We start from the raw sequence: 72,089 nt of genomic DNA, 5'->3' as shown, positions 1-72,089 counted from the left end.
TGTCTTCAGATCTGAGAGACACCAAGGCAGAGAGCATCATGGGCTCTTACTCCATCACTCTCCTCCACTGTGACTGACTGTCCTACCTCACAAACAGGCCTTCAAGGAGCTACAGGTAGGCGATCCTCTGAATGACTACAGGACCCCAGTAGAGCAGCCCCTCTGGGTGTTCAGCAGACATCACAGGGCTCAGGGCTCCAGAGAGCATTTGTTGCTATATGTTCCATCTGGCTACCAGCTGCGCTCTCCTCACAGCCAGCTCCCTTGTCACTACATACAAAGTAGGAGGTCACTGTGGCCTGAAAGGAAGTACCCCTACCCAGCCATGAATACCACATCACTGCTACCACTGCTACATCCAGCTTGCTCCTCATCCATGTTACAAAGCCATGATCAGCACCTGGGCCCATGCAGTTCAGCACTGCTGCCAACTCAAATACCCACTGCCAGACACTGGGGCCATGCAGAGGGAGACAGGGCTCCCACCTCAGGAACTCTGGAATCAGGTATGTTGCTGGGATCTCAGGTTTTGCAGGCTAGCCAAGTTCCTCAGGGAAGTGGTGCATCTGTAGGAGTCTCAACAGTTTTGGTCTGGTGTACCCAATTCATGGTTACATCTTTCTAACCTCACCCTGGTCACAGGTGTTTGCTTTCATAGCAGGGTCCCCTGTATTGTAAGGTGCAGCTCTAAATGCTGCCCTGTGAAGTTGAAAACCCTGTCATCTCCCCATAAGCTGGAAGCATCAGGTTGAGGCTAGGCAGGCTGGCCCACTGTCTTGGGGTGGCAGCTGGGGACATGCCAATGGACCTTTGTTCTGAACATGGCATTCTCCACATTCTGCTTCCAGGCAGGCCATCATCCTTGACATGTTCTAAGTGTTCCCTTACCTGGCCTGGACTTGGCCAGGGCTGGGAGAAGGAATAGGAGTTAAGTGTAAGGCAGGATGTGTGGTTCTTGGTCACTGATGTGACATTACCCCAGCTATTTAAAGCAGCGTGGAACTCTGACCTCACAGATGTGGAACCCAGGAGAGGGGCCAGATATGGCTCTCAGTGCCAAGGACAAGCATTCTGGGCCATGATCACTTCAGCCCCATCCTTACATTGCCCATCTCCCCCAGGGCCTTGATTCCTGCCAACAGATCTTTCCAGCTCATGGGGAAGGACGGAGTAGGTTCACTTCCTTGTGGGTGGACAGCATCTTTCTCCCACTCAGCACCCTGGGAAGGCCACCTGCTGCATGCTAGACATTGTGGTTGACTCAAGGCATGCAGTGCAGAGGTGGTGACCCCAGAAGGGTGATGTAGGGTCTACCTGTTTCTTCCCTAACAGTTCTAACCCCTGCGCCCCATCAAGTTCAAGAACATCCTCATCTTGGGTTGAGGCAAAACCTCTACAAGGTCTCCCCAGAATCTGCTATGTGAGTAGAGATCAGCAAGGTGCCATGTGTTTTTCCAGACAACAAAGGACCCTGGGCAAGTTGTCCTCGGGCTGAGGTATAGGCAGCTGTGGTCAGATGTCCAGAGATGTCCCTCAGAGGCCTCGATTATTGTGGGTGTGCAGAGTGAATGAGAACAGAGAGGACAGGCCAGTAGTGGAGATGCCAAGCCAGGCGGTTGGTTAGTACTGCTGGGCAGCCAGTGATCACTTTTCCCTGCCTTGCCTACTTGGGTCCTCAGCAGGACCCAGGGTAGCCTGCTGGATTCCCAGGCTCACTGGCCACCAAAGTTCAGGGAAGCCTTCAAGAAACCAGAGAACAAGCCGAACCTGAAGCCTCTCCAAAGGGAGGATAAATTCTTCATGACTCTCTCCCTGCTGTGTCCTCAGTGCTTTAGTCACTCCAAGCCACAGCAGCCCTCTCGCCAGTCTCCTGGTCGCTTCCATACAGACCATATTCCTGGTGGACTTCATATTTTTTCTTTATTTTTAGGACTGGAAATCAAACCCAGGGCTTTTGCTCTGAGCTACATCTTCACTCTTATCTTTTATTTTCAGAAAGGTCTTATCAGTTGCTAATTTGCTCTGGCTAAGCTTGAATTGTGATCCTTTTACCCCAGTCTCTCAGAATGCTAGGGTCATAGGCATGTGCCACCATGTCCAGTTTGAATTCTGTTCTTCAGGAGACTTTTACTCCACATAAAGGACTGGCCTAGATCACTGGTGTTTCTGATGTGGGCGGTGTCCAGGTGGTGGTGATTAGCTGTGCTCAGACATGGACTGTATGGGAGGCACTGGGGCTTTTGCTAGATTCTTTGAGCTCTAACTTCAAGTTCTCAGTAATCTAATAGATCTGAAAACTAGGAGTCAAGCATAGTGTGAAGAGGAAGTCAGAGCTCATCAGAACCCCTGGGTGGGAAGAATCAAGGGTACTCTCGGCTGGGATGAGTGCATAAGTGTAAAACAGCATGAAGGGAGCCTCTGGGTCCCATTGCTAGCACCAAACAAACAAACAAATGAAAAGAATTCAAGAAACATTCACATCTCACACTGCAGCCCACAGGATGCTCTGGTTTCCAGCTGATCTCTTCTGTCTCAGTCCCTGATCAATGTGTCAACTTCATTGATGAGGCATCTGCAGGACACGGCACCACTTCTGAGCAGGAGAAAAGCATGCGACTATGTCTGTAAGCACAAAGTCCTAGATGGAATTGTTCTGGAGCCACGCCCAGTCCTCTTGCTGTGTGGCTCTGGACCTGTTACTACCCACTACAGGCAGCTCAGTGCCAGTGCCTAGGGATGGTGGACAATCACAAGTGCTCTGATATGGTCTTCAGGATGAATGGACTGTGTATACCCCTGGAACTCAGCAGAAGCTTAGTGGCCCTGTCTTGGCAGTAACCAAATGGCATAGCAATTCATATCATTATTAGGTGTTTTACACACGTGTGCTTCAATTAATGTTCATAATAGCCCCATGGGCGTTAATCCCCACTTCACTGGGAGAAGGGCACTCAAAGGTTAGTGAGATGGCTCGGGGCCACTCAGCTCAATACAGAGCATTTGGCAAGTGCAAGAAGGTAACAGAACGTCTGCTGCAGTGACTACTGAATCTGAGACTGAGCAATTAGTGGGAGGGCCTAGCCTCAGGATCCAGTCCTTCTGCCATGAATACATGTTCTAAGAGATAGCTTGCGTGGCAGGGGTCCCCTGGATCTGTGTCCTGACAGTGTCTGGCTGATGGCTGAGAGCCTAGCTCTGAAGTTTCAGGGCCAGGTCAAGCTTGTATCCTCCCCAACTTGGCTTTATGGGTGGGAACTCCATCTGCATTGTTAGCTTCTGCTGTGGAAGTGGTGGTGAGGAAGAGGGGGGATTTCACGGGTGGATGCACATCTCACCCTCAGCTCTTGTCACCTGGACAGGACACAACAAGGGGCAGGTGCTTACTTAGTTGTGGGTTCAGAAGTGGAGGTGGTGCCTGCTGCTCTGTGTGCTGAAACCTGCCTGTGTGCCAGCCAAGACCAGTGTGTCCTGGGCCCCAAGGGCACTGGGTAAGCATTGGGTGTTCATGCTTTTCCTGGAGTCAATATCTGGTTCAAAGTCAGGGGGACTTTGGGGTGGCATCAGATTTCTGTTATAACAAATATCCAAGATGATCGATTTACAAGGAGGGTAGATTCACTGTGGCTGACAGTTTTAAAGGTTCTAGCCCATGACTGATTGGCACTCTTGCTTTTGGAGCTGTGGTGAGGGAGCATGTCACAGGGACAGTGTGTGGCAGTGCAAACCTATGGACCTCATGGGCAGAAAACAAGAGAGTACGAAGGGGCTGAGATACCACTGATTTCCTCAAGCACTTGGCCCAAAGGCCTAAAACCTCTCACCATGTCCTAGCACCTCCAGGCAACACTGGAGGCACCCATTAGCATCACTTTAACACATGGCTTTTGAGAGATTCTTATCCAAACAAGCAGGAGACAAAACCATCACCAAACAGCTTCTGGAAGAGACCAGAATGAGCTGAGAGGATGGTGAGAGAGCTGCGAGCACCTGTAATGATTCCTGGGATGTCCTCAGTCCCCACTCAGCCACTGGCCTAGGAGTTCAGGCAGTCAGAGGAGAGGTTCAGGGTACGTGCATTTCCATAGAGGGAGACCAAGTGTGCTCAGAGTGCACCCTAACCCTCATCCTTCCCTCCCAAGCTGGTAACAGATGGCAGGAGGCAAAGAGCTCAGGGGACACTGTATTATATATTTTCTCAGTGCTAGGACAACATGCCCAAAACCCACAATTTAAAGGAAACAGGTTTATTTGGTTTGTGGTTTTCATTGGAGTCATCCCACTCCAAGGGAGGAACAGAAAAGTAGAAGAGTGGCAGTAAAAAGTTACTCAACCCGTGGTAGCCAGGAAGCAGGTCTGAGCCCTGTCCTCTTTGTTCTCTTATTGTCTGCCTTATTTGCTGGCCAGTTGGCCTCTCTCAGGGCTCCTCAGTTCTCTGGGGCTGATTCCTGGGATGTCCTCAGTCCCTGAGGAGGGACTGAGGACCTGGACTCTAGGTGCCCACATTGGTTAGGTGGCATGAGAGGCTCATGGGAAACACCCTCAACCTTCTTTTCCAGATTCCTGTGCTGTGGCAATAGCCAGCAACCTGGGCTGTTTGCTTCCAGGCAGGTGTTCTCACTCTTTAGTGCTAGCAAGAGGTGGGCTAATGACCCCAGGCCCTCACAACAAAGCTTTTAGAGATTGGGCTCATGAGTAAGTCCTCTGCCACCAGTCCCTGAGGCATAAACGCTGTGCTTTGATGCATAATTGCTGGTTTCCTGCCTGCTGACCATTTAAAGGAGGAGAGAGAAAACCTCCTTCATTTTATCTGGGAAGGCAGCAAGCGCACACTCTGGATCTCCTACGGTGGCAGCCTTTTCTGAGATCACAGCAACAGGCCAGCAATTAGACCCCAGCCTGGGAATCAATTGCAGTCACTAAAGAGCTTGCAAGGGCTGGCAGTTGCGCAGCTCAATTGCTATAGAGGCCTCTGGGGAGGGTGACTGGGTCCACCATACCCAGAGGCGGTGTCTGTAGTTCAGGAGGGCAAGCAAGGCTGGCCTTGCCAGACAAGAGAAGGCTCCTCCAGGAGGTACCTTCTGGTCTCTGCAGACCCCACATGGTGGCTGATCCTTGTCTTGAAAGCATTCTTCACCCTCACATACTCCTCCTGTGGCTTCCGGTGTTGTCGCTGTGGGTGTAACTTGGGCGTAGTGCTTGCTTACCCTGAACAAGGCCCTGCTATGATAAGGAACCGCAGTGATACACAAAAAAAACAAATGCTGCCTTTGTGTCTTGGTCCCAAATTCCTACTTCTGCCTGGATCCCTTGGCTGCCCTCCTGCTTCTGCCCTTCAGACCTCAGTGTCATCACAGTCTCCCTTGGGTACCTCTTAGCCCTCCTTTTCCCATCTCAGGAATGTGAACCCAGCCACCCAGTGGCTCTAGCTCTGCTGTGGCCTTTGGCAGTGCCACATTGCCCTCCCCACGATGACTATTGTCATCCAGCAGCTGTCCCATTAACATGCAGAATACCTAGGTGGGTGCTCTTCATGCATCACACTATGACTAGGGTACTTCCTGTGCCTGAGTGGGCCAGCTTCCTCTCATCCCTTAAGTAAAGCCTTGCAATGTGCCATGGGATCCATTGTGCCTGAGTGCTACCAGCTCATGGCTGGACCCTGACTTCTGTATCTCCGCTAAGGTACTGGTCTGAGTTGGTGTCTTACCCACCTTTCTGACAAGAACGTCCACCTCTATAACCTACTGCAGGCCAGGTGGGGCCTGTGGGATGCTACTTCCTGGGCCTCAACACCTTGCCACCCTTTAAGTCTCAGTGAGAAGACCAGTAACTCAGAGGGAATATGGTCCTCATGACCCATCCTACCTGGGCTTGCCAATGTTCCCACCCTGGTGTTTCCTTGTCACTCCTTGAATGTTACAACTCCTTTGTTCCTTTGCCTGAGCAACTGTCTCTAGCTGGGCAGCACCCAGCACAATGTAAATCCTAGCCCAGGAGCATGGGTGGATATGTAGAGAGACCGGACGCCTTGAGTGATTAGAGCTGTCTTCAGTCCCTTGGCCTCTGGCAGATGCTCTCCATTAAGGAAATGCCACTTGGAATTCAGGAGCCATATCTTTCTTCTTGCTCCCAGAAGACCCTTCTCTCTGCAGCTGGTTGAGGCTCATGCATTTCTATTTCCAGGTTCCATCTTGGATGTCCCTGTGCAGGAAGGGACAGGGAAACACTTGCATGACCCCTCCCAGAACACCACTTCCCCACCTCAAGAGAATAGGCAAATAACCAGAGGGAAAGACATGGAGGATGGCTAGGGCCAGTAAAGATAGGTCTCAGTTTAAGAAGTAGAAATGAGAGGCAGAATCACAGTTGTGGTAGCTGAGAGGAGGAAGAACTGCCTCATGGTGACAGCTGGTGTCTAGCTTGTTACTAACTGGCTAGATTTGGGGGTCATTTTATCTGATGTGCTAAGGAACAGGGTGTGTGCATAGGCAGCAGAGAGTGAAAATGAGGCTGATTCTGGGAGGACCCTGCAAGTCTCCCTGGTAGTTCCTGATAGGAGAATGACAACCACTCATCCATACTTTGTCACATATGAAGCCTCTTCTTGCTTGAGCCAGCCATTCTGAGTGCCAGGGACATAGCTGTGACTAGGGCCCTGATGTATCCAAAAGAGAAATAGACCATGGGTCTCTGTGCACAGTGACCAAATGCATGGTGCTCAAGTGTGCACAGTTGGTTAACGAGGGAGACATCCACTTGGGCTTCCCACTGCTATGCCTTAAAAGGGGTCCCCAATAGGTGCAAACATAAGTGGAAGGAAGCAGGGCTGCTGCAGGAAACTGGTGAGAAGGTGATGGACATGGAAGGTGGGAGTTGTCCAGTGCCTCACGTGAGGAATTCAGGGAATAAGACTGAAGCCACAAATACCCTGGGCTTGGGGTGTAGAAATAAGCAGTGGAGCTGAATGTTTGGATCCTGCAGGTAAATGGAAGTAAAACCCAGCAAGATAGTGTACCAGGCCAGCTCCTGGCTTGAAGCCTGGCCACTGGGCCCACTGCATCCATTTGCAAAAGGCAGCAACAAAGGATCACAAGTCTTATGGGGGCAAGAGGGGCCTGAGATGAGCCTCTGAAGTAGTGGTAAGTGGGAGGGGAGACGAGAGACCCTTCAGCCTGAGGGATGGATCACCATGGCCTTGTGTACCTGGTATGTGCTCTGGATGATCATGAGGGTCTGGGGACAGAGATTCAGCAAAGCAAGTAGAGTCAGGAAGGGAGAAAGAGGAAAGCAAAGTGGCACACGTGGCCTTGCTCCTCTCCGGATAGGCCGAGACCCGGGAGTACTACAGTTTAGGGAAAGGCTGCCAGGTAGAAGTGTCTGGGCTGGGCGAAGGCGCAGCTTGGATGAGATAGCGGCAGAGTCACAGTGGTGGTGACTAAGAGGAGGAGCCACTGGCTCATGGGGACAACAGGTGTCTATCTTGCTTGCTAGAGGGCAACCAGTAAAGGCCAGGTTTGGGAGAGAAGATGTAGCTTTGGGGTACACTTTGGGGACTGCCTTTCTGCCTCACTCCTGATATCACTGTTAGCTGGAAGGACTCGAGCAATATGGGGAAGTGGGGAAAATAACTCGGCATGTTGTTGTCTTCCTTGAATGGTGTGGCCTCCCTCAGTAAGTCATTAAAAAATCAATAATGGGAATGCGAATTCACTTCAGAGAAAATAAACCTTGTAGGAGAATCTGAAAAAGACTTTCAAACTAGTCTAAATTACTTAAAGAAATGAGTAAAGGTGTAATTCTTATTAAGAAAGTGTAGAAATTATGGGAGAAGAAGAGAAAAAGAAATATGATTAAGTGAATATGTATAATCAAATAAAAATCCTGGATATAATGGAAAAAATCCCCAGTCAGCAAACATGAAAGAAGTAGAAGGTGAAAAAGCCAGGGTACATAAAATAGAGAAATGTTGAACTGTGCTAAATAATTCACCTATGATGGGTCAGAAAGAAAACCCTAACCCTAAAACCCAAAACCCTAACCCTAAAAGTAGAAAATCAATTCACAGGATAGGGAAGAGAGAGAAGGAGGGAGAGAGAGAGAGAGAGAGAGAGAGAGAGAGAGAGAGAGAGAGAGAGAAATGGAGAGAGTGGGAGACAGAGGAGAGGAAGAAAAAGAGGGAGAGGAGAGAGTCCTTTCCTTTCATCAAAGTTGTTAAAAGGCAATTCTGAAGAGATATAATGGCTTGAACTTTTAAAAAACATTAGTTTGCAGAAAGGGATGCATGGAGGCTTCCCCTTAAATATTTAGGCAAGTACGGATCAGCCATGTCTGTGAGAAAACTCACAGACTGAAGAAAGAACCCCTTGAAAGGATTAGATGAAAGCATGCCAGACATAGGAAGACTAGACTGGTAAACCTCATGATTCTTAGAACACTGGGGAGTAAACACAGAAAGGTCTCTTACCTGCAGCGTAGGTGGTAAGCCATAGCTGAGGTCTGGTCCTTCCAAAGAAATGTTAATAGCAGGATATGAGAGTATTAAATGGTGTCCAAGTTACTTATCTGCATCCTAGATAAAGTTCAAAATGATAGGAACACGAAAGTATCAATCAAAAATAATATTCACAATGATTTTCATCCAATAAAAATTACCAAGTATGAAGAGAAGCAAGATAAGATAAGACAGTGTATAATTTGCAGAAAAAATAATCAATTGAAAGCAATCTAGAATATGAAAGTCAGAATTATTAGGCAGGTCATAAATTTATATATTAAAATGTTAAGGGGAAATAGAACTAGTAAATATAAATTTTAATAATGGAGCAAAAATTAAGTACATGTATAGAATTCATAAATGTGTGATTCAAATCAAACGTCTAAACCTGAAAACTTTTACATGAGGTGAGAAGTATACTGGATGGGATTTGTCTTTGCAGGAAAAGACATTAGTGAGCTTGAATACATAGTGACAAAAGCCATAAAAAAGAAAGTGAAAGGGAAAAGAGAGTTTAAAAAATATGAAAATAAATTCACCAAGCCACACTTAGTGGCCCTGATACATGTGCAATTAGAGTTCACAAAAATGAAAACAGTAAAAAATATTTGAAGAAATAATGACAAAAGAATTTCTAAATTAATGGGAACTGTATGTCCAGAATCCCAAGAGTTTCAACAAACCTCAAGTGCAAAAACCTCAAGTTCAAAAAAATCAGCCCCAAGATTGCATGAAACCAGTGATGAGGAAAAATCACAAATGTAGCCCTGGGTCCGCAGAGCTGGAAGGTGTCCCACAAGGAAGGACAACAAGATGGCGGCCGATGTGGTGCACACAATGTAGGTGAGGAGCAGTGGAGCCAAATCTCACATGCTATGAAAAAGAATGCAATACTTACTGAGGATATCTTTCAAAAAGAAGGCAAAATAAAAACTTGTTTTAGACCCATAAAGGCTGAAAGCATTTATCACTGGGAGATTTGTGCTCAAAGTCCTTTAGGCAGAAGGTAAATGGCACACCGTGGAAATAGTAGTCAGCTCACAAGAGCAGAGTGGAGGGAGACGTGATTCTAGGGCAAGCATAGGAGGCTTTTTCCTTACTACTTAAATACCTTGGAAGTAAAATCGAATGCTAAATAAAATCTCAGCCATAGTGAGAACACCGACACACGTAGACACGTGGGGTGTGTAGCATACCTAAAAGCGGACTGCATGACAACAGCATCCCAAAGCTGAGAGGGTGGAGTGGAAGGTGTTGTAAGATTATATTCTGTGCTTAAAAAATACACAACAGTCACTGAAGGCAGACTGCAGAAGTCAAAGACATGTGCTAGAAACCTTAGAGAAGCCCTAAAATTATAAAATGAAAAATTGGAGAGAGTAGGTCAACAAAAGGCATTAAATAGAATCATAGAAAAAATACAGTCAACACAAAAGAGGAGTTTTAGAACAGTATTGTCTGACATGGTAATGACGTATACATGACGGTACACAATCGCCAAAAACTCACGAAAGTGAGTAACACAAAGAGGGAGACTTCCTGTTACCTATGTCCTTCAGTTAATAAAAATATACTGATATTTGATTCATTAATTTTGTATTTCAATTTTAACAAATGATACAAAGTATTAATAATAGAAATGCTGGGGGTGTCTCTGAGAGGTCTTTGTACTTTCTGTTCAATTATTTTTTGTAAAACTACTCTATTAATTTAAAAAGACAACTGAAATGGCTGTATTAATATCATAAATGAGATTTCAGAACAAAGAATATTGCCAGGAATAAAAATATCATTTCAGGATGGCATAGGGATCAGGTCACCGAGAGCGCAAAAACCTAAATGTTTGCGAACCTAATAACAGAGCTTGGAAGTGCCCTGAGAAAAGCAGACATGCCAGCAGAGGTGGCAGCATGCAGCCCAGCTGGGGACCTCAGCCACCTCTCTCATGCCAGCAGAGGTGGCAGCATGCAGCCCAGCTGGGGAACCTCAGCCACCTCTCTCAAGACTGAGTGAATACATGGGTCACAAAACACTAAGTGCAAAGAAGACTGGGAATGACTCTGAATATTGACCTGATCTAACTAATAGGTGCAGAATAGCCCAGCCCCTGGGAGAATATACATTATTTTATAGGTATCTGAAACATATATCAATGTAGACACTATTTGAGGTCACAAAGCAACTTACACAAATGTAAAACAATCAAAGTCATATAAAACATGTTCGCTGACTACAGTGGAAGTAAATTGGGAGTGAGGAACAGAAAGATACCTGAGATATTTCTAGTATTTTGTAAATAACATAAAACTCTGGTAAAATATACATGGGTCAAAGAGAAATTATAAACCATCATCAACCAAAATTAATGGGGCAACACACATATCAGAATTTGGGACACTTTTCAGCAGAATTCAGGGAAGTTTATAGCCACAATTGCCTGTATTAGAAAATACAAAGGGTCTGATTTCAGTGCCTTCAGTTTTTACCTTAAGAAACTATAAACAAGAGCAAATTAAATCCAAAGTGAACATAGGAAGTGAAATCACATATATTAGAATGAAAATAAATAGAACTGAAAATATAATAATGGTAGAGAAACCACCATAAAATCGAAAAGCTGATTTTAGAGATGAATAAACTTGATAAATTTGTAACTGCATTAATTAATCTAATGACTACTTTTGAGAAGTCTCACATTGCCACTCTCAGGATTTAGAGAGGAACCTCTATACACACAGACACCATGGATATTAAAAGAGTAACAAAGGAATAGCATGATTCAACTTTTGCAAATAAGTTTGACAACTTTGGTGAAATGGACAAATTCCTTGAAAGACATAAGTTCATTTAAGAAGAAGTATGTCACTGGAATAACCCTACATCTGTAGGATAAATTGAGTTTGTAGTTTAGAAGATGAAAGTAGTCCCAGGTGGCTTCACTGGTGAATTTTAAGAAGCATGTAGGAAACAAATAATATCAATTCTATACAAATGCTTTCCAGAAAATGGAACAAGAATGAACACTTTCTAACTCATTAGTTGAGACCAGTGTTACTGATAACCAAAACCAAAGACATTCAAGACAGTGAAACTGTAAGCCAAGATCTCTTATGTATATAGATACAAAAATTTCAAACTAATTGTATCAAATCAAGTCTAATAAAGTAAAAAAGGTTAATATATCACAGTCCTGAGGATTTTATTCATCAACAATATAAGATTGATTTAATATTTGGAAAGTCAATCAACCAAGTTTAGTGTTTTACAAGCTAAAAGAATAATCACAATAGCATCAGAGAAGATTTGACAAAATCCAACATGAATATTATGATAAAAACTGTCAGCAAATAAGAGATGGGAAATTTCCTCAACCTGGTGAATGCTATCAATGAAATGCTTGCAATTAATGTCTTTCTCAGTGATAAAGGCCAAATGTGCCCTCCTTCTGCTCAGGAGTAATACAAGGGCATTCTTCACATCATTCCCAATCTGCACTGTATTGAAAGCTGCAGTCAGCTCAACAGACATGAAAAAAAGAAACAAAAGCCATGCAGATTGGACAGAAAGAAAAAAATTTTCTTTATTCATAGATTTATGATTGTTTTCATAAAAAATCTGACAGGATCTGAAAAAATTTAAATCTACTAGAAGTAAAAACTAAGCTTAGTGATGTTGCAGAATACAAGATCAATGAACAAAAACAACTGTAGCAAGAGATAATTGGAAATTTAATTTAAGATGTCATTATAAAAACATCAAAATTATGAACTACTTAGGAACAAATCTGATAAAACATAGGAAATACCTGTATGCTGAAAAAGTCTAAAACTGCTGGATGAATAAGAAACATAAATAAATGGGGAGATATATCCTGTTTATGTTTCAGAAGACTCAGTATTGTTATGGTATTAATTCCCTCCAAATTGATTTACAAATTTAATGAAAATTTTCTGTTTCCTTTTTTCTATTTTTTTTCAGAGCTCTGGGGATGAAATCCAGGGCCTCTCACATGCTTGACAAATGCTCTACACTGAGCTATATCCTCAGCTTAAGAGCTCCTTTTTAAAGAAACTATTCAACAGATTCTAACACTCATAGAAGAATATAAAGGTCTGAGAGTAGCAAAACAATTTTCAAAAACAAGCAAAAAACCCAAAATTGGATGACTAACACTACATGATTTGACTTATTATAAAGCTACAGTTACATGACAGTGTTGTATTGGCACAAAGACAGATATATCAATGGAACAGAATAGAAAAACTTAAAAATAGACCTAAACACATATGGACAAATGATTTGCAAAAAGGTGTGAAAGCAATTGAATGTAGCAAGGACAATCTTTTTCACAAATGGTGTTGGAACAAAGAGACATTTCATCACAACCCCTCCCAAAAAAAGCAGCCTCAATCTATTCTTCGTACAATATACAAAAATTGTCTTAAAATGGATCAAAGCGCTAAATATAAAATACAAAACTATAAAATGCCTAGGAGAAACCATGAAGGAAAAAATCCTTTGTAACCTTGAATTAGACCAGGATTTCCTCATATGGCACCTGAAACACAGTAAAAGAATAAATTAGACTTTAACAAGATTTTAAACATGTGTCCTGAAAGACTCTGTTAATGAGGTGAAGGTAGAAACCATAGACCAGAAGAAAAATGTTTTCAAGTTATCTGTCTGACCAAGGACTTTAAATCACAATATAGAAAGAATTCTCAAAATTCAATAATAAGAAAACAAAACGTGTGAAGGATTTGAATATACACTTAACAAAATTACAAGAGGTGATGAAAAATACAGTGAATATTTAAATTTTAAAATTTTATTGCAATAAAAGACATTGCCTTTAAAATCTTCCCCCTCTCCCCTTACTTCAGACACACTTATCCTATCATGTTTACCACTTTCTGAAGCAGTTCTGAAAGTTCTCTTTCCTGACTGTCCTTGGCCAGTGCTCTCACAAATACAGTGACTGTTGCTGTGCGGTGCCACCCAAAGGAAAGACAGACCGGTGAAAACATCACGGTGCATTCTCACTGACCCTACACATCCGAATCTGACACTGTGTGACTTCAACACAATGTCAGAAAGCTTAAAGCTTTAATAGCAAGAAAGGTAAATGTTTGAAGGTTCAGGTTATCATGGCATCCACAATAGTACAAGTAAAGACAGTCATGAGAGAGGACTTTCAGAATTGCGTTAGAAAGTAGCAAGGATGATGGGATGAGTGTGTTTGAAGTGCAGGGAAATATTTTCAGGGGAATTAATGGCAATGCATCTTTTACAGTAATAAGTTTTTTAAATTAAAAAATTTTAAATTGTAACTAGCATAAGAATGTTAATAAGTGTTTGCTAAGATACGCAATACTAATAGTAAGAAGTGGAAATTAAAACCACAGTGAGACACACTTATTACAAGGGGTGTAAGTGGAAAAGCTGACATGCCTGAGTGTAGGGAAGATGGGGAGGACCCAGAACTTTCACAGTGAGGAGAGTGGCACAGCCACTTTGGAAAGGAGTTTGATGGTTTCTTAAAAGTTAGACTTGTCCCTACACTATGGGACTTGTCCCTACTCTATGGGACTTGTCCCTGGGAGAGAAGAAAGTGTGTCTCAGCAAAGCTGCTGCTTGAATATTCACAGAAGATACGTTTGTATTTTAAAGCTGAAACCTCATTCAAGAAAGAAAGGTTGTCAACAAGAAATCAGTGAATAAAACAAGTTAGCGGGGCCGTGGAGAAATCAACCCTATTCCACTGTGGGTGGGAGTGTAAACTGGTGGAACCACAGTGGAAATCAGTGTGGAGATTCCTCAAAAAACTAGGATTAGAGGTCCTATTTGACCCACCTATTCCCCTTTTGGGTATCTTTCCAGAAGAATTAAAAACATCATACCACAGTGATATATGTTCACCCATGTTCATAGTAGCACAATTTGTAGTAGCTAAATCTTGGAAACAACCCAAATGCTTATCAACTGAGGAATGAATAAAAAGATGTGGTATTTTTATACAATGTGGTACTACTCAGCTGTAAAGAGGGATAAACTAGGGGCTTTTATAGGTAAATGGATGCAATTAGAGATCATATTCATCAGTGAAATAAATCAGACTCACATGTGTAAATATTATATAGTCTCCCTCGTGTAAGAAAGTGAAAGATTAAGTAAGATCCAAAAGGCACATTAGGTATTGTGAAAGGGAATGAGACTACTTGAAAGAAAAAATAACTGGGATGGAGAAAAAGAGAAAAGAAGGAAGGGAATATATATATATATATATATATATATATATATATATATATATATCCTATTAGTTTAGAGAGAGAAACTGTGATTGATGGTATTGATTTGTTTTGCATGCCTGTATCTTGTAATTTCATCAACTATTTTGAAGACAACAATATGCAATATAGTGACTATTACTAGTTTCCTATCAGCTTATTTTGAAAGCCTATATCCTTCATATTGTTTTGTTCTGATTTTAATGTTTTGTTTTGCTTTCTTTTAATTTTATAAAAAGCAGCTGAAACCTGATAACAGCCTACCCACCCATCAACAAGAGAATAGATGGCAGAAGTACATCTCATCATGCAAAAAAATACCACTGAGCCACGACAGGAAGTGACTTATGAATTCATGTGCCTTGTGGCTAGATCACACACAAATCCACACAGCAATGTGTATTGAATGGAAGAGGACCCTTCCTGCAGAAAAAATAAAAACAATGCAGAAACTTACTTCCTTTGCAGACACAAGAAAGTGCATACAACCAACAGAATATTGATGTCAGACTCTGAAGAACATGTGCAAGTTAATGGGAAAAGACAGAGCACATCTTTTTTTATTTAAAAAATATTATATATATATATATATATATATATGGAGATTAAGATGAAAGAAGACATAACAACATAGGTCAGAACAGAACAATTAAGCAACATAGTGTTTCAGCACAGGATAACCCGACATAACAGTAGCTACCATAGTGTCTCTTTCCTTGAAATATTTGAGTATGCCTTTGTATACTATACTATCAAACATAACAAGACAATGTAAAACCATCCAAGAGGGTAAAAGTATTACAGGGTATTTAGAACCAGCTAACAGAAAACTAACAACGGTTTCTATATTATATCCTTGTCTATAAAAAATTTTGTTTATACTATTACATATAATAAAATCCAATAAGATACAACATGATAAAACCGATGGAGACAGAAGAACAAAAGCTTGATGGAACTTCAAAACAAGATAATATTAAATCAGCACTAGCTATTATAATGTCTTGTTTTCTTCAAAATAACTGTTCAGACCATCACAGACAATAAAATCAAACAGCCCAGAATAAAACCATTCCAATTAATGAATGAAAACATTATAAGGCTTTAAACAATATAATGGGGAATCCTATTACCATATACTCTTATGCATTCTTAACATTTCTTACACTAGGGAAACTATTCAGTATTTATACATGTGAGTTTGATTTAATTTCACTTATGAGTATAGTCTCAAGCTGCACCCATTTATTTACAAATATCTCAATGTGATCATGCTTTATAGCTGAGTAGTACTTCATTGTATAAAAATAGCACAACTTTTTTATCCATTCCTCAGTTGGTGGACACTTAGGTTGTTTCCAAGATCTGGCTATTACAAATTGTGCTGCTATAAACATGGGTGCACATATATCACTGTGGTATGATGCTTTCAGTTCTTCTGGGAATATGCCCAGAAGTGGAATAGCTGAAACAAATGGGACTTCCAATTTGAGCTTTTTGAGAAATCTCCAGACTGACTTCCACAATGGTTGCACCAGTCTACACTCCTACCAACAGTGCAGGAGAGTTCCTTTTTCCCCACAGCCTCTCCAGCATTTGTTGTTGATGGTTTTCTTGATCCTGACCATTCTTTCAGGAGTGAGATGGAATTTCAGTGTGGTTTTAATTTGCATTTCTCTAATGAGTACTGATGATTTTTTCATGTATTTATTTGCCATTTGTATTTCTTCATCTGAGAATTGTGCATTCATCTCAGATGCTCATTTTTGAATTGGATCTTTGAACTTTGGAGGTCTGATTTTTTTAAAATTCTTTATATTTTTTAGACAGAAGTCGTTTGTCTGAGGGGCAGTTCACTAAGATTTTTTCCCAGTTTGTGGGTTTTCTTTTCACTATGCTGGAGATTTCTTTTGACATGCAGAAACTTTTTAATAAGAGGTGATCCCAGTTATTGATTCTGGGAAGAATTTCCCGTGCAGTTTGATTCCTGTTCATGAATTCTCTACCTTCCCCTATGTCTTCAAGAGTTTTCCCCACTTTGTCTTCCAATAGATTTAGTGTTTCTGTTTTAATATTTAGATCTTTGATCCATTTAGATTTTAATTTAGTACATGGTGATAGGCCTAGTTCTAGTTTTAGTTTTTGGCATATGGAGAGCCAGTTTTTCCAACACCATTTATTCTTCCAGTGAACCTGCTTGCCTCCTTTATCAAAGATAAGGTGGTTGAGTGTGTTTGTAGTTGTGGTTGTATCTTCTAATCTATTCCATTGATCTTCGGCTCTGTTTTTATTCCAGTACCTTGCTGATTTTATTGCAGTTGCTTTGTAGTATAACTTCAAGTCAGGGATTGTGATGCCTCCTGCCTTGCCTTTGCTACTTAGAACTGTCCTTGCTATTCTAGGTCTCTTCTGGTTTCAGATGAATTTTAGAAGTGATTTCTCTAGATCTTTGAGATATGTTGATGGTATTTTGATTGAAATTGCCTTGAATTTGTATAACAGTTTTGGGAGAATGGTCATTTTCACAATATTTATTCTTCCTATCCTTGAGCAAGGGATGTCTTTCCACTTTTTCAGAACTTCTTCAATATCTTTTTTCAGTGTATTATAATTTTCTCTATATTAGATCTTTCACTTCTTTCATGAGAATAATTCCTAAATATTTCATTTTTTAGTTGCTAGTGTGAAAGGTGTGGCTTCTCTTATTTCTCTCTCTGTGATTTTGTTGTAAGTGTATAGAAATGCTATTGATTTTTGTGTATTTATTTTGTATCCAGCTACATTGCTGAATTTATTTATTATATCTAGGAGTCTTTCAATGGAGTTTTGGGGATTTTCTATGTGGAGTATCATGTCATCTACAAATAATGATAATTTAACTTCTTCTCTTCCTATCTTTACCCATTTTATTTCTCTCTCTTGTCTAATTGCTCTGGCTAATATTTCCAGTACTATATTAAACAGGAGTGGTGATAGGGGACATCCTTGTCTTGTGCCTGATTTTAAGGCAAAGGCCTTCAGTTTTTGGCCATTTAGTATGATACTGGCTATTGGTTTGTCATAGATGGCCTTTATTATATTGAGGTAAAGACCATCTATTCCAATTTTCTGAAAGGTTCTTATCATAAATGAACGTTGGACCTTATCAAAAACTTTTTCTGCATCTATAGAGATGATTATGTGATTCTTACTTTTGGCTTTATTGATATGGTGGATTACATTTATTGATACACATATATTGAACCATCCCTGCATGCCTGGGATGAATCCCACTTATTCATGGTGCATAATCTTCTTGATGATTGGCTGTATTCTATTTGCCAGTATTTTATTGAGGATATTGGAATCTGTGTTCACTAGGGAGATTGGCCTGTAGTTCTTTTTTTAGTTGGGTCTTTCTCAGATTTTAGTACTAGAGTAATATTTGCTTTCAGGAATGACTTAGGAAGGATTGCTTCCTTTCCAATTTCAGTGAAGAGTTTGAGGAGTGTCATCATTCAGTCTTCTTTGTACTTCTTGTAAAATTCTGCAACGAATCTGTCTGGGCCTGGGCTCTTTGTAGGTAAGGATTTAATTACATTTTCAATTTCATTAATAGAAATTGGGTTATTCAGCAGTTTTACATCTTCTTGATCCAGCTTTGGTACTTCATATGTTTCTCGGAACCTGTCTATTTCTTCTGTTCTATGAGAGTAGAGGTTTTCGAAATAGGTGTTGATGATCTTCTGTATTTCTACAGAGTTTTTAGTGATTTCCACTTTTTCATTCCTTATTGCATGAATTTGAGCTTTTTCTTCCCCCTTTTTAATAAGATTGACTAGGGGCTTATCAATTTTATTTATTCTTTCAAAGAACCAACTCTTTGATTCATTGATTCTTTGGGTTGTTTTCTTAGTCTCTATTGCATTAATTTCTGCTCTGATTTTTATAATTTCCTCTTTTCTTTTGGCTTTGGGCTTGACTTGCTCTTCTTTTTCTAGATGTTTGAGGTGTAGCATCAGGTTACTTATTTGTATTCATTCTGTTTTCCTGATGTGGGAGTGCAGTGCAATAAATTTTCCTTTGAGGACAGCATTCGTTGAATCCCACAGATTTTGGTAAGTTGTATTTGCATTTTCATTTGCTTGTAGATATCGTTTAATTTCTTCTTCAATTTCACCCGCAACCCACTGATTAATCAAGAGTGTGTTATTCAGTTTCCATGTGTTTGTGGGATTTTTGCAGTATCTTTTATCATTAATTTCTAATTTCATGTCGCTATGATCTGATAACATGCATGGGATAATTTCAACTATTTTGCATTTATTTAAGTATGTTCTGTGGGCTAATATATGGTCTATTTTAGAGAATGTCCCATGTACTGCTGAGAAGAATGTGTATTCTGATGTTGTTGGATGGAACACTCTGTATATGTCTATCAAGTCCATTTGTTCAAAGGTGTGATTCAGTTCTGTTATTTCTTTGCTGATTTTCTGTCTGATTGATCTGTCTCTTGGTGTCAATGGTGTGTTAAGGTCTCCTGTTATAATTGTGTTGCCGCTAATTTGGTTTTTCATTTCTATTAATTCTTGCTTTATATAACTGGGTGCTCTAGAATTTGGTGCATATATAAGATTGTTATCTCTTCCTCTTGAAGTTTTTCCCTAACCAGTATGTAATGATCTTCTTTATCTCTTCTGATCATTATTGGTTTAAAGTTCACATTGTCTGCAAACAGAATAGTTACCCCCACTTTTTTTTTTTTTTTTTTTTTGGTTTCTGTTGCATGTAGTATTGTTTTCCATCCTTTGACTTTCAGTCTGTGAGCATTCTTTTGGGTTAGATGGGTTTCTTATAGACAGCATATGGTTGGATGTTGTTTCTTGATCCATTCTGCCAGTCTGTTTCTTTTAGTTGGTGCATTGAGACCATTTACATTAATGGTTATAACTGTTATATGTTGGTTTATTGTTGACATGTTATTTTGCTGCTGTTGCATCTTTATCTTTCCATTCTGTTTAATTGTCTGCTTTTCTTAGTGGTTTTTTCCTAAGTGTATCTAACCTGTCTTTCAGTATTCTTTGCAGGGTTGGCTTGATGATCATGAAGTTCTTCAGCTGTTCTTTGTCATGGAAGTATCTTATTTTTCCATCGATTTTGAAAGACAGTTTTTCAGGGTACATCAGCCTAGGTTGGAAATCATTTTCCTTTAGGATCTGAAATACTTCACTCCATTCTCTTCTTGAATTCATTGTTTGTGCTGAGAAGTCTGCTCTGATTCTGATAGGTTTTTCTTTATAGGTAGTCTGTCTTTTTTCTCCAACAGCTTTTAATACTCTGTTCTTATGTTGGATTTCTGGAATGGTGATTATTATATATCTGGGTGTATTTTATTTGGTTATGGATATTTGGAGTTCTATGTGCTTCACTGATCCTGATGTCAGTTTCCATTCTCATCTTTGGGAATTTTTCAACTATTACTTCTCTAAATATCCTCTTGACATCCTTTATGTTGTCCCCTTCTTTTTCATTTATCCCTATCAATAGTATGTTGTTTTTCTTTGCCTCATCTTGCAGCTGTTGAATTGTTATTTCCTGATTTCTTGTTATTTTTAAAAGATCTTTCCTTTCCTGTTCACTAGCTGCAATCTTGTCTTCGAGGTCTGAAATTCTATTTTCACTTTCATTTAAGTGGTTTTTACAACTTTCAATGGAATTTTTGATTTCCTGTATGATTCTTTGCATCTGCTTTATGTATTTTGTTTGTTTCTTATATTGTTCATGCAGGGATTCTACCTTTTTGTTTAGTTCCTCCAAGGTTTTTTTTTTTTTTTTTTTTTTTTTTTTTGTCTTTTTCATTTTTACTAGTACCAGGGATCGAACTCACGACCGCCTGCTTGCAAGGCAGGTGCTTATGCCGCTAAACTAAATCCCCAGCCCCAGTTCCTCCAAGTTTTAAACTGTGTCTTCTTTAGATATGTTCAGCATTTCTTTCATTTCTTTTATCATTTCTTCTTTTACTTGGGAGATTATTTCTAGTTTGAATTCCTTTAAAGCTTCCTGGAGTTGCTTCTTTATTTCAGTTGCTATTATTTTAGGTATTTCAGGTGTATGGCATATATTTTCTTTTGTGTACATAGCTCCTAGGTTTTCTTAGGATGGGCTGGAGTTTTGAGATTGTATTTTGGTCTTTTGTTTTGTTATTTTCCTATATTCCCATGTTTCAAGTGTTTTTCCCAGGCTTCCTCTGGGCCTGTTGGAAATCCTCTTCTATGCCCTCAGCTCCTGGGACTCTGGCTGCCCAGTTCCCTGGATTGAGAGAGGATTACTGGGGGTGGAGCAGGCAGGCCCAAGCCCTATGGTGCAGGTTGAGTGTGGCAGGAAGCTGTGAAGTTCCTTGGCTGGTGGGAGCAATGATCCCAAACTCCCTGGTTCAGGATGGTGCAGGGACAATCACCTCGGGATGCCCAATTTCCAGAATTTAGGGCTCTGGCAGGCCCCAAACCCCAGAGTCCACCAAGCATGGCAGGGAGTGGGGCAGTTATTGCAGGAGGTCTCAAGACCCACTGAGCTGGTCCAGTGCAGCAGGAAGCAGCAAAGTTCCCAGGCTGGACCAGCAAGGATCCCAAACTCCCTGGGTTCAGAGGATGGTGGTAGTGGGGGGACACTCACCGCAGGCAGCTCAGCCTCCAGAACTGAGGGTGCCAGCAGGCCAGGGACCCCAGAGTCTGCCAAGCGCCAACAGAGTACATCTTAACAGAAAAATAGGTGGACTGTGCAAATATCCAGTTCACAAAAGACAAAGCAAAATGGTAACTAGACACATGAAAAGGAAATCTCATTAGTCCTGGAGGAAAATGGCAATTAATTCAAAGTACAGTTTTACTCTCAGAAAGATGTCAAGCTAGAAAGGCCCAGCAGCAGTGATGTAAGGTTGTGGGGGAGGGTGTCTGACCTTCAGCCCATGAGAGGACCTCAGAACCACCTTGCTGGAAACAGGAATAGCTGTGAAGTTGCTTGTGGACCAACTATGCCATTTCTAAAATGTTCCTCCACCAGGTATGATAAGACCTGCATGTAATGCTAGCATTCTGAGAGGCTGAGGCAGAAGGATGGTAAGTTTGAGTCCAGTTTAGGTCTTGTTTCAAAATAAAAATAAAAAAGGGTTGGAAATATATCTCAATGATAGAGTGTCCTAGGTTCAATCCCAGTACTGCTGAAAGAAAGAAATACAGAAAGAAAGAGAGAGAGAAGAGAGAGAGAGAGAGAGAGAGAGAGAGAGAGAGAGAGAGAGAGAAGTTCTCAGGACACAGAGAGATGTGTATAAGAACATTCACTATGGCATCCTCATGCCAGCAAAACTAGGGTGTTAGGTGCCCATCCATCGGCAGCACAATGGACTAAGCTGTGGCCAAGTGTCTATTGAAAGGCCTGGTGCTATACACCTGAGCCCTGAGTGGGAGCTTCACTCATCAAGGTGGATAATCCGAGTGGAGGGGGGTGGTACATTGTGTGCTCCTCCCTGTGGTCTGTCATGCACAGCAGCATACACTTATGCAAAACAAAGGAACATTGGGAATCCTTCACAGGAATATTAGCATGTTTTGCAGGAGAGAAACACGGTGAATGATAAATACCCAATTGCTGGCCAAGGGTGACAGGAGCAAGGAGAGTGGATAGGCCGATCCTCTCCTGCCCTCGAATCTGGGTTGTGGCCCTATGGCTATTGGGATGTTAGCTATGAGACATGGCAGGGGGCTTGCACAAGCACCTGTCTCACTGTCCAGGGAGGAGGGCCTGACCAGGCTGTCTGCAGATTCAGAAGGAATTGAGAGAGACATGGGCCAGAACCAGTGTTCTCAGTCATCCGGGCCAAGACCAACAGCTAGTGGGCACCAGACATATACGTCAACCCACCTATAACCCCTTCTCTCGTCATGTGCCATGGTAGTTTGTGACTACTGGTGATGATTTGAGAGGCAAAAGCTCATAGGTACATGTTTCTGGCTATCACTGACACCACTGTGAAGATCATCCTCTGCAGGGTTCCTCCTGGGTCTCCACATGAATTCCTGTCACATTAGTCCTGGAGCATGGCTACTGCACCCCAGCCTACAAAGGTTTCACTGTGCTCTACCAACATGCTGTCTGCAGGGCAGTGTCCTGTCTCTCACACCTTTCTGACATTTGGTGACACTTCGCTCTAAAAATGCCATTGTATGGGTACAGAGTAGATGTGTTAGATGTCTGGTGAAGTCCAGCATGTCTCCCTTTGTTCCTTGGTCATTCAGGGGCTCTTGTTGCAGATGTCTCTCTATACTCTATGCTACTTCCCAGTGGCCTCAATCTCTTGGTTTTATAGGGAGGAATCATAGGCTCCACGGGCTGGGCAGAGGCAGCCAGTAACACACAGACATCATGTGCAGAGTTGGACTCATACCGGGATCTGGCCTGCTAGTCATTTTCTTGCCTTTACCATAGACTCTGGGTGGATGAGTGGGTGGATGGAACAGAATTCCTAAACACCCTTACTTCCCTGGAATACCCAGTCTGAGGACATATCTGCAGTCCCACACCAACAGCACTAAGATGTGTCCAGCTTCCTTCTCGCAGGACTCTGGTAATGGGACCATACACATAAGTGTTCCTTCTGTGCATTTCTGCTGAGCTGTCACTTGGGGTATTATGTGTTGTTGCAATATATTATTGCCATGGACACTGCATGTTAGATCTCGGTATCAGCAAAACGAGCAAAGGAAATGCATTTATTAACTCATGGCAGATATAGGACTGCTTTCTAGATACTAGCCCAGGGGGAGACACAAGAGGAATGACTGCTATTCAAGGCCACTTTTCCTTCCCTGGCCACTGAGACTGGATGCTCACGGCAGACCTGAAAATGATGAAAGGTGAAGATGGTGTCACCACCTCACCTAGCACATGCAGTTTGTGCACTCCCACACACCTGGGACCCACCTGTGAGGTGGTGATGGTGACCACACTTACAATGCTGTGGGCTTCCTCACATGACCGTGGCTCCCTGGGTGGTCAGTGAGTGCCTTGCCTAGCACTCACCATGGACTATTTAATCTTTGCAGCATCCCAGTGCCAGTACTGCCGTTATCTGCCTGAAATGGGGCCACTTAAATGTATTATGTTCAGTCCTCTCAACCAAAACATGTCAAGGTGTGAGACAATGCAAGTGTGGATTGGCTCAAAACCACAGCCCATAGTGTATGTGTTTCAGAATATTATGCTGTGTGTAATGACGTGTACAACTTTTGTCTATAAAAATAAACTTTAAATGCAAAAAGTTGATATTTAGCTTCTTGTGCCCCTAAAACATTGCACTGAAATATGATCTGTGGGGCTGGGGTGTAGCTCAGTGCTAAACCTCTTGCCTAACATGTACAAGACCCTGGGTTTGATTTTGTGACCCTGAAATAAGTAAATAAAATGAAATAAATGAACAAGTAAAATGCTATTCCCCTTAGTCTTTGAGCTATTCTTCTTGGCCATTTGCATTCATCTTGCAGGAATCCCAACCTTGTGGGATCGCAGCTTTATATAAATTTTTAATATTTGTTCACCTTGAAACATTTTTCAATTCTTTTTCCCTAAATTTGCCTTAAAATAGTATTTATCTGGGTTATTGAGTTCTCTGGCAACCTCTTAAGCTTTGTAGTAGGCAAGGGGCCCAGTCACCTACCCTAGGGACATTTCTCTCCAGTCCCACTGAACTTGCACAGAGCTGAGGGACCATGCTGGCTGTGACCACTAGCAAGATAAGGCCTGGCTGAGGTGCTGGATTCTGCCTCTGCCCCACTGTCTCTCAGCTAAGGCCCTCTCCTAGCCCTCCTCCTCCTCCAGGGCCACATGTAGAACTGTGCTAGTCCTTACAGAGGTTAATCACTGGCTCCTTGCTGAGCCCTCTGGCTCCTGGGGCTGCACAGAGAGGAAATGGAGTTTAGAAAGTGAACCATTACGTGAGTTCCTGAGGACTTGAGGCAGAAATTCCTCCTCTTCAATGATCCATCATACAAGAAACATTTGCTTGAAGTGGGAAAAAGCTGAGAAAGACATCATTTATCCCACCCCAGGGCACTTCACCCCATCCTAACCAAAACCCTCAAAGATTTTAAAAACTACAGCTGCCTTTATGTACTAGCCTCTGGTTACCCACCCCATCTGCCTGCTCTGCCACTCATGATGGGTGCCAGTGGGGCCTCTGTGCCAAATTCCCCCAGCTTTGGTTGGGGCCTGGCACACGGGTGGGCACTGCAGCGTGGGGTGGAGGTGCTGCCATGGCCTGGGTCTGTGAGTGTCCTGGGCCTTGCCCCTCCACCACAGAACACACTTGTCACATCACACCCTCAGAAACTCTCCCTCCCTCCCTGCTGTCCCCCTCCCTCCCCTTTTTGCTAGTTTATTCTTCTCTGTAACAGGCCTTACTACAAGCTGACTCGTGCGATAGACACGCTTGGATGTGTCTAATCCTTGTCAAGAGACTTGGAGTTGAATTAAAGCAGATGAATTCACTAGGAGGCAGGGCAGGGACTTTATTTGCATTTCTGAAATGGGAAACTGAGGCTCACTGTGGATGTTCAGGGTGAGGGGACACAAGGTCCTGGCTCAGTCTAGGTCAGGTGCAGAGACAGTTGCTATGATCTTCGGAGACAGGTGCAGGAAGGAAGGAGTTAAGCTGCTGTTCTGTCTTCCCCAAGCAATTAATCACAGAATTGGAGAGGTAGGCCAGACAATTATGTCCTAGACAAAGGGGACGAGAAGGCGGGTAATGACTTTAGAGCCTAGCACTGTGAGATTAATAAGCGTTTGGCATTTGGATGGCACACCAAGACGCCAAGCAGCTCTGCCATCAGGCCATACTCCATCTGCTCCTCTGGGGAATTCCTGGGGCACAGGTCAATGTTACCGGTGGTTACACAGGCCATGGCACAGTCAGTGCACAGGCTGCATCAGAATGGCCAGGCTCTGGGGACATCTGACTCTTCTGATCATGCTGGTAGCCTCTCCGAGAGGGGTAGAGGCAAGGCAGGCAGGGCTGGGGGTATTTGAAGGTGTGAGGTAGGCTCTGGTCCCAGCCATGGATGGCTGGTCAGCAGGAGAAGAAAACTGGAAGGTCACAAGTTCTGGGCTTGGCCTCTTACTGGCTGCTGATCCGGTGGCAAATGGATCAAGTGGATATAATATTGCTGAGTCACTGGCTAGTGCAGGGTCAAAAGAGAGAATGCAGGACAAGGCCTTAGCCATTCTCCCTCCTTCAGCGCCCCACCCGGTCCTTTACTCCGGCTTTGCTCTATAACCTCTCTGGAAGCTGCAGTCCACTGGGCCTGTGCCTACAATCTGCCCACTATCATGCCCTGCGGACAGTTTGCCCTAACCTGAGTTGCCCGCTACCCACCCAACATCTGTAGAGCCCATCCAAACCACAATCCATCCAAAGCAGTGGCCTCCCATACACGACCATCCGAGTAGTAACCCATACTCATTTGCCTAGTTGACCTGACCTTCTCATCCACCACTGTGCCATCTTCTGCCTCCTACTTTATCCAGCAGTGCCAGCCTCCTCCTCCAGGGACCATGCAGGGATCCTGTGTTTCTTATCTGATTCAAGGTGAAATGGGTTTCCACAGGAAAGAGGCCAAGTTTGGGAGAAGTTATATAAGACTGACAGCCATTCAACATTATCCAACAGTGAACCCTTGGGTTGTTTCTGCTAGTCCTGGGCATACACAGCAACCAGAGCAAACCCATGTTCACCCTGCTTCATAGGATGAACCTTTCAGATGGGCAGAAGCCACTTAGAGGTTAGCAGACACTTGTAGTGGCTTTTCAGATGCAGATGGATCTATTCGCAAGAGACCAAACCCTTGGAATGTGCTGGCTGAGGGGGATGGGGCTGTTCCTTGACCAGAGACAAGACTGCTGGCCAGCTGCTCTGTGGAGTGGGGCATCACAGTGCTAAGATCCCTTCAGAATCATGAGCAGGGACATAAATATCCCCATATAGGAAAGGGCCTTCCTTTTTGTGGGGTTGGCTCAGTGTGGCCAGAGGCACCTCAGTGATCCTCTGTGCTTGCAACCAGCCCTCTCCCTAGTTGCTGCAGTCACCTGAGGTGGTGGAGTGGCTTTCTTGGATCACACAGCACTCAGATCTGCCCACATACCTGGATTCAACATGCTGGGGTCCCTTCTAATCCCCCACAGAGCCTCAAGCTGCAACAGAGCCCAGGAGGACAATCAGACAATAGTGACACTAGGTGATGTACAGCCAGTTACCCTCTGGGGATCACCAAGTCCTTCTAAGAGCATTTGCAACTGTAGGAGGAGACTTGTCCCCAAAGATGGTTCCCAAGACCAGTTCTCTTTCTCACTAGTGCAGACAAGTTGGTTTTATCACAAGAGTAGAGCGGTGACCTGCAAGTGGCTCTGCCTCTGTCCTGCATAGCTCCTGCCTCTCACATGATGGTTCTTTTCTTCATTGAAAGACAGGGATCCAAGTTCATTAGGGAGAAGCCACCATGATAGGATGCAAGGACACCTTGAGGCTCACCCCATCTTGTCCTTGTTCCTCCTTCCTGGGTAGTTCTGAGCTTCCCTCTATGGAACTGTGGTCATATCTGGCCAATGAACGATGAGTCCAAGAGTGGCTTGCTCTATCCAGGTCCAGCCTGGGGATAGTAAAGTCCCACTGACCCTCATGTCTATGAAGGACAACGGCAAGCTCATGTCCAGCCTCTGCTCCTCTGTATGAAGTAGGTATGACAGTAGGAACTTGAGGACCCTGGGAGACTCTAAGAAGAAGCCACGCTGCAGCCGTAGGAAGGCGGGGGCCCTGTCCCTACACTCCAAAGGTTTTGAAAATAGAACCCATCTTTCAGCTACATCCAAGCCGACACTGCTGCAGGTCAGGAAGGACCTGTCTGTCCCCAGGGGCCAGCTCCCTCCTCCACTTTGTAACATCTCAATGGTCTCCCAGTCCCCACTCAAGGAGAGAAAAGGCCAGCCACAACAGGAGAGAGGTTTAATCATGTGTTTGGAGTGCTTTTCCTGGACAGGTCCCAGTTTTCCCAGTCTCTCCAGGGCTTTGAGGAGCATCCTTGCCAGTGTCTTGAAGCTGCCTCCCTCACCAGTGTGCGGGCCAGTGGGAGGGGCGAAATCACCATTTCCTCCCCCACTCCTATCTCTGTGCAACAGACAAGCGGGGAGCTTTTAAACACTAAATGGAAAGCCTGGAACTGCTGTACTTCTGCAGGCAAATGCCTTTAATTCTTAATTTTCTCCCCCTCCTCTTGCTGGCTGTGCTTTCTGTTTAATTAGGGGAAAGAAAATTGTGACATCAACTCAAGGACATCACCTGCCTTATGTGGTGGAAGCTAGGATTTAATCCCGGGCCCAGCCGGCACACCCCACCCCCACCCCGGCACATCAAATCTCCTTCAGATTTGTACGGCTGCAGATAAGCAGGGCTCCAGGGCAGACCAGGGAGGGGCTGGCCTTCCAGAGCCAAATTGAAAAATGAAGGGAGCAGCCAAATGTCACTTGAATGCTGTGTACTCGGCTCCTTCCGTGACTGGGCAGTGGGACTGGACACAGGGCGGCAGGGCTACCCAGTGAGTGGTTCTGGAGAGGCTGGGCTATTGGGTTTGTCTTAATGGTTCTAGAAAGTTGAGAGGGAACAACAGGAAGAAGGCAGGAGCCACTGAGCTACTGAGGAGACGGATAGCAAAATCTACCCATCCTTCTCTTCTTCTCTCCCTCTTTCTCTCCATCCCTCTTTACTACTCATTCATTCCTACTTCTGTGCATTCATACATCCAGGTATCCACTCATTCATTCCTTTATCCAATTATCTATCCATTCATCCCCATCATGCATGCATCTACTACACATCTATCTATCTATCTATCTATCTATCTATCTATCTATCTATCTATCTATCATCTATCTATCTTCTATTCATCCATTCATTGGATTGTATTCCTCCTTCCATCCATCCATCCCTCCTTCCTTGCATCTACCTATCCATGCATTTACCTATTTAGCCCTTTATCAATGTACCTATGCATTTATCTGTCCGTCCATCTGTCCTTTCATCCATTCTAGTGACCAACACCTACTTCTTGGTAGAACAAGATTCAAGTTCTTTCTGAGCACAAGGCTCCATGAAAAGTGGCATGGACCTTTCTCCTTGTAGGCAGGCTGGGAAGCATGGCTGTGTGGTCCCTCTGAGGGTGTGTGGGTCTCCAGGTGGCCTGGTCCTTCTCCTCTGTGGCTCTGTGGTCTTGTGCCTCTTCCCCTCACCCCTGTAGTGGAGGTTGGGCTAGGGTGGAGAAGAGGAAGAATTGGTCCTCATAGTAAATGTATAGCCATGTCGCGGTAGCAAAGGTATCATGTGGGTATGGGGACTTTTCATTGTTTTCAGTGATGTGCCCAGAGGTGACTCCTGAACTCACCATCATGGACCACAGTCTCTTCCCCTCTCAGAGGCATCTCATCCCCCTTGTTGGACCCAGAGAAGAGGGTCCAAAGGGCTGTTAAAGTGGGTATATACCTGGTGTGGTGGTCCCTACTCCAAGTTGACATATCTGGTGAGGTGACCCCACCTGTCTATAGGACAGGAGTAGACACCATTCCTGCCCACACTGGGAGCTGGGGGACTTATTTCTGGTGCTCCCTCTCCAGTTGGATGAGATGCCAGCTCCTGTGGGAAAGCTTGGATGCAGGAACATGAGGGCTGTGATGTGGGAATAAACTAGGAGAGTGGCTTTCAAGAGAGGGATCTTATGAGCTGGGACTCATAGGACAAGTCACCAATGGGCATGAGATGGAAAAGCATCTAAGTAGATGATTCAGGGGGCAAATGGTCAGCTTGGGAGCCATTTCTGGATACCCAGCAGAATTCAGGCAAACACTGGAAGCCTGAGCTCTCAGCTGGCAAGGGTCAGGACTCGGTCCCCTTTGGGGACCAAGTAGTGTTCCTGGCACAGTGATGGGATTGCCAAAATTATGATTCTTCCTGCCTCAGACACAAGGTGATACTGGAGAGGGAACAGCACAGGGCAGTGCCCCAGGACCTGTCCTCACTCTGCCTGCTCCAGAAAGCCTACTCTCATTGGACCAAAGAGCATTGTCATCTGAAAAAAGAGCAACAGGCGTGTTCCTGCTCCAACACTGGTGTCCTAGGACACTCCCAGAACCACAGATTGGAGTTAGAGTCACCAGGATACCCATCCTTGCCACTATCTCACTGTATATATCTCACATTTTCTATCTCTGCCTTGATCTCCATCTGTCTCTCTTTGACTGTGTCTTGCTCTCTGTGTTTCTGTTTCTCTCTATCATTGTCTCTCTGTCTATTACTGTCTCTTTATTTTTGTCTCTGTCTTAACCAGGATTGCAGTTCCAAGTACTAGGTGGCATTTGCATTTTCTGGATCCCTTTGGATTCAGGATGATTCCAGGACCATTTTCTATGGGGTGATTCACTGGGAGCATTGCCCTTTTTGTCCCTCTGTGTCCTTAGGAATCCTCTATTGTGTCCACACATACTGGTTACCTATCACTGGAACCAATCACCCCAGAGTTTAGCAGGTTGAAGTGTCACCTGGGCCCAGCCCACAGGTCCTGAGGATCAGGACCTGGGACAGCAGGGCTGGGGGAGTGCCACCTTCAGGCACAAGGCAGCACAGCAGTTGCTGGGGCTTGGCCAGGAGCTACCATCAAGATGACCCTCACATAGAATGGGAGAGAGTGATAGGCAAGCAGAAACAGAGACAAGAAGAGAGCCAATGTGTGTGTAAAGGGAGAGAGAAAGAGAGGGGAGAGAGACAGACACCAAGGAAAGGAAGAAGGAGAGAGAAAGAGAGAAAGAGAAAGAAGCAGGGAGAAAGTGACTTTGTGGCCTGGCTTGGGAGTAACACTATTCATCTCCCTTGATGCTTGTTTGTGGAAAATATGGAGAAGTCAGATGAAGAAGCCTCAGCTCTGTACATTGAGTTCTATTCACAGTTAGCTAAGAGCTTGGCCTTGGCCTAGGGGCCCTTGCTGGGTGGATGGAGAAAGTACAGTGTATATACTTGGAATATTATTCAGCTGTAAAGAATCGGCTGTTGTTTTTTTGTGGTGAGACAGTGGGACTGGAAGACACAGTACTGTGTGGAAGGAGCCAGGCAAGGACTAAGTTCTCACTCATGTGTGGAAGCAAATCAACCCAAGGGGAGATCAGCCACGATTAGGGGCTGGGTTGGAGGGAAGAACTGGCTGGATTTGATCAACGCACACTACGCATGTGTGGAAATGCCACACTGGACCCCATTAATACGTACATTCATGATGTGTTAATCAAACATTAAAAAAAGAAAAGAATGAAAAAAGACCTGGCAGCTAGTCTGAGCCCCTCTGTCCTGTGTAAATCCCTGCCTGCACCCTCCTGCCCAAGGCCCACCCTGTCCAGCCCCTGCAGGGGCGGCCTCTCCTCCTGTCCTGCTCACCTCTCTCTCCTTCTTCTCCCTTGTCCAGGTGGCCTGGATGCTTCTGTCTCTGAATGGCTCTCTCATCGTCCCCTTACCCCAGCTCCATGCCATCTCTGACTTTCCCTCTCTGGCAACACTCACGTTGACCCTGCTTGGTCCCAGCGCACTCCGTCTTGCTCTGTCCTTAGCCAGGGACTGCTAGTAGGGAGGCTGGATGGGGTAGAGGCCACTCACCCCTTAGACCTTGTCCACAAGCAGGAGCAGGGTCACCCTTGCTCCCTGTCCCCACAGGGGATGGCTCTGGCGATACTTGCTGAGAGATGGCTGCAGACTTCTGTGGCCACAGGTCCTCTTTGTCAGCCTGTGTGAGTCCTAATGTCTCATTTTTCTGATTTAAAGCTGGCCTCTTCAAGTGCTAATTGTTGAAAAGAGAAAAAATAAGAAAGGAAAAGGAAAATCTATTTGTACAGGGAGGTGGAGTGTGCCTGCCTGTGCTCGCTGTTCTTTGTAAGAGAGGCAGTGAAATCTGCTCAGTGGCCTGAAGTTGGTGCTTATCAGCACCAGAGAGACACCCACTGCCTTCCCTGAGCTAGGAAGATGGGGAGGGGGGAAGCTGCTCCCCATCCTGAAATGGGGGAGGGGTCTCCAGGAGGGCACAAGTGGTGGCTGCCTTCTCCTTGGTCATAGTCCAGGAGGAGGAGGAGGTGCTTCCTGTTCAACACCCCTACACCCTGCCCCTTCTCTCCAGGACCCAAAGGCACTGTGGCTCCTTGTTACAGACATACAGAAAACTGGCCTGTCCTGTAGGTTGCTGATCCACAGTGCCCCACAATGGAAGACTGAACCTCTGACTGTGGCCTTGCCATCTTTGTCCTGGACCTGGACTCCTATGTCAGGCTGAGCCTGAAAGAAGGATCAGCTTCCTTGAGAGAGTTCTCTTCCACATGTGCGCCCCAATGTGTTCTCTACTGAGATTCCATATGGGTATTTGGGTCCTTAGACTCATGTGGTGGTCCCTGTACCCTGTGAGTTTGAGTCCCCAGGCCCAACACGAACCCCACAGCCCAGAGACCCCTTGACTGGAGGTAGGGTGACCAGGTAAAGTACAGGATGCCCAGTTGCATTTTTCTAATACATAACGTGATTTTATGGCAGAAGTACATCCCAAATATTGTATGGGCCACACTTACATTTAATATTCATTGTCTATGACATTCAAATTTAACTGTCTGTTTTCTCCATTAATTTGCTGAGTCTGGCCCCAGACACAGATGGGAATCCACCCAGGGGTGGAGCCCTCAGCTATAGCCCTAGTGCCACCACACCTTCTGTCCTTGGCTAGCTGGGCCCTCCATTCTGAGACTGACTGACCTTGGAAGAAAGGGAAGGGAACCTAGTTTGTGGCCTAGGCAGATAACTAAGTCTCAACCAGCTCCTCTGCTGTGGGGGTAGTGACACCAGGCAGTGGGGGAGAAGTGACACAGTGCCATGGTGATGTCAACATTTGATGATATCTGTTTGGGTGGGTGGGAGGCCGGGGTGGGGGACAACTGGGGTAGGTGGAGTAATCATCAGATTGGGGATTCGCTCAAGAATTCTGATTCAGCCCCTCCTGGCCCCTGTGCTTCTGGGGGCTGAAGCATGGGAGAGGAAAGGTAAGATCCTCTTGTTCATGGACTCCAGCTCAGAGACATCACAGGCAGGGAGGACCAGCACTGGAACATCTGTACCCTGGGTGTGTTGCTGGCAAAAATAGTCCATTTGCTCTCTGTACCTGGCTGGTGCTGACCCCTACAACACCCGGGCTGCTCCCCTTCCTCAGACCGGGCTGGATTTTGGTTTCCTGGAAACACTTTATGATAAATTTGCAGGGCCTTATGGCTACTTTGGAGACCACAACCAGCATGAGGTGCCAAGGAAACAGTCTGCTGGGAGAGATGGAGATGGCAGGAGAGTTTGGTTTCGCTCTTCTGCGAGCCTCAGTGAGGCTGTTCTGTGTGGTTGTGTGCAAGGTGAGGAAAGAAAGCTCTGGAAGGCTCCTGTGTCCTGAGCCAATAACCCCATCAGCTCAGAGATGTGACTAGGTTCCTCTTTTCTCTAGGTCTCACACATCTATGAGGGGGTTGTATTTAAACAGTACAGGTGGGTACACCTGGTGAGTCCTGCAGGGAGGGAAAATGCTGGGCCATGGCCTGGGATCCCGGGGTCATTAGGTTTTAGGTGCAGCAGAGGATCCCCACATGGTCCATTAGAAGAAGTATCTCACTGGAAGGGAATGTAGGCCACTCTGAATGTTCCTCACCTAAGTTAGGGGCAGACCAGTGGTGTCAGGGGAACCTGGCCAGCTGCTGCAGGGCCACCTTGCAGAAAACTCAGAACCAGAGTTCAAGCCTAGCACAAGTGGTGGTCAGCAGGTGGGAGGAATTCAGAGGCCAGCGTTAGGTCATCAGAATATCAGAGATCAGTATTTATGTGCCACAGGCTGGAAACAGCGCCCCCAAGAGGCAGCGAACAGAGCGGAGATTTCCTCCCTACCACTCCCTCCCCGATCCCTGAGTTTACAAACCCACCAGAGAAGTTCATGATGAGCATGAGTGTGAGTGAGGGGTAATGAGTGTATGAATATGTTTATCCAGCACACTTGGGAATGAGTGGCTGACAAATGTCAGCCCCAAGCTGGGGGCAGGTAGTAAGGACAGAGGTTCTCAGGGAGAAACCACTTTTTATTGCTAACTGCAGCTACAGAAAGAGCAACAGGTGTTTGGAGGCATCGGCACGTCCCTGAGACTGCCACTTGGATTGCCACTGTCTGCCATTGCACAATCAGGGGCCTCCGGGGTGACCATGTGTGTGCAGAGGGAGTTCAGTGCATACACACAGGGGTCAGTAGAGCATGTGAAGGGACCAGAGCGCATGTGTGTAAATGTATGTGTATATTTGTGTCCATAGGAGTGTATCTTGGCTTCCTCCTTCTGTTATGATAGCACTTACTGACCACCTACTCACTCACTGCTGCCCAGGCTGTGAAAAGCAGGGGTGGCCAGGGTTCTGGAAGCAGGCTCAGGTTGGCTGCATTCTGTTGAGGATGGAGGTGGTAGTGATATTCTTTGCATAGCAATTGAGGCTAGGGGTGCCAGACCACTCTGGGACCTGTATTTTGCTGCAGTGCTCTCTGGTGGACACTTCCTAATTTCCAGGCAAGAAAGCTTGTGCAGCTGGGTGGCATGTTAGCAAAGTGGACACAGCCCTGCACTCCTGGGGCTGACATTCCAGGGAGGAAAAAAATCAATGAGCAAAAACAGTACATAATTTTAAGAGCAAGTTTCATGTCTTTCTGACATATTCTTGTCTCCTTTTGTTTTTCTTTATGGGGAGGAGGAGCAGGAGTCGTGTCCACCTTTGAATACCATGTGGACAAAGGATGCCTAAAGCCTGTCCTCACGAGCACTGACTGCCAAAACCATAGAGAGTAACATGCAGGCCATGGCATCTCTGCCTGGCCTGCCATGTGGTATATGTGGGCAGACTGAAATGCTGGGAGAAGGTCCTCTTCTTGGATATAAGTTTTCTTGTGATCTTAGAAAACTTTTTCTATCCTTTATTTTCTGTACATCTTCCTTTGTTTTTTATGACTACCATTGTGAGGTATAGACTTAGCATTTTCAATATTTCCTATTCCATCTGGCTGAGTCTTCTTAGGTATAATTTTTATTGATTAAACTCTTTATTATGTGAATTAATCTGACCTATGTAACATCTCCCATACGTGAGCATTCATATCATTTCCATTCAGCACATAATGGTTGATTTTCTCCCTTCATTTTGAGAGTCTGTTGTCTCAGACGAGTAAATAAAAGGGAATTATTGTTTCAAGCCTGTGTATGAAGATTTTGATACACATTTCTTAATTGGCTGGAATGCAACATTGGTTTTCATTTTAGAGTTTATTTTATAATAAATAATTTCTCATTCTTATGAATTGCAAATAATCAATTTTCCTTTATAATGTCTTCTACTATTTCTAAGCTTGCAGATTCCTTTCTTCCCTACAAGTGGGATATTCAGTCATGTATCCAAGTCTATCTTGTTTTTCTGGGCTTGGTTTGCTATTGTCTGTGGTGCTGGGGCACATTGGCAAGAGGAGAAAGTACTGGCTACACCCCAAAGTTCCATAACTCCAAAGGATTACTGCATTTCCCCGCCCTGTTTATTTTTCTTGGAATCTCTTATCTTCTCCCTGTCCCAGCCTGTGAACCCGTGTCCCTGCCCTGCCCATGCCCCAGGCAGTGGCCTCTCCACTAGTATCACAAAGTTGATGGAAGCATCTTTTTTCTGCCTCTCTGCCAAGTGCCAAGTACCCGAACCAGGCTCCTGCAACCTGTCCCTTCATTCCACATTCTTCTTGTGCCTGTGTGTTCCCAGATGTGTCACTCACCACTCTCCAGCCTTCTCCCATCTAAGGGGCAGCTATCTGGACTCTGCTCTTCTTTGCACCTCCAGAAACTTCAGAAAAATTCATTTCTCCTGGCTCACAGAGCATATTTTGGTGCTATGCAGCACATGTGGCCTATGGCACCTGTCTGGCAGGCAGCTGGGAACATTTCCAGTGGAGACACATGCCTGATCATGTGCTTGCTCACATCATGTCAGTTCTGGCAGTGAACACTGCTGCCCTGGACCAGAATAGAGAGGATGGGAGGGTGGGGTAAGGAGAGAACTGTGCTAAACTCTGCAAGAAGGCTCGGGGTAAGGGAGTGAGTGGAGAGAGGAGTTAGGGTGTATTTTAAGGGAACATCAGGCAGAACCTGATGGCTTGGATGTTGCAAAAGGGTAAGGTGAGCCTGACCTTGAAGTTTTAGGCTGAAGCAATAGAGGAGGACACAGGAATGACCTCTGACCTCTGCTCACTCTGTATTTTGTTGCAGGGCTGTGAGCATTGTGATCCCTCACTGAGCCAGTGCCTTGCTATCTGAAAATTGAGAAGTCACTCAGAAGATACTGGTAAGCCTTGATGGTTGGCCTGGCTGTTTCTCATCCAGCAGGAGACTTACAGGAAAACTACAAACACACTTGAGCACAGGACTGAAGAGCTCATGAGAGCAAAAAAAAAGGCCCAGCAGGGTGAGAACATAGTGAATGGAGTAAGTGTCATGGGATGTAATGAGTGCATCTAAGTATACACCTATGTGAGGATGTTTGTGGGGGGAGGATGTGAGTGTGTATGTGTGCACAGGTATGCAAGAGAGCAGATAGGTGTAGGAGTGTGTATGTGTAAGAATGTGCATGTTAGATAAGAGGTGGAAGTGGAGGTGAGATGACTGGGTGTATGTGCATGTAAGACTAGGGATGTGCACAAGCGTGAGTGAGCAAGGGGATGTGCCCTGTCTGGTGGCCTGGTCTGGATCTGTTCTGTGGGAAGCTTTAGCTTCAAGGGATTCAGCTGCCATCCCTCAGCCCTGATATTCCTGCCACACCAACACGACCAACTCTAAGTGTGCCTGGTCATCAGGCCAGCTGAGTGCCCTGAGCATTAAGAGCTGGCCCTGAAGCTGAAAGGTGAGGTCTTAGAAGGCAGATGTGGCTCAGCATAAAGAGAAGCACGAGAACAGAGTGCAAGGAGCCTCCCATCTCCCGAGGCAGGACAGTGGGTGGCAGCCTGGCAGGAGTGTCCAGGAGTGGCCAGGGAGCTTGAGCAAAACTTCTTTGCTTTGACAGCATTGTAGGTGCTGTCCATCCCATACATCCACAACCTAAATTTAGCAATGTTATTTGGAAGGTCTCTAAAGATAAAATTAAAGATCTCAAGCTAAGATTACCTGGGCTTGTAAAGGGCTCTAACCCTGAAGACAATTACCTGCACAGGAGATACAGATAGACAGGAGGAAGAGCCCCGTGAAAATGGAGCAGAGGCTGGAGGGAGGCAAATGCCTGGAGCTATCAGGAGCTGGCAGGGGCAGGAAGGAGCCTCCTTTAGAGCATCCCAAAGGAATGAGGCACTGCCCCGCTGATTTCAGACCTTTGACCGAGAGCCAGAAGAGGATAGATCTGTGTTACTCCAGGTCCCAGTCAGTGGTTAATGCCACTGGCAGTCCTGGAAAGCAGCATAGCCGTGCACCTGCTGCCTACCTGTCCTGGACCTTGGCCTGCTGCCTCTCCCAGTTTTCTGGCTCCCGGAGCAAACATTTTCATCTTTCCTGATGATGTGGTATTTTACCTCCATATCTCCAAAAGGCAAGCACACACTGCTTTTCAGTTTCTCAGGTTTGGAGTCTATCTATTGAATCCACTGTAGAGAAAAAGGACTGAGTGCTTTTGTCCCTGGCCCCTCTGACAGCTTGGCTGCTGCCTGTACCTCGCCCACCTCCCCATACAGTAGTGATGCCATTTCTCTGAGATCGATAATGTAAACATGCCTCAAAGCTGAGCTCTTAATACATTATTTCTCTCTTGTCTCCTGCATCAACATGCTTTCCCCCAGAGGTAATAATGGTCTTTTTTTTTATTCACTTAGTTTCCTGCCCACTGAACACTAATACCATCCCAAATGCTGTCCTAATCTTGTAACCACATCAGGATTGTTAAAGAGATCAGGACTGTTAAAGACATCAGCATTCTGCTAATTTTGTCCCTATAAGGAAATTGCTTTGACCTGGCCTGGCTGTCTGGAACCTGGTGCGGGTCTCTTCATCTCCAGCCTGTCCCAGGACTTCTGAATTCTCTCTTGTTTTTTTCCTGCCTCGCTCCTTTATCTGGCAGAGCAAATCCTCCTGATGAGGGTGTGTGGGAGCTGCCTCCGAGTCTGTAAATAGGCTCATTCTGCGCTGCTCTGAGCTGGCATGTTGATGTGTGTCGGGTCTGGGAGGGCTTGATTCTCTGTGAATGTTTAGTTATGGGTCCTCCTTTTCCAGCATCCTGCCTTGCCATTATGAATAATGACATTTAGATTCTTGATCTTCTGTGTGAAATGTGTTTGTCATTGTTTTATTTCTGATTTACTGGAAGTTGGCCAGATTTCCTCTTTGTTCCCTGTATTCTGAGTCGCTGTAATTATGACCCTTGCTATGGGTTGAAGCTCATCTGTGGGGCTATGTTCTTAGTGGCCCACTGAGTCTGGAGCTTGTGCCCAGATTAAGCAGTGTAGACTGCCATCCAAGTGTCACTGAGCAGGCTGATTAAATGACACAACTTTCGTCTGACAGCCCTAAGGGGTGGAGTCTGAATCTGGTTCCTCCAGAGGCCTCTCTCCTTGTGGCTGTCTTCCCATGTCCTCATATGGTTGTCCCTCTGTGTGTGTCTGTCTCTGGATCTCCTCTTCTTGTAAGGACCCTGGTCAGATTGGATCAGGGCCAGGCTAATGACCTCATTACACCTGTCTCCAGAATAGTCACACTCTAAGATCCTGGGGACTAGATTTAGCACAAGGATTTTGATGCACAGTTCAGCTCAGGAAAGGTCTTCCATAGGGAGCATTTACTGAATTATTTCTTGGATGTTTCCTCCTTTTTCTTAGTTTGATCTTTCTCTCTCTCTCTCTCTCTCTCTCTCTCTCTCTTTATGTGTCTCTCTGACTTTGTCTCTTTGGTTCATATTTCTGTTTTATTTTGAGGTTAGGCCTTGTTAAACTACCCAGTGTAGTCTTGAACTTATGACTTTACTGCCTCAGCCTTCTGAATAGCCACCACCCTCAGCCTCTGTCATTAAAATGTCAGCCTCTGGACTGGTCCTCTATTTTCTTTGCATGCTTTCTCTGCCTCAGGTCCATATTTCCCCACTTGTCACTCCTGTGATTCCAATTTCTTCTGTCTTCTTCTGTCTCCCTGAGTGCTGTTTTCTTGACTCTGGTCTTTCTTCACTTCCTGCTCCTGTCTCCTTGCTCCCAGAGTGTACTTGTCACCATGGGAGCTTCTGCCCTCTGGTCTTCGAGGATGTTTTCTTCTTTAGTCTCAGCACTCTGGGTGACAACAGATGATCTTATCTGGGTGGGGTAGCTCCAGGATGGGTGCTCCATTTAGGGTGGTACTTGAGTCTGAGTGAGATTTTGGGTAATTCCATTGGCCACTGGTCTCTTTTCCTAAGAAAACTTTTCCATCCCACAGGAGACTGGCTGCCTGGAAATTTGTCCTGAAGCCCCGGCTCCAGGACAGATGGTTCTCTGGAGTACAAGCCACCATGTTATTGATGCACAGAAAAATAATTCCATGCTCAAACCCCATCCTGAGAGCCAGGAGCATGATCTGGAGATGCAGCTGCTCCAGAATGGGGCTTGGGGCAAATACTTGTCCATTTATAGCCCTGCATTGTTCCTTCAAGCATTTGAGCCTGCAGGTCAACCATTACAGTCTCAATGACATTGCTGTCCAAGAGTTCTGTTTTCCTGGTCTCCTAAGTCAGTTGCTGCTCATCCATCTGTGAAGCACCTTCAGAATTTTGTTCTTTCTACACGTTCTCCAAAACCTAAAAGTGTTCTGAAAAATAAAGCCTATTAAAATATGTATAATTATTCTAACAATGGCATCTGGAAATAGAATATTTACCCAGTGCTTTTCCACATTTTATTCCTGTTTCCCCACACCCAGTATGCAGCAGTTTCATCCCCTTATGTCCAAAATGGGACTAGAGGGAGGGTGCCAAGCCAGGTCTGCCTGTTGGGATGTGGTACTGACCTGGGAAGGCCTGTGGGTTTGACCCTTACCCTCTGCCTATGCAGGTCATTCTGTGAAAGTGATGGCCTGGGCACACTGACCTATCCTGCCAACCATGAAAGCTTTGCAAGCCTTTTATCCTTGGTGGTTTTCTGTTGGGCTAGTTGCTTGGAACCGAGGCTGTCACAGCTATGAGCTTTGTACCTTTAATTTCTCTGGGGAGAGAGAGAGAGAGGAATGGTTTCTCTACCAGCTCAACATGCAATGGATCAGAGCTTGTCTGAATCCCAGAGATTTGGAGGCAAAAGGCCCAGGAGAGGAAGCAGCCTGCCCCTCAGTGATGGAGGAGCTTCCCAGCTCAGTCAGCCCAGATGCCACGTGGTTTTTGAAGGTAGCAAGATAAGTCCTCCCAGGGCTGCACCAGGGTCACTTTGTTCTGACCTGTGGCCCTGATTGCTCATCCTTCACTCAGCCCTGACTTATGGGCTTTCATCCACTATAAAAGGACATGGGCATCCTTTGCACCTTCTTTGGTGTAAGTTTTTCACAGTCTAGGGCTTGATTCTCCCATGAGTGTTCTCCCTGTCTCCTGAAAGCTGATCTTCCCTTCCAGGAAGAGTACACATATCCCAGCCCCAGGCCCCCAGGGGTAAAGTGGTCCCCAGGAACCACTGGTGTCTACTTGCTGGTTTGCCTTCACTTAGAGGGAAAAATCTAAAACACACTTGGTAACTTGCTATTTTTCACATTCCTGTCAACAGACATAATGGGCATTTATGGCAGTACCTCTCCTGGGGACAAATTACCAAAAGCACCCTATCTTAGGGGACAGAAGTCAGATAGGCTGAGCTGCATTTTTTACTCAGGTCCCTGGCATTTAGTTGACTAGCTGGGAAGAGCCCTTCTCAGGCTCCCTGGTTTCTGGGGGCTGTGGAGCAGAAGCCCCTGCTCTGTGCTGGCTGGTGACCAGAGGCTGCCCCGAATTTCCTCGTCATAAGGATCCTCCCAGAGAGGCCACTCATGTCATCAGTGCCAGCAGGGGAAAAGCCTGCTGGTAAGATCAACCCACAAGGGTACTTAGCACAGTCTTCTTCAATGGGGCCACAAAGGAACTTGGTATGCACCACTGCCCTTAGGGTAGTGATCGAGAGAAGAACACAGAACAAGTGAGGATGATTGTTCAGTGGGTGTCTGGGATGAGTTTGCTCCTGGATGGCCTGGGGTATAGGGACCAGGAGCCTGATTCCAGCACCAGAGGCTATGACAGATATGACAGATACTGGGTAAGCTCTCACCTCTGTCTTCTCCACCAAGGTTGGAGGAGGACCATGGATGCAGTTGTGTTCTTGGGTGAGGGCTTCCCTGGACCACACTGGCCAATGTGTTGAGCATAGATCCTGAGGAGCTGGCAGTACATCAAGATTCTGCAGGGAAGCAGGAGCCCAGGAAGGGTATGGAGTCACAGATACATTTTAAGGCTGACTCTGGCTGTGAATGAGCAGAAAAGGAAGGGACTGAGCACACACTGGGCCTGGTGAGAGTTCAGTGTGGGTCAAGGGGTGAGAATCCAGCTGCTGCCAAGGACTAAAGATACATAGAAGGGTGGGGTATCTGTAGATGATCATCTGTAGAGGTGACCAGAGGAGGATCTCAGGGTGAGGACCCAGGCAAATGACTTCATGTGACTGAGCAGGATCCTCTCATTGGAAATAGAAGGGTGCTAATCAAGGACAGCAGAGACACAGGGACCCTGCCCAAGTGTTCAGGCAGGCAGATACTACCGCCTGTGCCTTTTTGGGAAGGAGATACATTCAGTGTCATTGTCTGTCCATGGGCTGGGGCACAGGAGCTGTCCAGGGGAACTTGATCTGTCTGGGTGCTGTTGCAGGGCAGTGCAGGTGGCAGCACTGGAGGTATGCAGTTGTGCGCAAGGCTCATCTCTCTGCCAAGACAGATAATGATTCTCTCATCCTGCCAAACTCAATAGCAAGTATGGGCATCCATTTTGCTTCTGGACACCCTTGTGAGCCACGGTGTCTTATCTCTTTCTTTTTCACTGTGTGTTAACTGCTGTATTTAATCTCTGGTAAATGATTGCAGCATAGACATGACAACTTAGCCTTCAGTGGCATTTATTTTTTCTTCCTGGCCAAAGGCTGACATATAAAACTCAATTTGTTTTGAAGACAGCCAAGTGAGTGCATGTTGGTTTCAAAGACAAAGGGTCACAGCGCTTCCAGATCTGGAAGAGAGTTCATGTTGGGCTCACATCACTAGAGGCTGGTCTGCTTCCACCTGGGGGATTGAAATGGTGGGAGAGGAGGCACTGGGTCCTGTAGACACAGCCTCTTCCACCTTTGTGGGCTGGGGCTGGACTGAGAGCTATACAGTCCTACTGCTTCCTCCCTCCCTCCTCTCTGCTGTCATGGGCTTCCCTCTCTGTGATGGGGATGTCTGTCCTGGGGCCAATGACCTGTATGATGGCCTGGCTTCTCTGGTCCCACTAGTACACAGGATGGCACTGTGGATTTCAAGCTTAGCACGGCCTTACTCTCTCAGTGTTGGTTCTGTAGTCTGCTAATGTCATCTATTGGGAACTGAGGTCTCTAGTCTACCAATTGGTATTAGAGTCATTGAAAATCGTGTAGCCATTAGAAGGTGTCACACAGAATGCCGCTATTGTACAGGTTGCTGCAGCATCTGAAGTCTTTCTCCGAAGCCCTGGCTGTCTGATAGCTGTAGGCTGGCCTGAAATCAAATAACCTTCTTCTTACAGGTAAGGCTCTGATTGCTTGTCAAGGTACAGGCTGGGAGCACAACTGGGCACATGATCCCACTCTCAGCAAGGGGTCCTCCGTGATGGGGAGAGAGTAAGCTTCCAGGCTGCCCAGCTAGTCTCAGAATCACAAATGAACGGCTGGGGCACTCTTTCTAGAGGGGCTGTCAGTTCAAATTAGGCTCCAAAGCTTATGGTACAGTTGGTAGATGTCACTTAAAAATGAGAATAATGTAGGCACATCCCAGAGCATCCGTTCTGTTGAATGACATAAAGAAGGTCCCTTTATAGAGTGGTGGTGACATATCTGTCACAGCTTTACTTCTGTCCCACCAGAAGGAGAGGCCTGGATCATAGGTCACACAGCAGTATAGACAAGGAATTTTGTCAGGGAAGGCAGGTCACTGCATTCTGGTGCCTCTGCTCAGGTTGGCAGGTAAAGATAGCCCAAAATGCATTTTCCCTGATCCTTCTCCATGTTGCTGGCTGAGCTTGTCAGGTGGGTGAATGGGAGAAGATGTGCTTCACTAGGACTGAGGACTCCATCCTTCACTTCAGGGATACCCTGGCTCCTGTCACTACTGTTGTTTTCCCAACCCATATCTGATCCTTGTCCTATTCCATGTATCTCCTGATCTGTGTGTTGATCCCCACTTTTGTTTGCCTAAACTAAATGGGAAACTCCAGGATCCTGGTATTTGAGGCAGAGATATGTACAACTGTATAAAAAGAGAAGCTATACTTAATCAGTGTTGTGGTTTAAATCTAAAATTTAAATCTGAATGTCTCACATTTAAAGGTAGGGTCAAGTCAAAAGGGATGGGGTCCTTGGGAGACTGATTTGGAAAGATGTAGCCCTTCCTTTTTTCATCCAGTTCCCTTCCCTTCCCTTCCTTTTCCTTCCCTTCACTTTCTTTCTCTCTTCCTCCTTCTTTTCCTCTGGTCTCTGTCTCTCCTCCTTTCTGGTGTGCCTCCCCACTCCCTTCCTGGCTGCCATAAGATCAGCAGTTTTCTTTCATCATGCACTTACCCCATATATTTCTGCCTTGGGATTAGCTGGCTTTTGACCAAGTGCACTAGAATCTGTGAGCCAATTATTGGTTATTTTATCCCATCAATGGAATAGTGACTAAGACAGATATTGGTACGGAGAGTAATGTTGTGACTGTACCTGATCATGTAGTTTAGATGCCTGTGGATGACGAGGAGGAGGAGGTCAGAAGTTTTGAAGAAGCAGGCCAGAGAAGCCAAAGAGTATTGGCAGCAGTGTGTTACATGTAATACTGGTCAGAGAACAGAAGACCAAAGTATTGGTAGGGATGTGGACAGTAAAGACCAGGATCAATATGCTTCAGTTGGGAACAAGGACTCCATTGGCAGTTGGACTACAGGCTATATGTGTTACTCTCTGGCAGAAATTTTTTTCTACATTTTACCCATGTTTTAAGACTTTTTGGGAGATTGAGATTAAATATGGTTTACTGATTAACCTGGTGAAGGAAATTTCAAGGCAGCCCAACATCAGGCTGTGGTACGGGTGCTTCTGACTGCCTTTATCCAGCTCTACAGTGAGAATCAGGAGCAAATGAATCGAAAAGTTTAAAGTTCACCAGAAAGGAAACACCTTCAATGTTTTGGCAAAGGAGTACATGCCTTCTGAAAAGTTTGGTACAGTTGTACATTGGTTTATGAATGCCTCTGCTTATGAACCAACTTTGGTAAAATTTTGTTTTTGTTTGCAAACTCTATCAGTGACAAGCATGACTGTGTCCATCTTTCCTAAACAAACACATATATGGCCATCTTTTCCAGAATTGGTGAATGAATTAAGTTTGTGAACTGAGGTACTATTATATTAAAAAGAAGCCAAATACTATTATATTATACTAAAAAGTATACTATACTATACTACTATATTATATTATACTATGATATTAAAAAGAAGCCAAATACTTTACACGGAGACAAGAAGAAAAATTCCTCTGAGGGCATCTCAGCAAGACCTCAGCCATCACAGACTCAAAGTTGCAAAACCATAACCCTTTCATTTGAGAAGGGAGTTTCTGGGATATTTGCTCACTCACAGCTGCCTAAAGAAGTAGTTTTGGTTATTTTTTTCCATTGTTGAGCAAAATACTGGACACCAAAAGTTATGGGAGAAAAGATTTGTTTCAGCTCACAGTTTGTAGAAGTTTCAGTACATTTTAACTCTCATCTTATTGCCATGTCCTAGATGCTGGACGTGGGGCTACGGTATTTAATGTTGGATTTTCTGACTTTCAGTCTATAGTCTGGTTCCTTTCTATCCCCTTATTCTTCCCTTTTGGAATAGAAACATTTACTCTGAGCATTATATGTTGGAAGTACTTAATTTTCTTTTTGATTTTCACAGAACTCACAGCTCAGGGTTTGCTTCAATGTTAGAGGATGCTTTGGTCTTGGACTTTTCAGCAATGTTAGAACTTGTAAGCCTGTGGCATCTCTTTAAGGTAAACTAAATACACTTTTCATATAGGATGAACATAAACCTTCTGGAGGCTAACAGCAGAATTCTATCATTTAAACCTAAAATGCTGCCCAAAAATCTCATGTTTGGTGTTGGAGGCTGCCCAGAAGGGATGGGACACTTAGGGAATGACCTGAAAGGGTATATTCTTGTCCCTAATTCCTCCCACCTTTTCTCTCTGCTTCCTGATTGCCATGGAATGAGCTGCTTTTCTCCACAATGCCCTTCCACTGTGTTTTTTTCTTAGAATCAGCAGACTTTGGACTGAACCCACTGGCAACTGTGATCATAAAATCTCCTCTAATTTGCAGGTGTTGGGTATTTTGTCCCAGTGACAGGAAATTGCCTAGGACAATCAGTCATTTAACTAACCTTTGTTGACTGACCATAAGTCTAACATGTTTGTAGAGCAAGGGACGTGGCCTTTTATGAAGATCAGTGAAAGCTGTGACAGAAGGATGAGGCACTGTGGTTTCCCTGAGGCTTAAGGTATAACTCACTCCAAGAACCAGAGGATTCATGCAGTGGGGATGTGGTGTCTGGGGCAAGAGAGATGGGAGATGAGGTAAGGTAAGTCTCTGACGTTTAGGGTAGAGCCACAGAAGCTAGCAGTACTGGCCTCTGTCCTTTACCTCCTTGGAGGCTGCCTTTCCAGCACCTGCTGTTAGCAGGGCACGTAAAGCCCAGGGACAGAGGGAGAAAGCATCTTCTTCTTCAACAGCGGAAGTCAGAATGGTGTAGCTGAACACCCCATGGAGGAGGTGTACAGCTGTTCACTTTCTTGAGGGACCAGGCTGCTCACCCTGCTGCAGCAAGAATCCATCTCCAGCAGTGTACTCAGTCATCATATACAGGCAGGCACAGCCAATGCAGGCTGAGGACGGCATGCCCATTACAGCCCTCAAACCCTCACAGTGTGGGCAGAGAACTCAGCAAACACTTTCCCTGCCTCTGGAAGGTTTCTGAGATAGATTAGTGTTAGGGGTCACGGCAGGGTGCAATGTGAGTGAATCACACCACAAACTTTCCATGGGCCCATTCTGAGACACTCATTCATGGGAAACCACTATCTTCCTCAGGGGCAGAGGAGACAGAATAGTGTCACATGGACACCAAAGGTGGGCATTCTGTGGGAGCAGGGAGTAGTGGGATCTGTGATGGGAAGATATGTCCCCAAGGCACAGTGGTCCAGGGTTCTGGGTGCTAAGCCTGAGGTGTCAGGTGCACAGCTCAGCAATGAAGGGTCACCAACTTGGACAAAGGGCAGGTGTCTAGGCTACTATGGGAAGCCCCCAGAATGTCTGCCCAAGGCAGAAGCTGTCCTGGAAATTTCTGTGTCTTATTGCTCATTCCAGAGTGGAAGACACTGGGCAGTAGAAGCTTGCCTCTCCACCAGGAGTAGTGTGCACACTGGTGTCTTGTGCCTCAGAAGAGCAGAGTGTGCACACGGGTGTGACCAGGGCCTGCCTATGAGTACAAACCTGGCAGGAGCAGGTAATGCCTGACCCAGAGTGAAAAGATGACTAGCAACTGGGAGGGTGGCAATGGAGGAAGGCAGTTGATCTCTACAACCATTTGTTGGGAAATTGGCCTGTGTCTGGAACTGTGTCAAGTCCTAAGGACATAGCAGTAATGGTTGTTTCTGATAATAGTTCTAATCAAGCTGAATGATTCAATGAGAATCCTATGACAATGCTGATGTGAAAGTGGTCATGGTCATGGAGTTGGTGATAGTGGGGGTTATGAAGGTGGTGATGATGATCGTGATGATGATGATGTTGGTGGTGCAGATGCTGCTGATGGTAATATCGGGCTTGGTAACAGTAGGCATGGTGACAATAGGCAGTACTGGTGGTGCTTACAATGGTGATGGAAGTGACTATCAGTGTTACACATGTGTGTCTGGTACTGAGAAATCTCTGAATGTCTATTAGCTCCTCATTTTTTTCCATGGCAGCTCTTCACTGGAGCAGGTGTTCATTTCTTGGGAGGGAAGCTACTTTGATTGTATCAGTGACAAATGCTGCTTGGGGAGAGTAGGGTAGAAATTCTTATCTATTAATTAGTTTTGGATTCTCCCTCTGCTTTCTGGTAATGACCTTTCCAGGTCTTTAGAAGTAATCTGAGCCCTCTTCACACACTGCTAAATTTGCCTGAATGGGGTTTTTAGCCTAGGTCTAGGGAGGAATCCGTCCATCAGAATCCTCTTGGGAGCATGTCAACATCCCTGAGCAGAAGCCAGGTGGAGAGTGAGGAGGTCTAGGGTCTTAGTGGCACAGGGCAGAAGCTGGTCTGATGGTGGGGTATATCAGCCATGCACTCAAGGATGAGTCTTGAGGGCATAGGCTGGAGGACCAAACTGTGGAGGCCCTGCACACATGAAGGGTAGGATTTGAGAGGGTTACTCTTTGAGACTGTGAGACCCAGGGTCATTAATTTTCTTCTGAATCTGAGGGAGAGGGGGACTCCACCAAAGGCTGACACCAGAGAGACTTACATGTTGAACTCCCCATGGTAACTGCATAGGCCGGTTCCAGGCGATGGTCATGGCCCCTGGAGTTGCTGTCAGAACAGGGCCACTCTGGTGAAACTGCCATACGGTGAGCTGGCCCACTGTCACCAGAGCTCTGAGCCAGAGCTGAGTCCCAGAAGTGTCAGTGGGCCACACTGACACGTAGAGGAGCTCACAGTTCCCCTCAGAGGCAGGCACAGAAAAGTAGGAAGCTGAGGTTGGGGGAATTGACTGTTGTCACTTGATCCTTTTGTGCCCATATATAGGTTTCACTTCAACTGAGAGTCCCCATTTTAGAGATCTACGTTGCAGTAAGCCTTGTCTGACTCCTATTGGGCCATGCTTTTCCCCAGGAGGCTGCATGGAGATCAGGAAATCTAAGAAAGGTAGTGTTTATTTGATCCGACCAAGGACCTCAAGAATACTGCTGTGCTTTGGTGTGGCTTGCCACATTCCTTCATGCCATCAGCATCCTTCCTGTCCCCAGCTCTGGCCCAGGTTGCAAGATCACCACCCACACAGGACCCAAGTTATTGAAGTTTGGGGGCCACAATCTGGGCTCTTAATAGCACAGTCTTTTGCATGGGGAAATCGAGGCAGGGCTGCCAACTGTTTGAGGTGTTTGGATCTGATACTGGCTGTGAACGTCCAGCCAGTGACTAGTTAAAAGGTGACCACCCAGTGATGAGATGCAGACTGGATTCTGTCTTTTGAGTACATAAAGCACAGGAACACAAAGCAGCAACCTTTCTGCAAGAGGCACAGTGGAGGCTGCACATACAAACGAGGAGGGATATTGAGGCAGTGCAGCCTCATGGTTCTGTTCTCCAAGCTTCAGGTGTAGGACTCAGTCTGTAGTGCTACTCAAAAGGCCACTGAAGTGAGGATACACCCTGTGACAGCTTGGTGTGGTGACAGGAATGATTCAAATGTGGCTCCTTTATGACCTGTCACTCACAGTCACATGGTTGCACCTTGAGGGGTACTTCCTTTGGGTGACATGAGCCAAGGCTGGGGTCTTGTGATGAGGAAGAAGATGGGGCTCTCCAGGACAGGGCTGAGTCTGGGAGGAGAGGGGAGTGAAAGGCAACAGACACATACAGTTACTGGTTATGATTTGTCATCCACGGCAAGGTAATGTGAGATCCCTGTGAAGTATCACAGAGGGCAAGAGAAGGGGCTGGCTGAGCAAGCACAGGGGCCTGTGACCATGTCCCAAGGCCATCACTGGTGCTGGAGGCCTTAGGGCAACACCAGCAGAGCATGGTTTACTTTCCCTGTGTACTGTAGGTAGCTTTCTTTCCCCTGTGCCTGAGGGTGGGCCCTTGTCCCATGGAGATGAATGGTAGGAGCTGACTTTCTTGAGGGAGCAATGGACATAGTGGCCCCAGTGGGGCTGTAGTGGGTGAATGGAGGGCACACACTGGAGCACTGACCAGTGGTCCCTGTTCCCTTCCTTATTCGAAGGCTCCAAATGCTTCTGTGATCAGACACATTGCTTTTCCTGAGCCCTGTCACTATCGCAGTGATGTTGAAGGGAACAAGACTGCAGCTTATAAGCCTCAGGCAAGTGTCTGATGCCCTCTAAGAAAGCCTGACAAAGGCGGCCTCCTTACTGTGAACCTGGACAGTGTGAGCCCTCTGTGTCCTGTTTCTGCCACTCATTACAGCACGTCTCCTTGTCCTGCTACTGAGACTCCTTCAGCCACACAGAAGGAAGTGGTCATGGAACCTGTGGCCTGTTAACAAGCCATTGGTGCCATGGGAGGGGATCTAGTGGGTCTGTGTGGTGTCATTGGCTGCACAAGGATGGTTCTGAGGCCCAAAGTGTGACAGAGATGGAAGTCCTTTGGAGCTATGGAGCAGGAGGCCCAGAAAGGGGGCAGAGAATGTGTGCTGGGTTTCAGCCACTGCTCTGGTCTCCAGGGAGCTGCTGCATCCTTGGGAAGGGCAGTGCAAAGGCTGTTCCTACAATAGGAAATCAGCTGCAGTCAGCGCAGTAGACATGAGACCTGGTGACTGGGCAGGCTGAGGAAGGTGAGGCTGGCATCTGTGCCTCATTTCCACCTTTCAGCACTGCAGCACCATTGGGAGTCACCACTGGACATCAGCATCGCCAAGATGGCCAACTCAGTCTTGCTGTCATTATTACAGCCTTCCCACCTCATGCTCCCCATCCTTTCATCCTCCCCTTCCAAGTTCTCTACCAGGTCCCACGGTGCCAGGTCTCTGACTGTGCAGGGCTTTTGTGCTGCCAATTACAATAGAAACACAAGGACTCCCAGCTCTTCAGGGCTTGGGTACGCTGTGACAGGCTCTTCAGGGGAGAAACCAGTGAACTGACCAATGAGCAACTTGGGCAAAGTGAATCACAGTAAGCAAGAAAGCAGGGCTTGAAGAAGGGCTGACCTTGGCTGGGACCTGAACAGTGAGACATTATGGTTTATGTCTGGATGTCCCTCCAAAACCTCATATACCCTAGGTGAGGCTTTTGAAATGTGATTGGGTTATGGAGACTTACAGTTGACTTGCTATTAGGGGGTGAGTTCTGGTCTGAAGAGATGGGTCACAGGGGCATGGCCCACTCCTCTCTTCATGTGTTTTGCTTCCCCACTGCCCTGCCATGAGGTGCTGCCCCTTTATCATGCCCCTGGGCCATGCTGCCTTGCCTTGGAGCTGGCGGATGATGGATGATGGGATGTAACCTCTACAAACTGTGAACCAAAATAAACTCTTCTTCCCTCAAGTTGTGGGTGTTGGGTATTTTGCCCTAGTGACAAACAGCGTGATGAAGACATGAGAGAACCTTGCACAGAAGCCTACAAATAGAGGGGACAGAAATGAAGGGACTCTGAGGGAACAAAATGAGGTGACAGTGTTGCCCTAGGATATGGCAGAAGCCAGAACGGAGGGATCCAGGTCCAGATGGGTGCTCCTAGGATATTTGCCCAAAACTGAAAATATAAATAACACTAGAACCCAGAAAGCCAGACAGAGTTTTGTCATGGGGCCTTGTGTCCAGCAACCTGTGTGTGGAAGCCCCTCCCAGAAACAGCCTACTGTCATAAATTAGGAAGCAATTAGCCCATGCTTTATACCTTTACTATTTACGAGTACCATAAATAATATGTTCTATTGTTTCGTGTGTTTAAACATTTACATAAATGGGATCGTGGTATAAGTAGTGTTCTGTAATTCTCCTATTTAACATTTTATTTTGAAGGTCTATTCATGTTGACAACAGAGGTCTATGTAGATGTTTGTAAGTGCGGTGCATCCCATTGCATGGGAGTATTTCCGTGTATGAGAATCTGTTCATTTCTGATGGTTTTTTGGCTTATTCTCAGTGTTTTCTTCACAAATAAAGTTGCAATGAGATTGGCTGTTGTCTGGCTTATCCTGTACCATGTGCTGCTCTGATAATTTTATGCACATCTACTCACATTATTCACACAAACATGCTTGAAAGAAAAGTGCCCACTTTGCAGCTTGGGAAACTAAGGCACAAAGGGATAAAATTTGCCCAGGGCTTAGCACCCAGGAAATGTCTGAGAGGCCCACCCTGGTGCTGAGTCTTGAGCTGTTATGAACATCCCATCATTTAATTCTGTGTTGATGTGCTGGGTGGTCTCCAGGGCCTCCTCCTGTGGTCTCACATCCCATACCCCACATCTGCATCAGGATATCAGACTGCTGACTAGATTGGTACCACCCAGACAGGTGTGGTGTGGTAGTCCCTTGGATGTAGTGAGTGTGTGTGTTACAGGTGATTGAACCCAGGGCCTTTTTCTCTGAGCTGTATTTTCAGCCCCCTTCCTATTTTTTTTTTAAATTTTGAGACAGAGACTCACTAAGTTTTCCAAAGTGGGCTTGAGCTTTTAATCTTCCTGCCTGAGCCTCCTAGAGTGCTATATTACAGATGCCGACCATTGCACCCAGCTTTTGAATAAGGGTATCACTGTCACGTGTTAGTGAACATGTTTGTCTTAGTTGCTTTCTTGTTTCTGGGACACAATGCTTCGCACCAGAAGTTTAAAGGAAGACAGATTTATTTTGGATCACATTTTTAGTACACAATTGGTTGGAACTAAGACAGTGGGCATGGTGAAAGGACCTGGATAAAGGAAAACTGCTCAAGGCATAGGGAAGCAGAGAGATATCAAGTGAGGAGCTGAGGTGGGAGACAAATCCTTCCAGACCATGTTTTGCTGAACTACCTCTTTTGACCAGACCCCACATCCTAATAGCAAGTCAGCTATAACTCCCCACAATCCTACTGACCTGCAAAACGCCAGCTACTATGCATGAAGGTCTTGGGAAGCATCTGATATAAACTATAGTGATGCTTTTTTGGTTTGGTTTGGTTTTCTTGATCCAAGAATCGAACTCACAATCTCATGCTTGCCAGGCAGGCACTGTGCCACTGAGCTATGTGCCCAGCTATATTAAATTTTAAACATACATCTGTGATTTAGGTTGCCTCTTTGGTGAGTGGTTTGTTCCTGTGCTTTTCCTGTTTCTCTACAGAGTTGTTTATGTCTTTATTGATTTGTTTACAATCTATATATTTTGTATATTGATGTGTTATTTACTGTATGTGGCAAAATCTGTCTCAATCTGTCATTTATGTTATAATCATGTTGTCATGGTTTATGTTTGTGTCCCCCAGGCCTCATGAGTTTGCATTGTGCATTTGTGATGGTTCATTGTATAGTGCTTGGATTCATGTTGTCAGTGCTCCACCCACATAGAGGTGGAGCCAGGATGTGATGTAATGGCAGGAAGAAGGTGTGTCTTTCTCTTTGCTGGTTCCGGCTTGCTGTTTGCAGCCGCCATAAACTGAGCCCAGCCATGCCCGCCTGTCTTGGAGCCAACTGAGTGTGGACTGAAACCTCCAAAAACTGTAAGAAATAAACCTTTCCTTTCCCAACTTGGGCATAGGTATTTTGTCTCAGCGACAAGCGTAAAGTGACTAAGACACATGTGTATGGTCATTTTTCATATAGTTGTTTTAAATTTTGATAGACTTCCATTGATTAATTTTTCTTTGTAAGACTTCATTTTATAATTTTTTAAAACTTTACCCTGAAGTCATTAAGTATTTTTCTATACTTTAATTGCTTCAAAGTTTTATTATACTTAGTTCTTTAATAATATGCACAGATTGTTATCCAGCTCTATTCATAGTTGGAGGTTAAGCTGAACACAGTATGGGTCATCAGCGTACTTTTCCCCAATTCCTTGCCATTGCAGAGTCCCTAAGGATGGCATGTTCTAAGCACTGTGTCATCATTGCCCAGATTGCTGGAGAGCTTTCACTAAGTTAGGAAATGTCCGCACAGCCTGAATACCAGAAGCCTGAGCCTGATGTCACTGGGAGGGTGTAAGGTGTGGGTCAGGGGCATGACAAGCAGTCTTGTGTGAGGCTCATGCTGAGCAAAAGGGAGGGTTGGCAAGGGGCTCAAAGGCAAGTGGGGGGTGCAGATCACTGTGTGGGCATGGTAGAGGGCAGGCTGAGTCTAGGCAGGGAGGTGGGGGCCTGTCAGGTTACATTCAGGGGAATGAGTTGACAGAGGGATGGTGGCCCATGAAGAAGCTTTAGTTGAGCACATATCCTGCCTCTGTTGCTCACAGACCCCAGAGTCACCAGCTGCTGAGGCCTGTTTCCTTGCCTAGGATGTGGCACACAGCAGCTTTTCCTTAGTGTCCAGTGGAACTCAGGCATGTTTCATGTACTGAGCCAGGCACAGAGTGAGCAGGCAGGAACCAGGTGTCTATAGCCTGGCTGTGGAGCCCAGCACTGCTAGAAGTGTTGGCAGGGTGGTAATAGTCAAGGAAGCTCTGCCTGGTTATACCCGGGCTGACTCAGCTGCTAGGATTCAGGCCAAACTCAGGCCATCATTGGAGATAGGACACAGGTTGGAAGAACCTGGGTGGAGGCCTGGCCATCTCATATAGAGGCTTAGAAAGTCTTTATCTATCCAAATGAGCTCGGGCAGGCCATCTACACAGAGTACCCCAGACTAGGCAAATTTGACTGTTACCCAGATAATGACATTTTTAGTGTAAGTTTACTCCAATTATTTCATAGAACTTACTTATACTGAAAAAAAAATCATTGCTTATCTGGAATTCAAATTTGGCTTGTAGGTTCTGTCTTTTATTTATTAACTATGAAGGCCCCATTTGGTAGCAGGTTGGGCTGGATCTGAGAGGGCCTCAAGTCTGTCCACTAGAGCTGAGGTTGGAAATAACAATGCGTGGGGAAAAGAAGGCAGAACCTAGTTGAAGGGGAGGGTTTGGTGGTGAGGTGGCAGTGGTGACTGACAGGCCAAGGTGTGCTGACTGTGTAGGCTTCAGGGTGTCCATTGACTGCCTGCCCACTCTCACTCTCAGGCCCTGGGAACCATTCACTCCTTTCCCTCAGCTGAGCAGATCAGAGGCGGGACTGGGCTCTTCCTAGGGTCTCAGCCTCCCACAATCGCAGTCAGGGTGACTCTGTTTGTACAGAAGGCTGACTAATGGATGCTCAGTTCCCACCTACAGGATGGGAGCTTAGAGCAACACTGGCCAGTGTGTGGGTGGCTTCCTGCAGGAAGTGACGCTGGGGCTGGGCAGATTCAGTGCTCTCCAGGCAGAGGAACCTAGTAGGCAAAACTGGGAGGTATAAGGATCAGGGGCTCCTCTTCCCCTGTCCCTGCTTCGGCTAGGAACGAAGCTCTCCCCTCAGTTCTCATAGCCACTGAAGATGTGTTGGAACAATGAAACAGCATAGATGATTTTTTATAAAACTCCTGTGGGCAGATGACTTTACCTGAGCTGTGGGACCAAGAAGGAGGCACAGTTAGACTCTGTATCAGTGGTGACACAGCCATGTCTTGCCTGCAGGACAGCCTAACTAGATCTGGTTCTGGAGTGTCCAAAGGCCTTTCCAGGTGGTGGTTGCCCTCAGCCTGTGCCAGCAACAAGGCCCTCCCAGAGCCTGGGAGGGAAGAGAGCAGAGGACAGAGAAGGAGGCATAGAGCCCCAGGCCTCCTCATGTCCTTTTCTGTCATTGGCCTCTGAGGCTCAGGGTAGCTGGTAGAGGATGGGGATGCTTCTCCGGGACAGAGCTTGGGAGAGGGCAGCCATTGCCACATGACCAGAAACACAGTACTTGGAAAGATCTTGCCAAAGCAGAAGGATATTTTAGAGTTGGGGACATTCTTCCTCACTGCTGAGATGCCTTATCTTCCAAGGCATTGTGATGGAGTATGGAGTGGGCAGAGAACAGAGTTAGATTGCGGCTCACCACACCTGGCCCCCTAGTCTCTCTGCCTGTTTTGCAGAGGAAGACTGAAGTCAGGGTAGTGGAGAGACCTGCCCAAGCAAGCAATGGGCAGTGTGTAGCCCAGAGTCTAGAGTTTAGGCTGCAGGTCCGACCCTGTCCTTGTGGCAAGACCAAGTCCTGACATCCCTACATCTGCCATGTGGACTGCTCAAGGGATATTTCTTGATTACCTGCCCAGGGTCCTTGACCTTGGGGTAAATGAAGACACATGTCTTATATCTCAGCTGACCTATGAGGAGCCCAGCTTCCTGGTATCACAGTGATTCCTTCCCTGCCCTTTGTTGTCACTCTGCTCCACACACACCTGGAGACACGAGGGGTCTATTGGAGTAGAGGTACCAAAGCCAGAAGAATCAGGAAGCCCTCTATTGCTCCTCTACTACTCACAGTCCTGGGTTCCTCCTGGGTTCACTGGGCCATCTCTGCCCTTCCCTGTGGATGAGCCTCAGTCCTGGATCTGCATCACGGGGTCCCTACAGGCTAGGAGACTCTGTCCTAGGACAAGGCAGAAGTTGCCAGCCGAAGGGGCCATCTCCCACTCTCTTTCTTCTCTCACTGAAGATTCCTGGTCCAGCCAAGGTCTGACTGTGGCTGACTCAGTCCCAGCCAGTGGCAGGCATGGCTCATTTTGGTGCAGCGCCCCTAGGAGGCTGACTCACAGGATGTGGCTTGAAGTAATGGGTCCCTAACAGACAATGGGCTGGGAGAAGAGCCCTGTGCTCTTGAGCATGATGCGCCCAGGCCTCCCACCCAAGGAGCAGCTGTTTGTGTCTTCAGAAAAGGGGCTGCACAATGTCTGTCTGCACAGCTGGGTGCATCTGTAGCTTGGCGTCCTCCAGGCAGGGCCAGGTGCCTGCTGTAGTCTGGGCAGGGCTCATTTCTAGGGTTTTCTGGGAGATGGGGGCCAGGATCAAAAGCCAGAAAGGCAGAGTAGCTGCAGCTAGGCACAAAGGGGACTCTTCCTGAACTCCATCATCCTTGTTTAGGCCCTCTTTTCACTGGGTCCAGGGTCCTCCAGGTATGGCCTTCTTTTCAGGAAGCATCAGCGGGGAATATGGGCTTTGGAGACCATTTTTCCAGAGTATTTGGTTTTTGGTGTCTTCCCTGGAAAAGCCAGGGAGGGAGGCCCAGGTTTCCCCTGACATCGTCACCTCTGCAGTTTACCTCTCCTTCATTCCCCCCAGACTCTGCTTGTTAGCAGGCCAGGCAGCCCCAGGCTTTCTCCCAAGCACTGACTGGTCTAAGAAGTGGTTTTCTGTTTCTTGATCCATCAAGCACTGTCCTGGAAGCAAGTTACTGGTCATCCTGGAAGGAATCATAGAGCTCAGGGGAGAGGCACTGCTGGCTGGCCAGGATGGGTCTCTGGGTCACTCCTGGAGCTGAGAATGGGGAGGGTGGGCATGGTGAGGTCCCAGATCGCTGCATGGTGGTGGAGAGTTCCCCAGGGAGGTGCTGAATGCTGGTGTTGGCAGGGTATGCATATCGTGCAGGCTCCTGCCCTGGCACTGAGCTCACCTTCTTGGGTCTCCATGTCCTCCTTTGAGGAATGGAGTCCACAGCGGACCACGCTGTTGTCAGCTCAGGATGCAAATGTGTTCATCAAGCACTCTGTAAACCCTCACGTGAAACAGAGATGAGGCAGGAGAGGGATCTCAGTGACCTCAGGTGTGCCTAAGGGTCAAAATCATGGTAGTTTAGCAAAGATGACACCTGAAATAGAAGCAGCACATGGCAAATGACCCCCCTCATTCACTTGGCTCACAGAAGCTGGGAGAGTAGCATTCTCTTTTCTCCTGGTGTAGATAAGATCACAGTTCAGAGAGTACTGCACTAAAGTCCCAGCCCTCAGGAACTGCCTTCAGTGAACATCTTCTCCAGCAGGCCCACAGGATTTCAGCCACACAGCATTCTCTGGACACCAACTTCAGAGCAGCAAGCTACATGGCCTTGCCTAAATTATCCGACTTCTCTGAGTATTAAATTCCCCATCAGTATGAGGCTGATGACATAGCTGGCATTTCAGAATCCTTTAAGGTTTTTAGGGAAAGTGTTAGCAAGAGTATTTGTAGATACCAGACCCAGGATCAGGTGGGGGTGCCCCAGACAGGGGATGCAGCTCCATGGTCTAATCTGAGGAGGGAAGAGGGAAAGAAAGAACAAGGAGGGGGCTGGGGCAGTGGCAGCTTTGCTCCAAAGGATCTCCATGAAGGCTTAATCCAGAAGCACAGCCAGCAGGAGTGTTGTGGAGAGCAGGGGTGAGGTATGCCACAAGACCAGGATGCTTGGTGATCCAGGATGGGGACAGGGCTGGAGCAGGGACCTTGGGCATGGAGAAAGGACTGCTGGGCCATCTTCCCTCACATCCTCTCCATTCCGCTTCTGTTTCTGTAAATGCAGAAATTTCCATGTTGAATCCCAGAGTGAGGCTGGGGTCAGTAGAGAGAAAGGTGCACAGGAACCTGTAGGCCTACCTAGCGTGGCCTTTGAGCCTGCTGCACTCCAGCTGAGCACTATCATTGAAGCATCAGTGATTTCAGGCCCCTGTCTTGGCTGTAGCACAAGAGGGTGGCTTCCTGGAGTGGCCACCAGGCAAGCTGTCCATCTCTCTGGATAGCCAAGGACAGGCCAAGCTCCTTTCACTCTGCCCCGTTCTCCTCAGCATCCAGAAAGCTTTGAGTCCCTGATTCCAGCCTCAAACTGTTGCTTTTTAGAAGAAGGCAGCCCTAGAGATGATAGAACCTGGGGCTGGGGGTGGGGGATTCCTTGTCCAGTGATGACTGTGCCATCTCCTCCTGGAACTAAGAAAAAGGAGCAACGGTGTCCTAATTCTGTGTGGCCCACTCACAATTCTGTGTCCATCCTGCCCTAGCCCTTGGATGCACAGCAAGCCCTTGAGTGAACCATGATATTGAGGCAGCCCACACCCCATTTCCTGCAATCATTGTTTTCAGAACCCTGCTGGGTGCATTGCCTGAGCCAGGTTTGTCACCACTTCCTGATGGTCCGGGGAGTGATCAGCAGGCCCACTTCACAGATGAAGAAATGGACTCAGAGAGGAAGGTGATTGGAAACTCTTGGTTTACTGAGTGCATGTGGTAACTGCAGACAGGATTGGCCCCAGATGAAACTAGCTCATAGAGCCATGGTCTCCCTCTGGACTACTTAGACTTTCAGGGCCATGGTGGGTGTGTCACAGGCAGCACTGGGGCTGTGAAATGGTAGAGATGGATGAGACCTATTTGGGATCCTGGGGTTCCTGGGTACCAGTAATTCCTGGCTAAAGGATATTTGAATGACACAGGGTAGAGTTCCAGGAACCATCAGGAAGGTAGTGTGGGCCTGGGAAAGCATGCAAGGAACTCTGCCTGTCTTATGCCATCAGCCACATAGGTGAAGAGGACCTTTGTCAAGCTGGGACCATCTGGACATGGGCCTAAGTGGGATGGGCAGAATTTAAGATGCTAGGACCAACAGCCCAACTGTTGGCTCCCTACATGGAGAGGAAGGGGCCCCAGGGGCTGCTGGCTTTAAGACTTGCACACTGAGTGAAAGGCCTGGCTGTGGAGGCCTGGCTCTTTGACTACTTCCCCCACATCCGTGATTTGGTGTTTGTGGCTCACAGATGTTGAAATTCCAGGCTTTTAATAAGCTAAGATGCTGGGCTCCTAAGACAGTGTCAAAGATTAGATTTACTTATTTTAGCCCAAGCTTAATCAGAATAAAATTTGAGGTGACTTCTAAGAGTCTAAGCTTCTCAAAGGATGCATCCTTAAATTCTAACTCTCTAAGCTGATTTAGGGGGAGATTGGATGATACCATGCCCTGTAAAGCATGTGCTTCTTAGAGCCCATGCTTCTGAGAGTCACATTCCCTATTCTGTGTCTTTGGCAGGGCCTGAGTGGAGAAGCTGGACTCCAGCGGATGAAGGTACAATGCCCTGGCTGATGGGCTGCTGCTGTTAATCTTCCCTTTGAGGGGCTTTGATGAGCTCTAGAGGCAGACACAGTTTCTGAGTGCAGCTGCTTTAATCAGAGGGGAATTTTGCTGAGCACTGGTGATTTGAGGCTTGGGGAAGAAGCTAGTGGCAGCTGCTCTTAGGGGGTGGTCAGGATCTGGAGGAAAAGGAGCAGTGTTAGTAAAGCAAGGTGTGAACACTGTAAGTAGACCAGCCCCCAGATTAACTGGAAACTGGAGAGCTGGCTTTGCCCTCTGAGCCTTACATGTGTACAACACATTCCCTTCCCATGAGGACCCCTCAGCCTTCCCAGCGAACTCTCTTTTGATATCCTGTTCACACGGCTAAGCCCCATAGCCCACAGTGGCAGTCCTTTAGGCTGGCAAAGTGGTCCCTATGGAGAGCCTTCAGCAGAGGGACAGTCCCTGAGATACATCCCCTCCCATCCAGCTATGACCTGGCCATCTTTATGGAGACAAGTCTGCATTCTTCCCTGAGAAGAACACTACGCATAGGTTGGGGATCTAAGGGGAACACAAATGAAAGTTGCTTCTTGGTGTAGATGAGTCCCCATTTCTTAAGGCCTGGACTTGAGCAGGAAGTGTCAGAGCTAGAAATGTGGCCAAGCACCTAAGCCTTTCTTCACTGCATGCATTCATTATTCATTTAGCATGCAGGCATTAATCATGCATGTTTGTTCAAGCAAGCAAGCATTAATTCATGCATATATTCACTCATACATGCAAATATTCAATTCACTTAGTTCATGCATGCCTTCATTCATTCTCCACCAGCACTGGGCCAGGGATTGAATCAGAACACTGAGATGAAGCTGCCAGTGATTGACTGTCATGAAACTTAGGTATGCGCATGTGCCCAGGCCAGCTGTAGGTAATGAGGAGGGATGACTATTCTGCTGGCAGGAGCTGAGTCCTGTAGAATCCTGGCTGCAGAGAACTGAGAGCAGATGCTCTCTGAGACCAGGTGCTTGTTGCTTCTCTGTATATCGCAGCATTACCATAACAAGAGCCTTTTTTCCAAGGATCTCCTTGACAGAGGGAGGCAGATGCTGGAGTATCTGAACCTCTTCCTGGGAAATGGCCAAGTCAAGCATGACCTGGGATGCATCAAAGACTTTAGGCATGCCCTAACAATTCCACAAGGTCAAGACTTGTGTCAAGTAGGACTTGTTTTTGACCATCCAACATCTTCCCTGGCCATATACTTCCTGGTACACTGCTGGTGACTGGATTTTGGGCTTATTCACCAAGGAAACTACAGATCTTAGGCTCACGCTATCAATTCAGCCCTGAATGGTTTCCTGCCTCAATGGTACCTAGTATGTGGAAAGGTCCCTCTGATGGCCTCATTCAGGGTTCTGTGTCCTCAGGTCTTGCTGATTAAACTCTCTGAGCCTGGTGTCCTGCCCTACAATTTGTCCACATGCCCAGCCCACTTGGTCACTATGTCCTCAGATTCTGTCTCTTCTTACTTCTGGGGAAACCCCAGTACCTAAAGCTTCACAGAGTCACTTTCCAGAGCTAAGTAGGCTATGGATCAATCTTCACCTCCAACTGGAAAGGAAAGAGTTATGTTCTGCAGCCCTCCTTCCAAGTAGAGAAAGCAAGGATGTTCTGCCTATCACCATCTCCTCTCCACTCTCTGCCCTTGGGAAGTTAAGCAAGAGAGGAGAAGGTGCAGAAGGGCCAGTGGTCTACTCTGGACTGCAGTGGTATTGAAAATCCCTGGGCACATGTAGGGCATGGCAGTGGAGGCCATCTGGCTTTCTGCTACCACAGGAGGCTACCAACCAACTTGCTCAGACCTGTCAGGTCAGTTCGCTGGCAGGACTATCGCTTCTACCTCAGGCAGCTTTGACATGTGAGAAGTGGAGCATGAGCACTAATCCTCATGCTGGTCCTCCCTGGCCTTGAGGGAGGTGAGCATCAGTCATATACATTCTGTGAGGTCATGTTGCAATGGGTACGATGGTATACCCTACAACTCAGAAGCAGGTACTAGCTCTGTTCTTGAATGAAATCAGTCCTGCTGAGATAGTCGGTGTTACACTATGAAAGGGAAAAATTGACCACGAGCAAAGGTGGGGAGCATCCAAAAACTCAATCCTATCTGGAAAGGTCTGGTGATGGGGCTACAAAAGGAGTTTGCTTCACGATGTCCACTCACAAGTCTGAGAGGTCCCAGGCTTCAGTCATCGTGCCCTCTTTCACCCATGGTTGTACAAAAAGTCAGTGCCCCAGTTGGGTTTGAGTTCTGATCTTCTTGGACCTGGAAGTCCCAATTCCTGCTGGAGAAGCCCCAGAAGTGAGGATCCTACCTCCAGGTGTGTGGACCTGAAGTTGGGCAGATTCCCTATACTTTGGTCCGGACTTTACTCTGCAGGGGAGGCTTCCTCTTGCTGAGCAAAAGAGGCATTTGGGATCAGAAGGGGACTATTGGTGACCTTGGCCTTCTCTTCCTATTCTTGTCCCTTCCCGGTGACATGCCTTTGGAGCAGATACTTTGGACGACTTCTCCTCCAAGAAGTGACCACTTAAAATATACCCTTGGCTCTCAGGATCTCTAATCTCCTCTGTCAGGCCAGGCAGAGATGGAAGAGCAGGTGTTTCCAATTAAATGAGATCTTTCAATGCCTCCCTGGGCTGCAAACGAGGTGTGGGACTCAGCAAGCTCATTCATTGGCTGTGAACTCTGCCGCTCCACCTTGCTCAGTGCAGAATTTCCCAGGTGGGCAGAATATGCATGCTGAGGCTGCAGAATCCTGTTTTTGGGCAGTCCAGGACCTTCCCCTTCCTGCAGCTCTGTATGCTGGGAAATTGTCCATCTTGGTCAGGCCCTTAAGTGGACTTGGGCCAGCCTTACCATCTAGGTCACCCCTACAAGGCTGATATGCAAATGAACACAGTGGGAATATTTCGGCTCACACATTCAGGGGGCTGGTGTTTTATGGCTGCATCTGGCCTGGGAAGTGGGCTCTAGAGGAGGGAAGGACTGAGTGTGCGGTGGGAGCAGCCTGGCATATTTACGGTCTTTGCAGACTTGCTTTCCCAGCTCAGCTGTCAGGCCTGTCAGAATTAGCACCTTCCAGAGTGGGAGGCAGAGGAGAGGGAGCATGGAGCGGAGGGCTTCCAGCTATTGAACTTGAGGGAGGCAAGGGGGACAGAGTTCTTGGTGTACACAAAGAAAGTCACCAAGACATTGTTCTGTGCCGAGAATTTAGCTGGCACAAAGGTCACTGGAATAAGCAGGGCAGATGCTCCGTCACAGAGACATTCACTTGTTCTGCACCTTCAAATCCACCAATGCACCATGACAATTGTGACACTGCTGTGTGGATGGCACTGCTTCCTTTCTGCAGGAGGAGCGCTGAGGGTTTAAAGAGTCCACCTTCCTGAGGCTACCTATCCTGGGCACTACAGAACCAGGTGTAAGTCATCCCTGGGCCAGGTAGGGCCGGTGGAAGGTACACACATGGGCCACCATGGGATGGAGGTTCCTGCCCTACCAACCATCTGCCCACCATCCCATACCCTGCAAACAGAGGCCCTTCAGCATCGCTGACATTCATTCATTCACTCAGTCAATCATCCATTTACTGAAGGCTCTCTGATCTTAGCTATGCTGGGTTGGCAGAGAGTATGAGAAGAGAGGAGTCACATCACTCCCAGTCCTCAGTGGCAGAGGGAGAGAGTGAATAATGGCCTCTGCAGGAGAGGTCTCTTGAAGGGCATGGTGGAAGTAAGCAGGACAGGCTGAGTCTTCTTAGATGAGCAGTATCTCCATGGGCTCCTTGGATTGCATTTTAGCTTATAGCTTTACCATGAAGGGAAGAGTGTTCCTGAGAGAAGAAGCATATTCCAGGGCCTTCAGAGTTCTGAAGCCTGGAGGATGAGGTGAGCTGGAGCCTTGGAATGAGCTAGAAGGCAGTGGAGATGGAGATGGAGATGGAGGAGCACTTTGCACGCAGTGCTTCCGGAATTTGTAGAAGGCTGAATCAGCCTCAACATGGGGCACACATGGTCAGGTCAGATGTGGGATTTAGCATCATGTCCGGGAATCCCTGGGAGGATGTGGGCAGGATGTTGGATATTACTGTAATAGTGCAGGAGACCATCAGTGGTCTGAATGGCAAGCATGAGAATCAAGGTTTGAGTGACTTCAAAGGACACCTGGGAAGGATGAGGGACTTGAAGGCCAGGACTTCTCTAGCCTCTTCTGGAACAAGGCTGTTGTGCAAGGGAGGGACAAGGGGAGAGGAGACTCAGGCTGTAGCTGTGGCTCTCTCTGTGACTCTCTCAAGGGTCCCCCAAGGGTTCTGGAGTGGGAAAGGGAAGAAGGAATGAGCTACCCATCACCTGCAGTGCTGAGCATGAAACCTGAGAGGGGTTGGTGAGGTGAGCTGGAGGTAGGATTGCTAGTTTGAGGCTGACTTTGAACATCAAATGAGGAAAATAGGTTTTATTTTTGAATTTTACTCTACTAATAGGGCCACATCTAAGCACAGGTCAGGGGGCAGGTAGAGGCCTGCACAAGGTGAAGTGGCACGCTATAGCTGTGGAGATCCTTATATATCCATGGAGACATCTATTCAGGTAAGAGATGAGAAGACTGAAGTTGGGCCATGGAGTAGATGTACCAGACTTTCTAGGAGTCAGCCTAGGAACATGGGGCACAGTCCTTGGGAGGAGCCTCTTTACGTGCCTGGGGGGTTGTGGGGTGGGGTGCTCAGGCCACTCCCAGCTTGAAGCAAGGGTCTGAGCAAATTCTGTGGCTTCTACTACTTTCGAAGTTCCTCCACGGATGCATGCTAGAGGCCAGACCCAGAACCTAGTCAGCCAATAGGGGACTGGCTTGGCAGAATGTTGGCATCAGGTCAGATGTCATTGGCTTGGCAGCCACAGAGGCTAGGTAAAAGTAGCAACAGTGCCCAGAAGCCTACATACTGAGTGGCCCACAGAGCACAGACTGTCAAGAGGCTGCCATGTGTGATGGCCCTGCAACAGTGGCAGCCATCACTGAAAGTCAGACCTTTACGTAGTATTCCTGCAACCTGCTGGCCGCATCAGGCCAGATGAAACTCCGATTGCCTTAGTGGTCACCTGTGCACGAAAGCTCAATGAGGTCTGCTGCCTGTCCATGTCACCCACCTTGGATCCCCCCTGCTCACTACCCAGCCTCCATGCAGAGTTCTAAGGCCATCACAGTCATTGTCACATGTGTCAACTCCTAGACTGAAGAGCAAGGCTCTAGACAAAGGCTCTCAGAGACCAATTCTGCCCTGCAGCATCATGACACCAAGAACAGGAATGTGGACCCTGTGAGGCCTTGTGCCTTGCCTGTGACCATGGGTGTCCCACAGGAGAAGGCAACAGTGACTAGTTTCTCAAGATGTGCTTCTTACCAGCCCCCATAGGGTCTCCAGAGGGATTGCCAAGGGGCCCATCCAAAGTGCCGTTAGCACTGAAAATGCTAGGAGCATATGTTGTGCTATTTCTGTTTTTCAATAAAATCAACATTAAAAATTTTAACAAAGCATCAGGCACCACTGAGAGCAATTAGCATCGCATCACAGACCAAATGGTGACTTTGCGGAGGCAGGCGGCAGCAGCTGCCTCATGTTGTGAGCTTTGACCCTCCTCTGTGACTCATGTACCCCACTAACAGGGGCTCCTCTGTGTGGGGACAGGCCAGTGTGGAATTTCCCATTGTAGAGCCAGCGATAGTCATCTTCTGATCTTTCCTACTAAAAAACAGCATTTTGTAGCAGGTTCAGTATGTGACCAGGATTCAGAACAAAGCTTATGACCAAAGATCAGGTATAACTCTGTGACCAGGGATTGGGACTTAATCTTGGAAGGGGTTCAACTATAGCTAGGGATCAGGGACAAGTCTGAGCAGAGATCAGATCCCACTCTATAACCAAGGAGCAGTTTTGTTTGGTACGAGGATTAAGGGTCAGTCTGCATCAAGATTAAGGCTCAGAATGTGAAACTTAGATCAGGCCTTTATGTGATCCTAGAGTCAAGGCTCAGTGGATGACCAGGGCTTAGTGCATAAATGATTAGGGCTCAGTCAGTAATCAGGATGAGGGCCCAGCATATACCCTCTTCTTCCTTATTTCCAACCCTCCTATTAACCCCTTTTTAATCCCTAAGCTCACTATACTGTACTTTTCTAACTCAGTCTTCTAGCTCTCAACCCAAGTGTCGGGTCTCCAGAGAGACTTACCCTATACAGGCTCAGGAACTCTCTTCACTTCCTTTTGCATACACATCATAATCTGATCACAGAAATTCCTTCAAAAAATATGGGCAAAGAGCAGAAGAAAAGGATCCAAATTTGGGAAGCAGAGTTGGCAGGAAACAGCCGGGTAAAATAAGCCTGGGCCCATTTTCTGCTTCTTTCTGGCCCCAGGCCTAGACTAGGACTGGATCTGTGGTGCTGAGAGTCAGATGGGTCCTCACTGGACCTCCCACTAGGATCAGCACCTCCCCTGTGAGCATTTCACTTCCAGCCAGTCCCCTGTGTACTGCTAGGTCCCAGCTTGCTGTTCATATGGCTCAGCAGGGGAATTAAACAAGATACCAGAGTTTCACCTCATTTCTATTTTTTAAAGTGTGAAATATTTTCAACATGTAGAGAAGTACAAAACATAATGTAATTGACATTTACATAAACACTACCCCAAATAAACAGGTGTTAGCTGTTAACCATGTTATCTTCCATTTCTCAATGGGGAGTGGACCAACCCCCCACTCCAATGCACTCAAAGTCAGCATTCCTGCATGAGAAAAGAAGGTTATTGTGTGAATTTTTTTAATTGCACAAATGGAATTATCCTGCCTATATCCTTTTGCTACCTATTCTTTTTTCCTCAACAACATGTTTTAAAGACTTGTCTGCTGATATATGTGTGTGTATATAAACACACACACACACACACACACACACATACACACACACACATATATATTTCACTTGCTGTTACTGGAGTATTCCATTGTAAGAAAACTGATGTTTACCCATTTCCCCAGCCAGATACCTTCATTTTGATGACATTTTTGCTATTACAAATAATAACCAGTGAACAATCTTGAAGACAAGAGTACGGACAGGGATGATTGTTAGGACTTGCCTGCAAGGGAAATTGCAGGTCGTTTAGTGATCATGAGCAATTCTGACTTCTGCAGGAATTGCCAAATTGCTCTCCAAAATCCTTCTGGTTTGTCCTTGTACTAGCAATGTGTGAGAGTTCCTGGCTCTCCACATTCTGGCTGCCATTCAGTGATGTCAGTCTTGCCACACATGTAACTGGTGGACACTCATGGGGGTTTATCTTGCTTTCTCTGACTGCCCCTGTGGATGAGCAACTTCTCATGGGACAGCTTGGATTTCTTCACTGTTATCTGCCCTCATCCATTCTTCTACTGGGTCATTTAGCCTTTCCTGATTGGTGATTGGTATGTTTACTGTCTTGTCCTTACCATGATGTGATAAAAACATTCTCTTGTGCTTTTTAAAAACATTTTACAGTTTTGCATTTCACATTTAGGTTTTTCATCCATCTGGAAATTATTTTTGTGTTTGCGATGAGGTAGACATCTAATTTTATCTTTTGAATCATTTATTTTTTACTGTTAGTGACACATGCTGAGGCTAAGGTTTTGATTATGGCTTCATATACTGGGGTTTTGGGGGTTCTATGAGACCTAGAAATCTTGAGGATCTTAAGCAAAATTATGTGTGTGTAAATTTTTCTACAAAGGGTGCATGCACTTCATATGTCTCTCCAAAATGTATATGACTAAAAATAATTTAAAAAGCCATTGCTCCATGCCTGAGGCCACTGCAGCAAGCAGCTGAAGGCAGGAGATAAGGCTTCATGAACTTTCTTCCTCTGAAGCTCATTCTTCTGTTATCTTCTCCTTTGGATTTTGCCTTGGTTACTTTCATCTAATTGTTGAGACAAAATACCTGATGCCCAAAGTGAAGCAAGGCAGTGTTTGGATGTTTCATTGCATACTAGGCTGGTTCCAAGGCAGAGCGGTGTGGCTGAGGGGCAGGAGTTCATGGCAGCTGCAAATGACAAGAGTGAAAAGGGCAAAAGGGGAAAAGGCAAGCCTTCCTCTCGCCCTTATAGGCATACCAGTTCTGCCCCTGGGTGGGTGCAGCACTCACACAGCCAATTCCAGTGCTAGGCAACGAACTGATCACGTATGCTAGATTCAGCTGCCTCCATGACTGCATGAGGCTTGAGGGGCCACCTAGACACAAACCATAACAGATTTGTTCTCTTGGGTACTCTCTTGGGGTCTAACCAGTTTCACTGGGCCTCCCCTTGCTTGGCAAGAGGCTCCCCGCACCCTATTCTGTTCTAGTAGATAAGGAGGAAAGTGAGGCACAGGGTGATCTCAGAGAGTCATGGGTACATGAAAACTTTGTCTTTTACATAGGTGGCTGACCTCCAAGATTATCCTGATGACAGTGGAGGAATCTAGGCTGGCTCTGGAGAGTTAGTCTTAGCCCTAATATGGTGGCTCTACACCCTGTGCCTGTCTTCTAGACAGAACTATGTTTAAGACAGACCATAAAGTGGAATAATACAAGGCTTTACATCCACCATCAGCACACTCAGGCAGATATTGGGCAGGTCAGCACTCTGCGGCTGGTACACAAAGAGTCTGATGTTGGCTGGCTCATTTATGAGAGGGGCAGAGTTGATAGATTCTGAATAATGATCACCGAGTGGAGTGGGTGGCTGGATAGAGGAAAGAGGCCCTTACATAGGTGGCTGACCTCCAATGGGCCTTTGGCCACTGCCCTTGATTTAAGTTCCATCCCTAAATATCAAGGTTCTGACATGATGTCAGGGGACAGGTTGGGAACAGAGGCTGGCAGGATAGTCTGGGGAGCCAGTGTGCATGGACCCCTGCTTTTGGGGTGGGTGGTTCCAGGTCCATCCAAAGAGGCTTCCCAGCCACAGTGCAGTGTGTTAGAGCTTGACACTGCTTTCTAGTCACCAGCAGTGACCCTGTATCTGATTGGCTGGAGCCCAGGCAAATACAAAACTACAAAGCCTACTGCAGCATTTTAGAAAGAATTTCTCCCTATGTTTTGAATATGTTAGTTATCCCTGTTCCTCCAGCAAGCCTAAAGTTTCTGCACTATTTGGTGGCTTCTGTTGACAATGAACACAGGTGGATTCCTTGCGTAAGTCTCCTCCTTGGTTCCTCCCTGCGTGGCCCCTCCCTGTGGACTTGCGCATGGCTCCCAGTGCCCAGAGCCCCTCTCACCTTTCTTGCCCACCTGAAGTTGAAGTCCCTTGTCTTCAAAGCTCCCAGGGGCTTCCCTAACGAGGAAGCCTGTTCCATTTTGACCCACAACTCTAAGTATAGCCAGTCCACTCCCTATTTCCCTCACTGTCTCCTTATTTACATATTCTAACCTCCTCCTCTTGCTCACCTCTGACCTCCTCTCTAACAGTGAAACACCTTCTCCTCCACTTGCCATCTTCTTAGCAACTTTCCAATTCCAGGGCAAGACATTGTGGCTTCATAGCTGTCTAGCCATTGCCCTTAGGAAGCCATGCCTGGCTGAGCACCAAGTTCCTCCACCTTCGTTCTTCCAGGCTCTGCCCATCTCCAGTGTGATTTAGGTCAACTGTAGTCCTGGTCTGTGTGAGATACTTTTGAACATTTTTAACATGGTTGCATTATTTTGACACCTTCCTTTATATCCTGAGAGCCTTGAATATATTAAATATTTCTAGCTGGGTGTAAATGTGGTGCTCTCTCAGTGCTATGAAGTTCTGGGGGTTCTAACAAATGCATGGTGTCATGTAACCACCACTGCAGTCCGAGATGACCACAGTTTGGTTGATGCCACAACTGTGGAGATCCCAAGTAGAGCACTTATCTATCCCACACCTGGATTTCTAGTTTGTGAAAAATGAGACGTAATAAATCTGTTCTGGAGTTTTTTGGGAAGAGAGGGTGTTACTAGGGATTGAATCCAGGGCCTCCACACAGAGTTATATCCCCAACCCTTTTTATTTTATTTTATTTTATTTTAATTTGGAGACAGGTCTCACTAAATCACTAAATTGCCTGGCTAGGCTCAAACTTGTAATCCTCATGCTTCAGCCTCCCAAAGTGCTGGGACCATAGGTATGCACCACAATGCCCTGCTCATCTGTGCTGTTTTAATTCACTCTTTGTGGTTGCTTGTCCCACTGCAGTAGACAGTCAATGCAGGCAGCTTCACAGCCTCCAGCTACCTGTACTTTCAGGGACTGTCACTCAGCCATTGAGTGTGTCCACAGCATTTCTGTTTCAATGAGGGAAAAGAGGATTTAAACTTAACAAAATGTGAGACTCCTGAGAAACTCTAGTAATGTTCCATTGCATCCACACGTGTACAAAAAGTTGCATGTCCCAGGCCACCCATCACCTGATTCTGTGAACAGTGGTGTGATAGACAGTTCTGAGAAAGCCACTATTGCCAATTCTACAGCTCAGAGGAAGCCATGAGCTGGAAAGTAGGTTTTTGCAGTAAAAAATTTTATGTGTGTATTAAACTTAGTGTTTCTCTTTTGCTTTCAACAAGCTGTTATTAAATCAATGGAGTATCTTACAATCTGGCCAATAGAAGAGTCAAAACAATATATTTTCAGCAATATAAAAATACATCTGATTTGTCTGCAAAATGTAATGCAGCAAATATTTTTCCACTCTTGAGTCTCAAAGTTACCCCAGACTGTACTAGTATCCTCTCTCCCTGCTCAGGACCCTTTGGAGGGTCTGGCCCAGGCCACAGGTGGAAATGACAGGTTCCCTTAGCATATCAGCATGGAAGGTCCTCTGGGAAGTGCTCACAGCTAGATGGCCACATATGTCTGTATCTCACTCAGATCCCATTTCCTGGGTCCCTTTTCTTTATGTAAGGACAAAAATATGTCACTAGCAACCCCCTGGCTTAGCAGATAAAAGCACAGGGTCCCTGAGCAGCTTGCTCCTTTCCTTGACCTGCTTGGGGCAGGGCTGTCTTTCCTTTGCAGGCCAGATGGCAGCTTATGGCCTGGCTGCCTTGCCCAAGAGTGTGCAGGAGGCAGATGTTTAAGGCATCTTTCTCCAAAATATGGTGCAGCCAGTGGGCTGAGAGTATAGCTATAGGAATGCCAATAAAAGGGGCACAGTGGATCTGATTGCTACTGCGTGCAGCTGGCTTTTATCCAGGAGGACAGGCCTCATGGACCGAGGGATGGAAGGGGCGCATTTCCACACACAGGCTCACTTTGCCCTGGCACATCTCTCTTGTGGATCTGTATTCCTGCTGTCCAGGCATGTGCCCGAGACTGGCAGGATTCTGCATAATGCCTACATCCAGGTGTACAAGTATCCTGGGATTGGCAGAAAAAAGCATTACACATCAGAAAGCCTAAATATCAGATACCACCTGTCTCACACAGGTTCTGGAGGCTGAAAGTCTGAGGTCAAGGTGTTATTAAGGTGTCATAGGCTGGTTCCTTCCAAGAGCTGTGAGGCAGAGCCTGTCTCTGCTCTTGTAGACGTGCCTCTTTATGCCTGTGTGCATGTCTGTCCTCAGAGTTCCCCTTTTCTTGAGGACACCAATAATCTGAGATTGACCCCCCCACCAAATGGTATCATCTTAAATTAACTAATTATGTCTGAAATACCCATATTTTAAAATAAGTGCCCATTTGGAGGTACTAAGGTTAAAATCTTAAAATATGAGTTTTGGGGAAGACACTCCAACCAATAGCACAGGTCAGAAGACACAAGGCATTGATAGTAGCAGAGCTGCTCGCCCACATGGAGTCAGAGATGCAGACAGGAGAAAACGTTGGAGGCCAGGTTCTAGGGCGAGCAGTGCAATTTTCCTTGTTCCAGAGCCCACGCCAACCAAAATGTTTTCCATAAAGCCATCAAAGGTACATGGTCCTTCTCAGCCCAGGGGACTCTCTGTTGCAGGCCCTACTTCAGAGCATGAGGAGCATGGGCAAAGGGGATGGTGACAAGGGGGCAGATGCATTGTTCTCATAGCTGCAAGGATACAGCTCTCAGAATCACAGTGTAGGCTTATGCAAAAAGGGCCCCACGAGTCCCTGGGTCTCTACAAGGTCACCCCTCTGAATTCTCATTTCATCTTCTGAGAAACCCCAGCCCCAAGTGCCCTCTCAAGCTTCAGAAAGCAGGAAGCTGCTGGAAAATCCAGATGTGCAGAGCATATCTCAGGCTGCCTCTGTGCTCAGTCCCCAGCTGGGTCCTTGTCTAATTCCCCTGATTCAGGAGCACTGCCTGAGCTGTGTGATATTTTCCAACAATTCATTATCGGGTTCCTGTGATTCCAGGGCCTGGAAGGCGGAGTGTGTTTGTGTGTCTTGAAGAGGAAAGGCAGGGAGGGGAGAGAATGGGACTTTGTTTACAATCAGCCAATGTTTCATCTCAGCCTCTCCTGACAAGATGATTACATGCCGGAGGAGAGTTTAGTGGCCTGTAGCTGTTAATCCCCTGACATGATGTCCTCCATTGGAAAGTCTGTGATGCTGGCATAGGAACTTACCTGAGGGTGCACAGCCTGGAACTATGGCAGCTACTGTCTGGCATTGTCACCACTATCAATGCTGCCATCACCACTGACATAGCAGTCCCCATTTGTACCCTCTGAAACGCTTCATCATAAATGAGAGTGCATGATATGTACCTGCCTTGGAAATTCTGGAAAATTGTGGGGAGCTCCACAAGGGGATATTTATATAGGAACTCCTTAGCCTTCTAGGGTGATGACTGGAGAATAAGTGCTTTGGTGGGGGCAGAAATAAGGGGACCAGCAGGGTCCCTATGACTGGAATTACACAAGGAAAATCCCAGGTCTATGGAGGGCAGGGATGCCACATTCAGGGGCCCAGGGGCTCTGAGGTGAGCAGACTGGGATGAGGTCAACGAGCTGGGGGTGAGGAGGGTGGCTTTGTGGGCAGAGCCTGGTGTCCGGAATCCCTTACCCATCAATGGGGCCTGGCAGCAAAGCTGACCCAAGAGATTTGGCCTAGACTGGTTTTCGATGCCTAAACCA

The 72,089-nt window shown here is 46.3% G+C and overlaps 1 long non-coding RNA gene across 2 annotated transcripts; it reads left to right on the top strand.

The window, feature by feature from the left end:
• Positions 1-35,941: 35,941 nt before the first annotated feature.
• LOC134471722 (uncharacterized) lies at positions 35,942-39,781 on the top strand. 2 transcript variants are annotated; one of them, XR_010041311.1, is made up of 3 exons: positions 35,942-36,085; positions 36,181-36,396; positions 39,352-39,781. It is a non-coding gene; the product is annotated as an uncharacterized LOC134471722 (long non-coding RNA). The 2 variants fall into 2 exon arrangements; XR_010041312.1 differs by having other exon boundaries at positions 36,181-36,376; positions 39,352-39,780.
• Positions 39,782-72,089: the final 32,308 nt, after the last annotated feature.

Source organism: Cavia porcellus, unplaced genomic scaffold, assembly GCF_034190915.1.
Source record: "Cavia porcellus strain 051 isolate PalLab524CR breed Dunkin Hartley unplaced genomic scaffold, mCavPor4.1 scaffold_19, whole genome shotgun sequence".
Classification (NCBI taxonomy): domain Eukaryota; kingdom Metazoa; phylum Chordata; class Mammalia; order Rodentia; family Caviidae; genus Cavia; species Cavia porcellus.
This window is presented reverse-complemented; position numbering and strand designations above follow the sequence as displayed.